We start from the raw sequence: 72,089 nt of genomic DNA, 5'->3' as shown, positions 1-72,089 counted from the left end.
AATTATCAATATTTTATATATTTTGAGAATATATTTTGTTACATCGTGAAAGCATTTTTCATCTGCCGATTGCAGTTTCCCTCCTATTGATCTCTGAAATGAAGTATCACTGCAGTAGAATACATTTGTTATAGCCTATGATAATATTCAGATAAATTTATGCTCTACAAATGGTATCTCAAACCATTGCGGAAACATGACCCTGCTATTGTCCAAAAGTTTATGATTCTACAATCCATACACACCATTAAAAAATTCGGAATAACTCTTTTTCTTCTTCTATTCGTTTAACGTACAATCGTAAATAGATGTCCTCAATAGAAAAATTTATTAAAAAATATTTGTTTGATGTGTTTTATATCTGTTTTTTTATAATAATACACCTTCCTAACAATGCCTCTGTACAGTTCATATGCTCGGTTCCCATCAGCAGTACTATTAATCGATGATTTGACTAATTTTAAATTTTCATACGTTATATGAAATTCGTGCCTAATGAATCTATAATCGATTTAATTGGACTTACAATCGACTTAAAGAAACCATAAAATGAGAGTTAATGCTAATAAACATTTTTAAATTAGGTTTACAGTGGCAACACCACGACTCTTTTTCGAAACTAAAAAGGAAAAAATGAAACAAAATCGAATATGAACTAGTCCTGTTAATGGATGATGCGAAACTTAATTTGTTAGGTTGAACCCCTCTCACTTCATGTCATATCAACCCAATTTACCCGGAAATTTTTAAACTATGGCGTTTGAAATCGTGCATAGTAAACATTTTCCCCGCAACTTCACTGCCATTGAATCGTATGATGTCAGCAATTTACGGAGCTTAAGTGTTATTGAGGACGAACGCAGCTCCTCCAACTATGCTGCAGTGAGCCAGTAACAATGTATTGAAATGTAAGCAAGCAACAACAACACAAATGCAAAGGATACTAAAGCTAATCATTATTTTGGCATTTTCGTAGAGAATATGTGCACTTAAGCACGTTTAAAGCTGCTTTCGCATTTCGCTATGGATTCTACCACATCCATGGAATCGCAACACAATTGAATTTAATAGAAATGGTCGCATAACTTTTCCGAATTAAAGACTATTAAAGTTGCGGTAACTGTTAAAATATTAAATACCGACACTTTTTCTCACTCGGTTTTTGTTTTTTATAATAATACATTACTGTAATTATTGCGCACTATGAGCACTATTGGCCCTATGCTCAACTGGGAGATGAGGATAAATGAGATGAGTACTATTATCTTTTATTTACTTTTTATTACTATCATTATTGTGGTAGATACGAGTACTACTTAAGAATATAAAGCATTTAAGCTTAGGCTAATATGAGAACAGTATTCAAGATGCTAAAGCGACTGTTTTTAGTTAGAAAATGTTTGATTGTGATGTGCAAATATCTAATTCCTAGCATTGTAACGGCCTTTTTTCGGTCTATGAAACGCTTAAACTAGTTAGAACGCTCGTTTGATGCGGCGTGTATATAGTAGAACTACGGTATAAAGGGTCTGAGTTCAAATCCCACTAAGGTTTGGACGAAAAACACACTCGTAAATATCTTTAGAATCTCTAGTAGCCGCACAGTGCTTGAAGATTGTTGTCAGGAACCTAATATACAAACAACAACATAGACAATAGCCATACTTTATTGCAAAGAAAATATGGAGTCATGTGAGTCTTTATAGATACACTACTTCTTATTCTGACACACCATTATGTTAATATTTTTTATAATCATTATTATTTGCCCAGCAAAGTTATAGCTAAAGGCATTAATTGCACTTACCGCTCCTACATAGAACATCAGACAGCAAAAACCTACTTAATCTGGCTCGGCCAATCAGTACCGTTCTTCTCTACGTAAAATGGGCTTCGTTTTATAGAAGTGCGGATCGCAATGTAATGCCATCTTTGCGATTATATAAAATTAGTGTCAAATATTTATAATTCCGTACGTGGGGCAACTTATAGACTTATCCTAAATTGAAGCCAATCGCTATAGGATGCAAAGTCCGTTGATGTGGCAATTTACTTAATAAGGTTTCCTTATTTTTCGTCCGCTTGTTTTGACTCTTCTGTTTATGCCCTTGTAAATAGTCATAAATCAAGCATATGATTCGTGACACTTTTTCGTTGTATATGTAACTAAGTTCTTAGTTTTATTGCTAATCCATGTTTTTTGTAGTGTTTTATGCCCGATAGTAGCTTTATAGTAAACAATAGCCTCAACTACCTCGGATCTCAAATATTTTTTCTATATGCCCAGCCGGATGTATTATTGTAAATTTTAAACGTTTTGTTCTTTATTGCTATACATAATCTATTATATCCACTGCTCCACGTGTCAGAAAGTAAATAGTAGTTGTCTTGGATTTAATTATTATAATTTGGAAATTATTATTCCATTTTCAATTACCAATTCATTTGAATTGGTTAACCATTCATATACATTCTCCTCTCCATTTCACAAAATAAATCTAACCTCTTTAAGAGTATTTTCATTTATATAAAATGCATTTAATTCAATTTTATCATTGCAGAAATCCCATACTCGACAAAACTCTCATACCAACTGTCTAATAATACGGACAAATACCAAGTCTTTCAGTGTATAAGAAAAAAATTTATTATAATGGGTTATAGAATTATATGTATATTACTCTATTGAAATGATCTTATAGGTTCGAAGTGTTACTGCTCGCACTTGACGAGTGTTTTATCCTCAGACCTTTTACAGTATCTCCATACTTTCGAAATACCTTTTTTTCGTTTAGGTATTTCAATTTTGGTCATACTGGCGTCCCTTCACACTCATTTATAGGCGTCGGCGAACTGCGACACTTGAATGCTGCAGAATAAGTGTTACATCGGCTGATACCTTTTTCGGCCCGAGTTTGAAACTTCTCCATACTATTTAATAGTAATTTAATGTGCAAATGTTTATCTCTACGACGTTTTTAGAATTAGAATTTAAAATTCACTTTACGCTGTGCCAAACTACAGATGCCAAAAGTGCGCTATGACAAACTGTCGTAGACTATCGAGAGTCTATTACTGCCATCGATAGCGGATCAATGTAGTAAACCATTAATAGTGTCGGTAGTGCCATCAATAGTTCCCCACCTCTATTATAGACACATACAAGTAGAGTAACCAGGAGTTTTTATAATAGTTATTTAATCTATTATAATTATGAGAATATAAAATAGAAATATTATTAGTGTTATTATTATCATAAACAATACTTTGTACATATTGTTTAGATTTGATCCTATGCTCGTTTTATTCATTTTCTTCCCATGATAAGTGCAGAGAAAGAATTGATGTTTGAATACTCAATGAATACAAAATTTTATGTATCCAAACTTTACGGTACGTAAATTCAAATAAGGATCACCAATTTATGTTTGTGTTCAGGACGACATAACTGGAAGTTTGGGCTTTGCTGGAGGAAATTTATATATAAATAAAGTATCCGTTCCTCGACAAACGCCAAACAGTTGCGAAATTTTGCATTTTTGTTCAACGAATCGTCGAGTGGCATAAGCGTAACTCCTTTGTAATTAGTTCCCAAAAAAGGATCTATACATAAAAAGGGAATTTAAGTAATTGCAATAAATAGTGTCTCTACAAAAAGATTGGTACTGAAATTCAACAATTTAAATTATTATTAATTTACTCAACTCTTTCTTAGCGGGTCTATGATTTCGTATTAATATAACACAGAACATGAGTTTGTTGCTAAGTTTTTATAGAAAATTAACAAAATCCTAGTACATGCAGTCTAAAAAATTATTTACAAAAAATTGAATATAAGAAATACTTTCAAAAAAAACCACTGATAATAGATATTTGGTTATACTAGAAGTAGCTAATTTTTATTGTTTTATTGCTAATCGAAAACCCTTTTTATTTTCTTTTTGTTTTTTTTTTTTTAATTCAAATTATCACCAAAGAAGTCGTTTACTATCAACTTAAAGTAGATTGGAATAACAACCTTGTACTTGCTTCCTAGAGAGTGAGTTCCATATGTAGAGAAGAGAATTAAATTTAGAACCTTTTCAAAGAATAGGTTAGAATTGTATAAATGAATGTCCTTATATTTTAGTATTAGATACAGACAAAATTAATAACAGAACTCACTTTCCCACATAATAGGTTTGGAGTAGCTAAAATGAAAAATATAATTTCTTTATATATACTATCAAATTAAAGAAATTACCGAATAAAGGGATAACCGAAAAATACAATCGAAACAGAATTTCTACATATACTTTTTCGAATGAAACAAGTAAAGATAAGTAAAGAACAGCCTCTGCGGAATTCTTTAGTACAAGTCCACATAATATGACATACCTATATAGTGTTCAGCATATAGTCAACTTCGGAATGCACTTTTGACAAAGTGTCGCTGAAGAGGACCATAGTAGCATAGTATTAGTAGTAAAAGTTTTTACAAAGAATTGAAAACATGAATTGCTGAATAAATTGAACATTTTTGCTGGGTAAACTGGATAAACCAGACTTTTTTCAATATATAAATATTCATCCAGACCCGGTTAATGGGGCCTTAATTGACCAATTTTGGATAGAAAAAAAAACAAGTCACTTAAACAAAATGTTCGAATAGCAATGAAAAGACAAGGACAAACATTTATTTAATTTATTGTAATTTGGCTGACCATACAACGCTGTTTCGAGTATTGCCAAGTACTCATCATCGGTGGCCTTAAGAAATAGTCGAATTTTAATTAGTTTATAGTTCGTATATAATTTGTTCGTCATAAAGACGCGTCACTATCGGCAAGAAAAAAATTAACATTAAGAATGTTTATATTTAAGTACTAAAATATTAACCGTTAAATTTCAAAAAAAAAAAATTCTAAATGTGTCTCCAAAGTTTTTGCCCATAAAACACATCAAGTGCATGTATACTAAATTTCCATTGAAGGAATTTTCAAAATATATACTACAAATATTCTTCTATATTATTTTCGATTTCAATTAATAATAAAATTCTACATGAAACTCAAAAATTTTAGGACGATGTTGTCCTTAAAAGTACTTTTAAAAAATTAATTTTTCCTTCACTTCACACCTTCGTGTGTATGTGATGTGACACGCTTTTTCAGTAAAAAAAAAGAGGAATATGTCACAGAAATTTTTCGTTTTTAGTTTTGATTTAGAATTAAAAATAAATTTTACTTAAAAAATAAATATTTCCAGTGTAGCATTTTTTTTCAGCTTTTAGAAGTAAATAAAAAAAATTAATTTATCAAGTGTCCTACACGTCACTCATACGCACCATAACACCATTAAATCAATTTTCCAAGAAAAACAACAGAAAAATATTTACTTTTTATTTCTAAATCAAATGTATATTAATTTCCCTATAAAATTTAAACATTTTAAATCAATTCCGCGTCATCTCTATTTTTAAATTACGAATTTTAACATAATTAATCCATTTTATGCACTTTTTTCTTATATTGAGAGAAGAATTAAAAAGTTAATTAATTCCTCACTAGCTGAACTACCTACACAACTGCAGCACATAATTACACCTACCTTTTTTGGTGAAGTGTCATTCTGCTATGGTACAGTTGAAAAAATACTCTACACGGGTAAGAAAAATTCAAAAAATTGAAAATTGAAGGGTCATCCGCCGTACAGACCTGATTTGGCACCCACTGACTTCTTCTTGTTTCTAGTTCCCAAAGGTCAAGAATAAATTACGTGGACAACGATTTTTGTAAGCGGAAGATTCCGTTGTTGAATTTAAAAACAATAGAGGTTTTGGAGGTATCTGAAGAAGATTGGAAAAATTTCTTTAACAAATGGTTCGAACGCATGCAAAAGTGTATTAATCATAAAGGAGAATACTTCGAGAAAGAATAAAGCAATTTTTAACGACAAGTTAGTATTTTTATTAACATATATTATTTATATATAATATAAGATTATTTTTCAACTCCAAAAATATTCAACTCATTTAACAACATTTAGCTATTATTAAAAATAAATTGAAAACCCTTTCTTTAATTAAACTTATATTGTTTAAAATCGAAATAACGAGGTTTTTCGAACAGTAGTGAACTACACCAACAAAAATTCATTTTATATTATTTTAATTAATTGGATTTTTGGCTGACCATACAGCTGTTTCGAGTATTGCCAAATACCCATCATCAGTGGTCTTGGAAATAATTCTTGTATTTAATTATTCGTAAATAATTTTTTGAGACTGCAAGTGCCAGGAATTGAACTCGGGTCCTGCCAAATTTGAAGCTCAAAATCAGCGCACTTTAACCAACTGACCCAAAGCCGTACTTGACTTAATTGTTCGCACATTTTTCTGGAGTTTTGTTATTTTGCCGTCAAATTTTAAATTTAAATATGATAACAGAAAAACATATGCGGAATTTGAACAGCTTGTAAGGTTTATTAAAAATCTGGACTCCCTAATTTACTCTACCTCTTGAAATACGTTGTCACCATTTCACTATTCCAACGGTGTACAATGCTGCCGTTGTCCAGACAATCCCACTTTCCAGAATGAAAGATGAACTAAGTTTCTCTCTTGGAGAACTAAGTTTTGCAATAAAATTTATAATACAATTAAATATAATACAATTATAATACAATTTTCTTCCTATGTTACTTGTTACTCTGTTATAATCCGATTTCACTGAATTCGTCTTGTTTGATTTTTACAATAAATGGTGGCATGGTGAATGGTGGCACGATTTGCAATTATCAAGACAGAACAAATTTAGCAGCAAAGTTTTCAACGTTAAAACACAGAACGTTGTAAAGGTTTAGTCGAATTTACTTTTTCTTTTTATATTTATATTTAAACAAACTATATAATTTATAATTATATAGAATTTTCACAAAATATTTTTACCACAATTAATTTATGTATTGAACAGTTCGGCACTCGGACTTATACTTTCCGATTCTCTCGACAGACACCGCTTTTACACGACAGTTTATTCCGTGATAATCGATATCTCTGTAATCCTTTCTGTTACCCGAAAATATTCGCGTGAACTAAAACCGTTTACATTCTCAGTTATTATTGTTTGCTTCCAAATTACTATTACAAAAAAATTGCTATTCATTTATAATTTTATTTCATTTAAACTTTATATTCATTTTTTCATGCTTGACTTCGGCAGAATTGCTTCTCCTGATTTCTAATTTGCCCAAAGCTACGCTGCATCTTAAGATCAAAGCAAAAACGTATAAAAGCTTTTACATATTTTTCTGTACAATGTGTATATAAGTTTTTATATACAATTTATACAATTTTGTATAAAAGAATTGAAAAAAAAAAAAATGGTATAGTACTATTGGACACCTACACGGTCACCTTATAAAAAGTAGAAAAAAGAGAAGGAGACAGGTGCTATTTGGCGTGTCATCTGGACAACCTGGAACGTTTTGTTTTTCGATTAATAATAAGTAACCTTTATAACACAGATCTAATTTAAATTTTTAAATTTTAATATAAACTTTAATTTAGATTGAAAATAAGTTCACTAATGAACTTTTCCTATAACTTAAAACATATTACAGACACCATCCAACCAAATCCATCTATCCATCCCAGCCATTTAGAATATTAAGTGTTTCTGTTTTAGAGAGTTTTCCACAAAGTACCGGATAGTATCATAAAAAATGTTGCAAGTACGAATTGCTGCACAATAAGTATAACCCAATTTAATTTTCAAGAAGACTGTTGCATTCAGTTTTACCAGGTCAAGTTAAGCTTTGAAAATCGACATATTTTGCAATGTGTTATATGCATCTATTATATATGCAATTCCACCAAGTGCTGTAAACTTGCTATATATTCTCAATAAACTTATGGTGATCTCGATACGGCTACAGAATCTATTAAATTTCATTTTTCCGAGAAGATATTTCGTTTAGCCCAAACTTCTGTATTATCTACATTTTCCTTATTCCGCTCAAAGTTGTGGGGGAACAGTAAAGTTTCCATAGTAAAGTTTCCGTAGTAAAGTTTCCGTAGTAAAGTTTCAGTAGTGAAGTACAGTCTTAACGGAAAAAAATTCTAGAGAAGTGATGCGGTGAGTGTTGCGTAGTGTACTCTGGCGTACTTAATTTGAATATATATTTAAAGTATGCAAACGGTTAATTTTCCAATTGGGAATGAGGCTAGGCAATTTGACAATGCACTTCATAAAATATCTTTGAAATTTATTGACATCCATAAAGTAAGTGTAACCTCAAACTTTCTTTTTCAAATATTTTCAATTGTGATCAATCAAGTTGATCAATCAAACCATGAATTTGAACTGATCAACTTATTACTACTGTTAGTTTTAGTTACTACTCAAGGTCTATCGATTGATTCGAAAAAAGGTTCTCCAAGTCAAGTTAATGCAATTTTTAACAGACTCAGTTTTGTTATTTACCGGATTTAGGAAGATCATTTTTGGCATAAGTGTAACTACTTAATAACAGTATTACGAGATTACATGTATTTGCTTCTTTTATGATACCTAATTTACACTACTTCAGATTCATTCTTCTTTTCTTCAAAGTACTCTTATTATGTTTTTACCATACTTTGCAAAATCCATAAGTCGTAGCTCAGTATCGAGGTATTAGCAGCATACATTAAAATTCTTATATGTAAGCCTTCTATGCCTAATCCAAGAAGTTCATAAAACATTTTTTTTTTAAACATCCTTTGTTGGATATGAATAGTACAATTTGAATTGTACTTAATAGATATTAAGTAATACGCCTGCGGGTTTACTGAACCAGTGTTCAGCTCCCATACAAATAATTTATAATACAATATCATCTTTGTTAACTCATGAGGTTTTGTTCGCTTTACCCTTCTCAGTTCATTCGCAATATCCAGCAGTTGAATAGCTTCTACATTGATGTGATTGAGTAATCGTTTTTCACGCCCAGCAGCTACTTCTTCTATAGTATCTTTGACTGTTATAACTCTCAAATCTTTATATATTTCTTGGTTTGTTACATTTGCTTTGACTTCGCTGTATCATGTCTCGGTTCGATTGTTTCGTACAACCCCATAGCTGTAAGCGATACTGGATGTAATCATTTTCACGACCGATAGATAAATTAGCCTTTTACAATATAGTTTAATTGAGAATGGTGTCCAATTAGCCAATACATTCGTCGAAATTTGTACTTGATTTGGTCAGATTTCTGTTTGACATAGTGCGCACCTTGTATGCCATTTAGATATGTATACAAATTGTTGTTGTACGCCGCAGTGTAAATGTTACATGAGTGGATTTAGTTATTTATGTGTCACCATAGATATTTTTGCAGTCTGTGCATAATTTAGTCGAGGATTTGCACAGTTTATTCCTTACTTTAACATCACTGTTAATATTATAAATTAAATCGTATTAAAATAATTATAACAAGAATTACGCAATTAAAAATGATCAATCTTTTTTTTATGCAAGAAAAAACATTTAAAGTAATAAAATTCTATACCGATCTACACCGACGGATCTAAGATGGATAAAGGTATTGGATCATACTAGCGAACCATACCATCATACCAAAATTTTAGGGCATGTGCTCTTGCTTTAAAAATGGACTTTCGCGGAAAGGAAGTCTATATTCTTACTGACAGTCTATATTTCATCCAGATTAATGCAAGAATGCAAGGAGTTTATTAATGCACTAAGTGAGAGGTCCAAGGTTACTCTAGTTTGGTCTCCCGGGCATTCTAATATTGTAGGAAATGACCGCGCAGACGAACTTGCTAGACTGGACGCCTCTTCTAACCCTATTTCAATCCCTGCCGCTGCCTGCTACAATCGTAGGTTGATTTATGACCGTTTTTTGCGACAGGCAAATACGGAGTGAGCACTTGCCGCTTCAGCAGTCAGGTCAAGCTTTACATGACCAATCTATTCCAAATGTAGAACTTCTGTTGAGAAAAGGACACCAGAACACCTGCTGTGACTATTTTCAGGCATGATTAGAACTAGGCTAAAGTTTCTGACCCCCATTCTTTAGCACACTTGGCGATATCTCTGACCTTAGCATTGCGCAGATTCTTACCTATATAAATGCCTCTGGCTAGTTCCAGCATGATATTCTCTTTACTACCCATTATTACGAGCATTTGCGGATTAAAACGGCTTTCTTAGCTAGTTGAGGAGGATTCGGTCCTCCCTCTACTAAAACTAGCTAACTAATAAAATTCTATTAAATCTATCTTCAATTATCTGTTGTTTTATTCCATATCGAACCATCAAAAAAACTGGTATTTACTCATTTGGACCTATTGCAGAGACGACAGTTATGAAAGAGTGGCCGATGGAAAGCCGAAAGCAGTTACGTGTTAGAGATGCTTAGCTTAAATTGATTTATTATTATTATATCAAAAACTGAGGTGATCTATTCTGCTGGAGTTCTGTTTATGCATATTATTCCTCTACGATAACGAACTAGGATTTGAGCTGCAGTCACTGCTACTTCTTGTTATTAGACCACTCTTTTGTTTGTTTTTTAAGTTGAGTTACAGTTTGTTTTGAAGACTATAACTCAACTTGTTTTTTTGAAGACATAGAATGTTTTATAAGTAGAAACGTATAAGTTTGGATGTCTTGAACCATACTTTCTTCCTTGTCATTAGTTTCATATCACAGCACTTCAACTGCAGAATAATAATTGGTGCACTAATGGAAAACTGTTTATTAGACATACACGCTCACTAGCCGGCCCTTGCAGAAAATGTTAACTAGGGGAAATGCAATATTCCAGAAACAAAAAAACTTTGGAATACGTTCTATGTGTATGCCCAGCTTTGTACACATCAGTAGTATCTCGAAGGAAATAATCAAGGAAGAAACCCGTAACGAACCTTAAATTCACAAAGGACGAAAAATATTCTGTCACTAGGAGTAAACCGAATGAATTTTGTGGCTATGAAAAACTACAAGAGACTGGTGAACTCACTAAGAGACACTAACTTGTCTCTAACTGGTATCGCTAGGGAGCTCAAGGTCTGTGTGGCAATTTTGTTACCAACTACTTCAATTTACGTATCTACCTAAATGCTTAAACAGTCAATTCTTATTTCCGGATCGGGACCAATCAGCAATTACTTTTTAGCGTTTTACAGCCTCCGCATGTGGATTTCTTTAAATCTCCAATTAAATGATTGGAACCTAATATTTACTAATAACACACTGATATCATTGTAACATATTCATTGATTTTTCAATCAATTACTGAACATACTATCAGAAACGATCTCCCGCATTCCCCGATCTCATAACAATATAATAACCAGTCAGATATTACTGGCATCCATTACTTGAAATGTTCTAGATAAAAATTATTTTTTTCTTTTGCAAAAATAGAGAATGGGATATATGGGTTATATACGTTTGTAAATATATTATCACAAAGACGAAAAAAAATAAATTTAAAATGTTAATAGTTAATAAATATGTAATATGTATTTTCAAACCATTTTAAAATCCTTCTAAGAATAAATCGAATTAGTTTAAATTTAAGAGGAAAATGAAGTATTCTGCTTTTAAGAGAAAATTATTTATTTTTTTTCTTATTTAATTATTTAAACAAATATTTATTATTTTCACGTGAGTAATATTAATAACTGCAACTTGGTGTATTGTACTAATCCCAATTAGTTAGTTATTTAGCCAATATTTAGACTTTTATTGAACGTCAGCACATTGGAAGGTTTTATTTTATTACAAATATTATTTAGGGCAATGTGCCTTTCCCCAATAAGTTAATCAAATAACGTTGACATGTCATACACAAAAAATAAATAGTTCCATAAATATATCACAAGAACAGGTAAAGAGTGGTTCCCGAATAAATCAAGGATATACTACTAAAAATAAGTATAAAATCACATATTTTTTCGCAAACAATGCATATATGCATTATACTGGTTTCTATATGAGCTTGGGCATTAGTATAAAAATGTATGTTAATTCCACCAACTCCTGAAGCAACCTTGACATTTTCATTACAAACGCACCTGCACCCTCTCTCATTTATATGTGCACAGCCACAAATTCAATGCTGTCAGTAGATGCTTTCAAATTCATAAAATGGAATTCATCATGAAAGTCGAAGCATTTCCTTAGTACTCGCACACCTAGCCACAGCGCCAGTGCTCCACGTACTCCAGCCCTCATTCACTAGCTCGATGTCCTTCCCGATGTTTGCTTATCTAACACAATTTGTGCATTTCATAATTCAAAAAAAATAAAACTAAAATGAACCTGACGAAAGTAGTTTAGTATTTCGATGTAAAAACAATTTATTTCAAAACTTATACAACCACCGACAGAAGCACACATTCCGCAAAAGATATCCAAACCATGTGCATATGTATATGCCAGCCCTTCGCACCATGTTTTAATATAATATTTGCAGATTTGTGTGTACAGCAACTGTATTAGCTTCTCTTTCCCTTGTAGTTCTATTTGTTCCGGAAAATTTATTTAACAAAACCAAACTCACACGAGCTTCCCGTTAACAAAGTACGCACTAGACACCTTTAATGGAATTTTTCATACAGCGTTACCGCACAACAGCTCCGGGTTGCATTTCGATGCATTTGATATTCCGAGGCATACCCTTGCTTTCCCGCATATCCTTCTTGAAGGTCGCTAGATTTACGCTTATTATTTACTTAAGTATAAAAATTATTATTAAGGCAGAAAAAGGACGAAGTAGCCCAGAACAGAAAGTAATAGAACAGAAGTGGTGTGATTCGGATATGAGCAACTCTTCAGACATTCATCAAGTTAAGTTGAGGTGTTACAGAGAATGCAATGGGATTGGAGTTTGAGATCTGATAACTTGCTTAAACTACTAGGAAAAAAATATTAATCGGTTCAATGCACTTTGTATGTATCAAAATAAAGGGTAATATCTCTTTAATAAACGTTATTGTATTTTTTACATACACAGTGAAACCAACATCTTTAAAATGTTTTACAATCAAACTTTAGGCTCCATTTTCGAAAATTATTTAAAAATTGAATTAATTTGTCTAAAAGAAGAAAAATGAACACGCAAAATACTTATTACGCAACCCTCGTAATATTGTACTAAACTTACATTGTGTGCGATTGAAAATAATACACATTTAAACTTAAGTGTGAGTGTACTTCTTTACTATTAAATATAGATTTTTACTGAATTAACGACTATTACAAGTCGTAACCGAGTCAATAACCACATTAAGTACACACTGTCCGCTAAGTACAGAGTCGCTTTCACTCCATTAGGCAGATAATGTGGAATAACATATCAAAATAAGTCCTTTATAATGCAAATAGAAGAATTTTATCCTGCTCTTTTTAATTTAGTAGAAGACTTATCTGTTCCAAGTTCTAAATCAAAGTTTGATTTCAAGTTTTGGCAAAACAAGGAAATGACATATTATCCTTTAAGATTTACTACTATTCAAACATTTACTTGATAATTCAATAAACCAAACTATAAAATATATTGTCGAATAATTTTGCGAAAAGCAAGGCAAGAATTAAGTTTACTTGAATAAGCAATATGTGAACCGTATTAAGTGTAGAAATTTTAAAAAGTGCTAACTGTCAAATGATATTCGTCAAAATTTTATCAAATTTGAACGATTACTCATCTAGCTACAGCTATTTTAGTGTCTCTACTTTTTATATTTCCAAAACAATGGACTTAAATCAATTTTGTGTCTTGATTTCTCATTAGTTTTTAATACAAAAAAATACCGTGACAACAAAAGCTCGGTCTGATAAGTGCTATCCGGACTAAGCTCTATCGAGGCAAATGATAGATAAGTGATTTGCTGACTTTTAACACCGATCCTACGATTCTAAATACACTGGTCGTTCAAAAAAGGTGCAGACACGAGAAATCGTCATTTCTAATTTCTGGGACAGGCAATGTATGTAATGGTATCCATATAAGGATTTAAACAGTTGACTTCCTTTTTCTGAAGTGAATGCTATCTTCACATACATAGACCATATTTTTAAAAGTAGGGCGACCAGATGTACCCTGCTATCTGTCAATTAATAAGGTTAAATTAATAAGGTGACCATATATCAACAGAATCGATCGTCTCTAATATATATATGATATACATATACTTTCATTGATATATTTTTAAAATCATTCGGATTCGTTAAAATGTGAAATTAAATGGCAGATAGATACATACATCATATTAGAATTTGATAGATCTTATTAGAATTGATTTTTCATGTTGAAGCTATTTGAGCCAGTGCGCTTGAAATCTTTTACTCTTTCTTAACTCAGAATATTTTCAAAACCCCTCTTAACGACTTGACTGGATTATTGTTCATCACTTCATCAGACTAAGCAATAATTGACCTTAGATCTGCATATCTCCCCGAGAAGCTTGTAACCATTCTGAGATTTGATAACGCGGTGTTGGTAAGTCTGTCAGTTTATATGTTTTGTATTTTTTATTTGTATTTTTTATTTCTTTATGCATTTTTTGATGGGATCAATCTTGAGGTCCCTGTGGATGTGAGTCGTCCTAATGTATCATAGTACTTTTAAATATATTTTTTAATTTGGTTATTTATTTAATTTTATATATCCAAAATTATCGGAATTAAAACGATCGGTCCAAATTAGGTTATTATTACCGTTAGCATAATTATCAGCAGCATAATGGGAAGCTAAGCGAACCATTCACCAGAACAACGGGTGAGAGACAAGGCTGTATACTATCTCCACTCTTAGCTATTGTCGTTTTGAATTGGGTGCTGGAAATCTTTGACTTTCTGTGAGTCATCCAGAGGCATCCAGTTTAGATTGAATTCAACCCTCGAGGATCTAAAATATACAGATAATGTTATTCTACTCTGTCACTCTATGACCACATGCAATCAAAACCAACTACATCACGAATCGTCTAAATCGGAATCTAAACATACAAAAAACAGAATCCTTGCGTCTTAAAATCGATAACTCTAGCTGCTTCGCGTGGAAGATTCGCAAGTTTGCGAAATATATGGCGAGCTAGAAAACTCCAAATACATTCCAAGATACAAATTTTTATTGCCTGCGTAAAATCGGTTCTATTGTATGGCATCGCATCATAGTTGGTGACTGTAGCAACGACTTTAAAATTGCAAGCATTTGTTAATCGGTGTTTACGGAATATAATGCAAATATGGTGGCCTAGAATTATAACGAATGAGGAACTGTGGAAATTAACTAGCCAACGTATGATTCTAAACGAAATTAAAAAGCGAAAGTATGACTGGATAGGTCATACATTGCGTAAACCTTATAAAAAATCCACAAGGACATCGACGGAGAGACGACCTGCAGCGGCTTGGAAGCGAACTATGCAGACAGAAACTGGTAAATCGATTAACGAGTTACGATATACTGCACAAAATAGAGATAGTTGGAGAAACTTTGTTGTGTCCTTAAGCTCGTAAATGGAGTATGGAATAAATAATAATAATAATTATCAGCATTGTTTCATAAAATCTATGGTATGTCCGTAACAGCGACCTTCATCGTGACTTGCATATTCCAACAGTTGCTGAAATAATCAAGCTTCAGGCCGAAGTACATAAAAAAAGACTTGAAATTCACTGCAACACAGAAGCTTCATCACTCCTTCAAACAGAAGATAACGTACGATGGCTTAAGAGAACCAAACCGTCTGATTTAATCAATTAAATTAAATATTAATCATTATACTATAATATTATAGATAAGGATTAATATCGACAATTTCAAGTCCCCGATATAAAAACATTGCCAATTAGTTTTTTTTTATTTGTAACTAGGCGCAATTGAATATATAATAAAAAAAAAAAAGAATGTTTCATAAAATTTAATTATTTAGACTATCAATAATTGTAAGAATTCTAAAAACTCGGATTAATTTTAAAATAAAGTTATATGCCTAAGTCAGTGAAGCTAGTTAGTAACTAAGTTAGTTAGTTTTTATAACTATGGTATATGTGACAGCCAAAAGTAACTCCTTTATTCGTTTCATTTAAGTAGCGTTTACATCAATCCCATTCTAACTATATATATACAAGTTTTTTTACATCTAAATATATTTTTGTAGTTACTTTAAGTCAAATAATATGTATATAGTTGATATAATTTTTCACATGTTATCCTTCGGAAGGCTTTGTTGACAATTGAAATGAAGTCATAATTATAATATCACATGAATTATATATAAGTATAAGTTATATACATAGAAATCTACTTAAAACCACAAGCTTTTAAAAAATAAACCACATAGAGGGAAATTATTTTAACACTGCACTTCCTAGATATACGATTGTCCTTTTAATGAATGTAATAGCATGCATTAAAAACGACATATTTCATGAATGATAATATCCATATAACATATTACTTCCATTTGCAACATACCTCCGCACATGTGCTCGTATAATCGCAAGCACACTAGCACTAGCAATAAAGCACGCAATCACTGGCAAAGAATCCCTTAGAGAAAGTGCATTGCTATGCTATAGTATGGATTGGAGAGAGTGTACAGAAGTCAGAAATAGTGTTATAATTCGTTTCATATTGCCTGCAGTTTGAGTCCTTTTTTGCAGAGCGGAAGTTGCCTTAGAAAATTTTACTAGCAAAATGAATCAACTTTTTAAATAAGGACAAATGTTATTATAAACTACAAATGGAATAAGGTAATGAATATTCAATGCATAATGCAAATTAAACAATCGGATATACAGACATACTCGTTGATTTAGGAAACTCCAACTAATACTGAAACATTGTTTGTGTGAATGAAATCAACTTTATATATTGACATTTTATATAAACGGCAAGGGGAAAAATTACTACAGGTAAAAATATTAAAAATTATGTGCACTCAAGTTTATCAAATCTATATCATATCAAATCAAGTCAAATCTAACCAATTGTCTAACCAACATTAATTTTATTTTTATTATTTTTGTTATTCTAATACGTGTTCAGAAATAGAAACTTTTGTGTAAAAACTCTCAGGAAATTATAATTTAAAAAACGCGTATTAATGTTTTTTATACGCTGGTAGGACAGTGGATTCTTTATCGATTTGTTATTGTGATGTTATGATCCACATCTTTATCACAATATGTTAAATATGCTAGTCACTTAATGTAATAGCATAAGTGAGAAAACAGGTAAATGCGCAAACGTGATATGCGGATTATTTATACACTCTATATCTAGGATCGCCAAAGCGACACTTGTAGAGAGGAATGATGGAAGTAGCTGAATTCAACTGGTTGAAGTTAATTAAAATGAACGTACGAACCATTGGATTGTATTAATTTGCTAGATTGAATTGTTTTATCACAAAGAATATATGCATAGCATACACATACTATGCTCCGCCTAATCAGTGTTTTAATCTTCAAGCCCTCCTTTTATATGTTATAGAAAAACGACTGACATAATAGCAAAAATTATGAGCAATAGCTCATATAGAAGAAGTAGAAACTAATGGCATAGTTAATCATATTTCATATATAACATACTTGAACTAACCAACAAGTTAAAGTAGTCCCTATCTGTAATTATATTATTTAATAAACAATCTATCAAACAGACTTTTATAAAACTAACATCAAAACATTCAAATTGCACCCCATAAGGTGTGGGCTCCACATTGTGAAACAGTGATGTACACGGTTTTCAATATCTGCTTCACTGTATTACAAATGTAATTGATTATCTTTGTACTATGTGAAGGAAGTGCGTAATAAACACAAGTCCTGAGCTCTACGTAGAGTGTATGTCACCCACTACAATTTTTTCAATATTCCATTGAAATATGATAAATTATTAATTTACCAATATGAGATTTTGTTGTTTTTAGTTTTAGTTAATTTTTTAAAGCATAAATTACTTTTAATTACAATGGAACATCAATGTCGCAGACAAATGGAACATCAAAGTCCTCTCTATGACAACATAGCTCCGAGCACCACCAACAGAACTGAATGGTTATTTAAAAATAAATATACAGTTTTCTTGGGAGTTATTGCAAGTTTGTTATTTTGGCTGGTATCCTGGGTGGCAATTATTTTAATAATCGTAAGTAACATTTCGATACAGACATTTTATTAAATAAGTTTTTTAATATATTTGTCTTCTCAAAATCATTTTAGGTAGCTTCTTTAGCTATTTTCGTTGGATTAATTTTTCCACGTTACAGTGCTTATGCAATTAATTATATATTGACGTACATTGGATCCGAGAAAATATTTCATGAAGAATTATAGAAACTTCTGGAGTCTGTCATTAATACAAATCTTCATACTTACAAGTACAACAAAACTGCAAGTCGACTAACTGCCTCCCAATGTATGTTAAAATCAAGTCACATATATTAAAATATTTGAAGTTCTTCTCAAAATGGTGGACATACTTTAAATCTCGCGACTTAGATAACTTAACTAATTTTATTCAATCATATCTCGAATCAAGCGGAATTCACGGTTTATTTTTCTTAGTTTACCGACGTTTAGTAATTATTGAAAGGTAAGTCTTATAATGAAGGTGTAAACCTTTTACCTTGAAAACTTATACAACTATATATATGTACTTAAAATTAAATATTGAAACCAAACACCAAAATTTAATTATTCGAAAATATTTTGACTGCTCGAAGATGCTGGAATATAATATGGTGTTCGAATTTATTCTAGAGATTTGCTATGCTCGAGCCAAATGCCCGAACATCTAAATGATTGAAGCTTCGATCAGCTCAGATAATATTTAAAGGTCTAATAAAACTTTTTTTTCGATAAGATTCGATAAAATTTATCTAGTTATTGTTATCGCTCAACATTTAATTGTGCAATTTCAGATACTTCTGGCTACTTCTTGTGATTATTTCAACATATATTTGTATTAAAATTGGACTGCAATCTGTGGATCGTTTCTATACAAAAAGCACAGTAGTTGGTCTCGAACGAGATTACCATCAATGGAATACGACAATGCCAGCTACAACTGTTTGCCCATTAAAACGTTTAGATTCACAACTTTTTAATGCTTTTTGCCGGTAGGTATCATGTTTAATAGGCTTTAGAAACTTTTAAATTTTTATATTTCGATTTGGAAGTCAATTTAACTTACCTATGTTGTTTACCCTAAACTTGCTAGAGACTTTTTCAAATTTTATAATTTATTTCAACCGAAACCTTATTTCGAAATGAGATAATTTTCTTGACAAAATTTAAATTCCTGATAGTATAAATTTTTCATTTTGGACCGTGATTATAGTTCAGTTGCCCATGTCCAATGTCAATATCATAAATATTTTAAAATTACGAACAGAAATTTTAAGTTCAAATGCCCCCAAGAGATATGTAAGAGTCAAAATTACCTCCAATAGATGAATGTATTTAGTATGCACTTAAGATGTACATAAAAGTAGAAAGACATGTTGTGTAGATCTAAACTTGAGAGATCTTTAAAATTTCCAAAACATTACTGCATTTTAACTGCGAAATTTGATGCCTATATATTCTTAATTCAATTAAAGCTCTTTCGATTTTCGCTTATCTCTAAAAGAAATTATACAATATTTATCTTTTTTGAATGATTACTGCAAATCCCATTAGCTAGTCCAATACAATGCATTTGAATAAAATTCAAAGTATCTGAGATCCTCATAGTCTAAACGCTTTAATAGCAGATCAAAAATTTGCAGACATGTTCAAAAGAACACAGAACCTACACCATATATGTTAAATGGCTTCATATTCTCTAGCAATAAAGATAGTTTGCTCATCACAGAAATTTTCATATGTCCCATTTGTGGCGTAAGGTCCACAAGTCAGGATTATCTTATAAGCCTTACTCATAGGAAACTTGTTCTCATTGTTCTTATTAAGGTAAAACTATGCTATAGATAAATAAATAAATATATATGACAATTGAGAAGAGAATGAAGAATGTTTAATATATCTAAACTGTGAAGCCTCGTGCTAACTTATCGGGGACTTATTTATACAAAATCGTGTTTTTTAATATAGATCATGAAATATATAAAATGAGAAAACCATTTTCCCACGTTATATGCGTTGATAGTTTTAAACAGTATTGTAATAGATGATGCTTGGATTCTAAATGTTGAGACCATTGTCCGATCTTAACGTTATTTAACAGAAAATATTCTTTATGTTTTACTTTATTCATTTACAAATTGTTTTTTAAACAATTATTTTAATTATTTAAAATATATATTAAGGCCTTGTGCGAGTTCGAGTAAATTGATAGTAAATTGAGGGAAATAGTAAATTATGTCGGTGTGGCAGTGAATGTTCGAGTAGGGTAAATTAGATAAAAATTAGGTAAATTAGTTATTACCATTGTGAGAATTTTCTAAGATCTTTAATAAATAAATTTGAAAACTTTTAACCACAAATAATAAATAAATGCAATAAATAAATATTTATATAAGTGCAGTGCAAAAAATCCCTAGGAAATTTAAACTTACTTTACCTCAATTAACTCGAACTCGCACACGGTCTAAGTGTATTTTCTACAGACTTTTCTATTATCAATAAAATAAAGTAATCAGGTCTCGTAACTCTTGAAAGTGCCGGGTCCTATATACCCTAAAAATAAAATTTTAAATGCTTCGCAATAAATTTCTGCAAAATGAAGTCCATGTTGTTTTATGAATTATAACTTTTATATATTTTTGATAGAGACCACAACATACCGGATAGAGAACATGATGAATTGTTTCAGTTTCTTGAATCATTAGCAAATTCAACTTTCATTAACTTCAAAGAAATAAAAGTCTACAATCAAATAGATCGTATATTGGATAAATTGAAAATAAAACCAAAGAATTACATGGAACTTATATATAATCTTACTGTAGACAATACTTTTCAAAATATATCGGATATGAAACACATATATTCAAGAATTTATGGCTCATCGGGTGATGGATTTTTACATTCACGACAGATTCTAACGGAATATGGTCTATGCTACAATTTAAATACTCTTCTTGATACAAGTTATTCGGCTACGTACTTTATCTTCGGTAAACATCCAGAAGTCCCCAAAAAAGGTCGGAATTTTCTAAGCTCTAAGTGGGGTAACTACTTTGAAGAGGAAATGATTTACAATTTTGAGGGATTTATAAGTACACCGATAGATGTGAGTGTTTCGTAAATAAGTTAATAAATGCCATGACCTTGATAGTGAAATTAATAATTTTATTATTTTGCAGACATTTATTCACAGTCCTTTCGAAGTAATGCAAGTTGATCACAATATGGGCTACACTCTGGACCCAATGACATATGAAGTGGAATGTTTAGAAATTATAACAGAGGTTGGATTTAAAACGTAATTATGTTATAACAAAATGTAATCAATATATATATTATGAATTAACATTACATATTTAGGGGAGCTAGTATTTCACAACGACAATGCCGTTTTCTACATGAGTCGAACCTAACGCATTTCCCAATTTATACTAAAAACTTATGTCTACAAGAATGCCGCTTAAATCTGATATACAAGCTATGTAAATGTATACCACACTTTTACCCAAATCGCGGTAAGCATTCCACAATATTGTTATTTTTTATACTCTTCACACTTAGTTATGTCAAGTACTTCTAACACAACAAAGAAAGTTTCGAATATCATATAAAACTTATATACTTATACACGAGTATAATCTTGATAACTATAAAAATATAAAAATACATATCAATTAAGGATGTTACTTTGGAAATCTACCCGTATTTGTATTGCTGTCAGTCTATCTATTAGTTTATTTCCCATAATTCAAATGTAACCGAAGGACACTACAACCTCACACTCAAAACTCTGAGTCTTCCTTGATTAATGGTAATATAATTACTGATTTTTCTATATCTTTCTATTCAAAGCTACTATTGTCTGAACACCAACATCACTCAGGTATGAAGACTGACTCCTACTAGCAGTCATTATAATATCAAGCCTTTACTGTGCTACAGTAGGGTGGCTCACGTTATAAGGGGGAAAATTAAAAATGAAGTTTTGAATGAGCGCACCCCCTAGGAATATGCCATTGACCTTAAAAATGATATTCCCAAACTTTTGGAACAATAGGATTAAAAATGACGTTGCGCCACTCGAGCAAAGTTGGGTTTTCAGTACAAAAAACAGAAATTTTTCAATTCGAGGTCATTTTTTATCTTTGTTACTTTTTTCAATAGTTATTAATATTTACTCATTTGATAGATAATTGAAATATCTTTTTAATAAGATACCAATGAGCAAAATCGGTTAAAAATTATGCGCAAAACACAATAATTAGTTGAGCGACTGTGCTCCGTTTTCTATATTATATCTTTTAGATGGCATGCACAATGCAATCGCAAATGTTTACAAGAAACGGAAGAAACATAAATAAAAAATAAAAATAATACATTTCTACTTAATAATTTATATAGACATATAAGTAGAATTGAAAACGTAGTCAAAACAAGAATTATTTGGTAAGTAAAGAGAAAATGGTCGTACAGGGAATATGACTGAAGTTAATATCCTTTTAGCAAACGAAGCAAGAGCGGCTGAAAGTTTCATTGATTTTAATTAGAATGAATTCGATGAAGAAATTTGTCTCAAAATGGAAGCTGAATCTTTAGTCACAGTTCAACAAAATTGGGATAACGCAGACAGAACGATTCAATTTATCACTCCTATTTTAGTTACCGCCCTGGACAAATGCAAGGTTTCGGATCGCTACGCTATACATATTTTGTAGTGGTTACCTATGGCACTTAGGTGCCATCCAAGATTCTCGATGGATGGCGAAATCATGTACTTACTAAAAATGTATATTTTAAGAGATCAATTTACATATAACTCGGATGATTTGTACGAGATATATACATTTTTATGATGAGCATATGTGTGAAAATTTTAACCCATACTAGGTAAGGTTATGTTCGGAAGGCACGTGCTGACAGTTGTCAGCACTTCTACTCGGAGACATATATTGCCCATTGGGATGCCCTCAAAAAATTTTACCAGGAGATGCGAGTTGCTAATCTTTGTTATCCTTGTTAAACCATTTGGCTTTCCAGATGAAGTTGAGGAGATCCGATAAGTTTGCTTTCGTTATCTCTTCCAAGCCAGTAAAATAAGGATCCGCAAGACGTAGCCTTGTTTGAAGTCCTTGACAGAGACGCAGGAAGTGGTTGATAGATTTTACCTCCTCTTCATCTTAGCAACTTCTGCATAATCAACTTGTTGGAACTCGCAACCGTTGAACATCGGCGCAATGGCACAGTGCCCCTTTAGTACACCAAAAAGCACACGAACTGCAGGTTTGTTGAAGCCTAAAATGCTTTTCGTTTTATTTTTGTCCAACTTAGGCCATAAGATTCTAGCGACCTTACAGTCTTCGCGGTTAGTTTATAAATTGTTAGTCACCGTATTGATTTCCTCTATTATCCTATACAGTTTACATATCGGTGTATGTATTGAGAGGTCAGCCTCTTCTGTATGCAGTTCAGAACCTCTTTTGGCCATCTCATCTGCTAGTTCGTTCCCTTCAATATTTCTATGTAGAAGTATTCGAAATGTATTATGTCCAGCAAAGAGAGACCTTATGATGTTTGATGCCCATCAGTGAATCGCGACATTTTAATACTATCTTGGAATTTAAATTCAATTGCTTTCAGTGCGGCCTATCTACAAAAATTGTGATATTCGAAGGACGAATTGTACTTTATTGTATATTGTTGACCTCTTTTTCGATAGCGTATATCTCGCCGTGAAAGACGCTGTAAGCAGCAGGGATTCGGTAGCACTGTCTTATCTGCATATCTTTCGAGAAGATACCTGCTCCCGTACCGCTTTCCATCTTTGAGCCATCTGCACAGATAGTAACTGTAGAGTTACCGGTCATAGATCCAAGCTCTCAGCTATCTCTGGTTAGATAAAGAGTGGGAACCCACTAATGAAGTTATTTTCCTCAAAGAACCTTATTGATTTTGTGACTGACGAAATAACAAATTTCTTGGATCGTTTTTGCCTATCTAATAGTTTTATCAGTTTCGATCCTTCGCCATGGATGGAGACGCAAGATTATAGAGATGCACTTGAATTCTGTGCCAGACTTCATATGATAAATGATTGTATAGAAAGAGAAATTAGGCTTATGATGGATTATAATTCGATTTTGACAAAATATGAAGAGGAAAAACAATATGTTCTGCAAGTAGTCGAACATTATCATAAAAATTGTCCTTCACATAGTCAGATTTATGTTATAAAACATAACAAACACAATATATTAATTACTGAAAAAAAAAGTTTTCTTGAAATTATAATTTTTTATAAATAATTAACTAAATCGTAGCATATACCTATTACGTAATTGTGCAAGCCATCTAAAAGTTATGAAATAGAAAACAGAGCACAGTCGCCCAACTAATTATTGTGTTTTGCGCATAATTTTTAACCGATTTTGCTCATTGGTATCTTATTAAAAAGATATTTTAATTATCTATCAAATGAGTAAATATTAATAACTATTGAAAAAAGTAACAAAGATAAAAAATGACCCCGAATTGAAAAATTTCTGTTTTTTGTACTGAAAACCCAACTTTGCTCGAGTGGCGCAACGTCATTTTTAATCCTATTGTTCCAAAACTTTGGGAATATCATTTTTAAGGTCAATGGCATATTCCTAGGGGGTGCGCTCATTAAAAATCGTATTTTAGTTTTTCTGAGCCACCCTAGTGCTACAGTTTGATTTGTATAAACTTGTTGATCTCATTAAATGCAAAAACTTTTCTAAGGCCCATTCGTTGCCTTATAATTCTTCTTATGTTGTAATCCACTACCAAATGACATACTATATAAATAGTGAAGAATAACTAACATAACTGATTTTGTGAAAAGTATTCATACTTAGGTTAAACCAAAAAATTATTTTTTCTTCTTATATATCAGTTTCTAACCCAAAACCAGTGTGTGATTATAGAACCCTGCGTGAGTGCCTGCCTAAATATGAAAGTAAATTTCATTATTTTATGAAAATAACAATCTGTGTTAAATGTTTTGATATCTTTTAAGCTGTTTTCCTAAAACTGCATGGCTACAATGAGAGTGGTCGCTACGAAGATGTTCAGTGTTACTGCTTGGAAAACTGTAGAGATATATTGATAAGCAAAGGCAGAACAATCGTAAGTACACTTATATTTCAAACTCTCCAAACATAACATACCCCAAATAGCAAATTATAATATATATATATACTAGATAACCCGACAAACGTTGTTTTGCCTTATAAATTATTTCTAGTTTCTAGATAAATTCTAGTGTAGACAAAAAGTAACATACTTATTATAAGTGTGTAAGTATAACCGAAAAGGAAAAAAAAAATAACAAACTCCAAACAATATTATTTTTAAGTTATTATAGTTTATTTATTAAATTATTAATTTAAAATCAATAGATTTGTATGATACCAAGTTCCCTGGCAACAACTGTTGTATCTTCAAATTTAAATTGTCTTGGATTGACTGTAAATAATAATAATGATAATGGGCCAGTAACATTAACCAACAACAGTCGAAGATAAAAGCACTCAGTGTGTCTTGGATTAACTATAAATAAGCGTTCGATTTAAATAAATTGAGACATGCATCAACTGGTGAAACTTGCTTGCGGGGCATCCATTTTTTTGTTTGAGCCCATGTGAAATAGCGTGGTACTTGTGAATAGAGTAATGTTCTTGCAAAGGCACCAAAATCATCCGTACTATTATACAATTCAAAAAATGCAGTGAGTGTAGATTTAGATGGATTTGTACCACGATCAATCACTGTCTCGTTCGTGAAAAATATACGCTGACCGTTTTCAAGATGAACGGCTAACTGAACAGCTGCTGGATCCCGTTCATGAATTAGAAAACCGAAGATACGCCAAGCAGCTTCATTGGAGCTGTAATTTCACCGTTTTTGTTCATTGGAGGAGCATTTACATTAGTAAATGAGTTTTTACTCTAAACACAGCCATATCACTGCCTTTATGGACATACTTGTATATTTGATGCTCTTCACAGAACTGCAAAACTCAACATTTATATGAGCATTGTATATCTTGCTTAGCAGAGGCGAATACGGCATTATTGTCCCCCATTATCGGGATTTCTTTGACGATATATTGGATATCCGTCGGTATTTGTTATAGTATCATTAGTGAAATCTTTAGAAAAATGTTTAGTACATTTTCCATCTGCCATGCAAGGCGAAGACGAAGAAACGAACTGGATGTAATGCTCGATGTACTTGTTGGCGTAGTTACATAAAATATTAAGAAAAAAATTTTTCTTTTTCAAAAACATAAACAAAATTTATGTCAAAAAAATAAAAATTTTTTTGTTAAAGCAATAAGGATATTTTTTGCTGGGTAGGGACTCCCTAATCACTTTCGCGGTATGAAAAATAGATAGTAGCCGATTCTCAGACCTACTAAATACGCATATAAAATTTGGTAAAAATCGGTAAAGCCGTTTCGGAGGAGTACGGTAACTAACATTGTGACATGGAAATTTTATATATAAGACCGCAAACAGGCATCGTTTGGCCTTGTGACTTATTGATGGTCTTTGCAAATGCCAATCTAATAGGAAATTGAACGCGTTTGAATTAAATTAGCTTGTCTGTGAGAATCATTGGAATTCGTGGCAATAAAACTTTTTCGTTTCGGAACTTGCCATTCAAAATGGTGGCTTCGATAATGTTTTTCATCAATTTTTTGATTACCAATCGCGTACTATTGTACTATTGTATTGTATGTGTACATCTGGAAATACGCGGTCAATGAGAGCATTTTGGGAATCAACGATAGTGCGGAAATAAGGGGGCAGTTTTATGAATTCAGTATTTTCATAGACAACAACTTTTCATATCATAGCAAGTTTTCTTATTCAAAAATGTAAAAAAATGTATGTCAAAAAAATAAAAAAATTTTTGTTTAAGCAATAAAGATATTTTTGCTGGATAGGGACACCCTAATCACTTTAGCGGTATGAAAAATAGATAGTAGCCGATTCTCAGACCTACTGAATACGCATATAAAATTTGGTAAAAATTGGTAAAGCCGTTTCGGAGGAGTACGGTAACTAACATTTTGACAACGTTAATTTTATATATAAGATTATAACAAAATGAATAAAGTTTCTTTCAGTTTTAAAACGAATCTTTAATTTACAGGAAATGTTTGGAGAAGCTACCTTAATGCTTGACAGCGTGGGTATTATTATTTCTATGACAAACCGTCCAACATCTCGTTTAATACGGCAAATAATATTTTCTTTAACTGACTTATTAGGTATAAACGTTTTTCGTTAGACGTTCTTTAATTTAACTTATTTAAAGTATCGTTTGTAGTCGCTATTGGAGGAACTGCAGGACTTTTTCTTGGCGTCAATGTTTTGGGAATAATCGAGATAATATACTATTTTACATTGCATTTGTTTTGGCATTTACGAGGCTACAAATAAATAAACCTTATATATAACAAAATGAATAAATATGCTTTTATGTTTAAATTCACACCTTACAAATAAATGCATTATCAAAAATTGCTAATCTGTACTATTTATATATATATAATAAAGAGAAGCATTTTACTTCAATTCCATACAATTGTTTTTACTATATATATATAATAAACTGCTAGTTGTTTTCCTTTTAAGCTGTACATAAAAATTTAATATTAATAAATTGACATTAAACACGCATGTGGAAATCATTTTTAAATCCAAGTATCCAACCATTTTTGCACCCTACAATAAATCTTACTTATTCTAAATAAATTGATATTCATACGTAGGCCACCTTTTAAGACTTGCGCCTAGACAACTTTAAGTATAGCCAGGTGAATTTTGGCATTTCTGTTCGAAAGTTTGACATTTTCTAGAATAATTTTTCTAGCTCTCTAGCGTGAATGAACGTTTTAGTTTACGAAAACTCTACAAAAAAATAAAAATAAATAATAAACATTTTCGTGTGGTAATTTTTTATGATTTTCGGCCCGATTAACCAGAAAGAATACATCAATCAACTAAGTTCGACATTTGGTGATGAAATACGACATCCTGTTTAATGAGTTCGAGCATGGTCATCTATGCTGTACAATGAAACATCAATGTAGTGCTCCATCTCAAATGATTGAGATGGATCAGCATGTTACATAACGGGAGATAGAGGCGTCATCAGGAATTAATGGGAGCAGCATATATTTAATTTTACATATACATTTAACTGTCAAAAAGACAGCATGTTTTTTCAGAAAAACCGATCATGTCATAATTGTACTACTTGAACAAACACCCCGTTGAGACACTTAAAACCTTGGTTTTGGAGCTACCAATTCAGAGTGACAAAACTTTTTCGCAAATTGGTATAATCGAATGCAAAAATTTATTGATCATGAAGAATACTTCAAACAACAATGAAACCATTTTCACTGATTAATCATTGTATTTTCATTGTTAGGAGCAGGACTTAAAAGGCACCCCTCATATTACTACGGGTTTTCAACAAAAATTCTATAGAATACAAACATATAGCTTTACAGTTGTGGGAAATAAGTAATAGAGTTCATAGACAAGCGACATTTACTTTACTGGTTGACAATTTATTTTATTCTAAAAGCCTACGCACCCTTCCGAAAAATCAATAAATTAGCAAGATCTTGGCTAGTGTTTGATTACAAAGCGATTAAAAGAATAATACTAAAAGCTTTTATATTATAATAAATTTATCATGGCTTTTTGATGGAAAAAAAATATTGTACAAGCTCAGCAATGGCTTCAAAAGTAGTATCCGGACTCTGCTCCATCGAAAAGAACCATTTTTTATTGATATGCTAAATTTAAACGTGGTCGTACAGACACCGATGATGGTGAACGTTCTGGTCGTCCAATTGAGGTGGTTACTCCAAACAACATCAAAAAAGTCCAGAAATTTGGGTATATCTGATCGTAAATTGAAATTGCATGAGATAGGTGACACCGTAAAGATATCAAAAGGCAGTGTGTTTACAATTATGCATGAACATTTGACCATGAGAAAGCTCTTTTCAAAGTGGGTGCCGCGTTTACTCACAGTCGATCAAAAACAACAACGTGTTGATGATTCAGAGCAGTGTTTATATAATAAATCAGATTTTTTGCGTCGATATGTGACAATGGATGAACCATGGATCCATCACTTCACTCCGGAATCAAAACGATCATCATCTGAGCGGACTACAGCCGGTGAACCACGTCCGAAGCGTCCAAAGCCACAACAGTCAGCTGGGAAGGTTATGGCTTCAGTATTTTGGGATGCACATGGTATAATCTTCATTGACTATTTCGAAAAGGAAAAAACCAACAATATTAACTACTACACGGCATTACTGGATCGTTTGAAAGCAAAAATTGTGAAAAAACGATCGCGTATGACGAAGAAAAAAATTTTGTTTTACCAAGACAATACACCATGTCACAAGTCAATAAAAACGATGGTAAAATTGTACGAAATATACTTCGAATTGCTTCCTCATCGGCCGTCTAGTCCAGATCTGGCCCCTAGCAACTACTGGCTATTCGCTGATCTCAAATAAATGCTCGCCGGTGAGAAATTCATTTCAAATGAAGATGTAATTGCTGCAACTGAAACATATTTTGAGTTAAAAGACAAATCCTTCTACAAGCACGGCATCGAGAAGTCAGAGAATGAATTGGAATGAATGTATTCCCCTTGAAGGAGATTATATTGATGAATAAATTCGATTTTTGGCATAAAAATTTGTTTTTCTTAGTCAGTCACACGTCTTATTCACAGATGTGTTACAATATACGAAGTTGATATATATATAAGAATATATAGAACTATAGTTGTAATACTTAAGCAGGTTCAAGCCTTAACTCAACTAAAATATTTTGATTTTTAAAATTAAATTAAAAAAGAAAAAATATTGTTTAAGCTTCTGGTTTAAATAAACTCCTCATACTGTATTTACAAAAATTTTTTAAGTATGGATATAAAAATTTATTTGCACCGATAGGTCGCTCCCGATGAACGATTGAGAAACGACTATCATATATGGCTGAACTACTAGCTTACAAGTATTATCACAACATTCATCACAAATTTGTGTTGATGCAGGAATGAATCAATTATTGTCTCTTTCAATACATTATAAAGATCAAAGCAAATTTTCTAGATCATTTTCATGAGTTTGTGAAAAGAATAAAATCTATAAGTTAACACTCGCGTTCTCTTGAAAAAGAAAAAAAAAAAAAAAAAAATTTAATACGACCCTTGCGCTTAGTTTCAGTAACGGCATAATCTTGCGATATTATTCGATCGCCTGATTGCTTCCAAATGGAACATCAACCCGTTCATCTGGAATAGTCCCGTTTGGCCTTCGTAGCTCTTAACTCGGCAATTACTTGGGCTTATGAATCGACGAAACACGTTCGTCTAAGATTATTTGAATACGAGATAATAAAATACCACGTTTTTATAAAAAATCATTTTTTAAATTAATTATTAACTTATATACATATATAGTATTATTACTTTTTTGCGTGAAAAACCTGCATAACATCTGCTTTATTACCGCCCATCGCTTATGCGACGAAAGCATAATGGGTGAATGGATCTATAACCACCGTCATTACATAATCCAACTTTCTTCTTGTGTTGGCCAAAGTCTTAATACTTAAATAAGAATACTTTAATATATAAATTAATAATAAAAATAATATATTAAAAAAAATTTCAATGATTACCTTTTTACGAAACGTTTTCAAAAATCTACTAAAACAAAAAATAATCTACTAACTCTCAAATTAACTTTTTAGTCAGCCGGCCAGTCTAAATACAATATCTAAAGCGTATAATAATTTGTAAAATATACTACTTTCTGATAACTTTCTAATTCTTTTCTTGTCAATGGAATAAATTTAAGTTTAGTTAGTTCAGATCACATATCATGGGCGTAGCCAAGGGCGATATAGAAGACTGTGGTATATAGATCCAGCATATAGATATGCTGGATCAATAGCAAGGATATTGTGCAGTATTTAATGATAATTTCAGTAAAACAGTGGGATGACGTTCTTTTTGTTTTTGCATTTCTGACTTTATGCGGGATTATTCTTCTTTAATCCTTTAGCTACGCCTATGTCACACGTACTAATATGTGCAATGTTGACTGCAGTCACACTAAATATTTTACCACGAATTCAAATTGCGTGTTTTTGGACTTTGCCTTCATATTATTATTAGTTAACAATTAATTACCGTGTCACTTTTTAAGGGAGTTGCTGGTTATTGTTTTGAATTTATTCTTATTTCGATTTTCATTCCACTTACAACATATAAAAGACACCATAACAATTTAAGTGCTTGAAATATGTCCACCGTGAGCAATAAGTCTTCGAAGAGACCATTATTAAAAAACATTTCATCATCAATTGGTGGATTATGGCACACATTCTTCACCAACAATGCCATTCACGGAATAACATATTTAGTCAAGGAACAATTAACCAGTATTGAAAAGTAAGTTAAATTTTATTTAATTAAAACTATCCGCAACGTTGTCAATATCTTATTATCTTAAAAAGTGCTAAAAATATTTTTTCTAACACTCACTTTTTTAATGGTCCTGTGAATAGTGGTACCGGCTGATTTTTCCAACAAAGCTACACAAATTTGTTCATTGTTACTCATAGAGCATAAGTCTAGCATATATCTAGCTGCTACTAAGTTCCTTACATTTATTTATTGTATTATACTGATTCTTTATCATAACTCGTGTCGGATTAGTTATTTACTCATATGTATATGGAGTTCTATAACATAAGACGTTCATTTAAATTATGAACTTAAAAAATATAAATATAAAAGTTGCATTTAGCCCAGTTAATATTTACATGACACATTATACATTCACAAATGTGATTAAAAACTTTAATTTTTTCAGGATTTTGTGGTTTATACTTATTATCGTATCGATCTTCTTTACTGTTGTACTCAGCTTGCAATCCATTGATCGGTTTAACAGAAAAAGCACTGTTATAAGTCTAGAACGTGACAGCTATAATTTTATAACGTCAATGCCTGGCGCTACAATTTGTCCTATTAAGCGCTTAGACAAAGGACTTTATGATGCATACTGTCGGTGAGCTATTCAATACTATTTGCACAAATAAAAAATAAGCAATACTAATTGATTGTGATTACAAACCGATATCTGCTTGCAGATTTTTATAAAATATTATATTTTTTTCTTTTTCAGAGAAAAAAACCTTTCCGGAGATTATTATAAGGATTTATTTGTATTTTTAGAATCACTAGCAAACTCAACTTACGGCAACTTCAATGCAATACTTGCCTCTAATAATATAGATATTATATTAGATAAACTAAATATTCGACCTGAAAATTATATTGAACTTATTTTCAATCTAACTTTAGATAACACTTTTAAAGACAAATCAGAATTATCAATAATTGATACGAAAATACGCGGTTCTGCAGGTAGTAACATAATATATACCCGTCAAGTCTTAACTGAATATGGTCTCTGCTATATAACTAATACTTACTTGGAACCAAAGTACTCATCGTATTATTTTTTCTATGGCAAACCATTTGAAACCAATTACAAAGACTTAAAGCTAATTAAAGTTATTAAAGGTGGATATTTCAGCGAAGATATGTCATATACGTTTAAGGGCTTCTTCAATACACCCATAGAGGTTAATTTGACTTGCTAATGAATAATAAAATTTTAAAAAATTTAATAAGTTTATATATAATGTTTTAGCCATACATTCATAGTCCTCACGAAGTGATGCAAGTAGATAAAAGCTTAGGAACCACCGAAGAAGCTTGTAATCATTTTATGGAAACTTTAGAAATAATTACCGAAGAAGACTTTGATACGTAAGTACACATAAGATATGAGCACAATAGATTTAATAAGTACAATTGTATAATTTCTATTAAGGAATTGGTACTTTCTTTATGACATTAAATAATTCTTCATTATATACGGTTTAACAATCCATCAAGCACCTAAACTTGCTTAGCAATCCTCCTTTCGCTATCTCTATTTTTTTCCGTTCACCAATTGTGTACTTATATAGTTATAAAAACTACTACAAATACAAAACTAGTTAATATGCTGGTTAAAAAACCAAATTAATCTGTCATCCGAATTCATGATTCATAAAGGACTAAAGTAAGGCGAAAAAATAAAAAGACATTCCCGCAAATTACTAAGTGTGAAAATACACGATAATATTATTATAATGGCTCGTACGTTAGGTGAACTACGAAATGAATATATAAGTAAATGTCAATCAAATCAAGATACTGCCTGTTATGAAATATTAAAGTAAGTTCAAGATAGTTAAATCCTATACATTAACGATAACAATGACATTAATCCAGAAATTATTAAAAACAAGTTTATCTGCTCAACGTACATATTAACATATGACAAAGAAACAGAAATGACAGAACCTGCTACACAATCTACTTGTAAATCAGTTCTTTCCTATGCATGTGAAACATGGACGCCGCCCATATTACACATATCTGCTTTAAAAGATATCAGAAGACGATTTTAAGCAAGACATGTAGTATATTATACGAGTATGAATGTGATATTATAACACCCATTAAAATCTCTATGTTAAAATATGCAAGACTTATGCTTAGAGTTAGACCCTTAGCCAGAGATTTACTTCAGATAAAAATTCGTGTCGACTATATTTTTGTTGCATTAATATTGAACATACATATATTATATATACATACAGTCCTTCAATTCATTCTGGGACAATACACTTCAGAAAATATTTAAAGCGCAATTCTGGACACTCCTTGATACGGGTAACACCAGGGTCGAGATGTAATACCTAGTGATGATAGTAATCTATCGTCTTTTTTGTTCAATATTATTTATTATTTTAACTCTATGATTCCTGAAAACAAGTACATCCAAAGGTGATAAGGTTAATATAGAAGCAGTGAGAGAGGATTGTGTAACAGTGTTGGGTAGAATAAGGAGTTTGCTCGTCCTTTTTTGTGTCTCTTAAATACTAATTAATTGCAATAAGTTCAATGAGATCTAAACTGCAGGTTGATAGTGATTTAATTTTACAAATTTATGTGTTATAAATTATATATTTTAAAGATAATCATATTACTTACTTCATATTCATATATTCTATAGAGGTACTACCATCAATCAAAGACAGTGTCGTTTTCAGCACGAAACAAACTTAACACATTTTCCGATATACACAAAAAATTTATGTGTACAGGAATGTCGTCTTAATTTGGTATACAAGATATGTGGCTGTATACCCCATTTTTATCCAAATCGAAGTAAGTATATGATATTATACATAATTGCTAGTGCCTCGAATATTTTCGAACTGAAGTAGTAGTTCGAGCATGCTAAAGTAGCACTAAGTTGGAGTACGACGAAGTGTTCGAAATGAGGCAAAGCGTAATGTTCGAATATAAAATCGAACATTAAGTAGATGCGCTGCCGAGCAACTCGAACATCTTGAAACAGCTCGAACGTTTCAGAACAATAAAATCACGTCACATTTTTGGATCATTAAATGTACGAATTCAAGTATACTGGAGGTGCTCGAAAATCGTTATGTTCGAAAATTTTGAAGCACTACTATATATGTACATATACATTGAAATTTTACTTTACCAGCTTATATATAATTAGTTGCAAATCCAAAAGCAGTTTGTAGCTACAAACAACTTAAGGAATGCTTATCAATGCATGAAGGTATGTACTATATGATATATAAAATGTAAAGTTAACAAAGATAACTCTTTCGCAGAATGGTTTATTAAGCTTGACAACAAAGATACAGATAGCAGTAATGTTACTGTGAAACAGGATCCATGCTATTGCTTACCAAATTGCCTTGATGCTATTGTAAAACAAAGGAGCCTCTTTGTAAGTTAATAATATATGTATGTAATTCTTTATATTTACGATTCTTGTAATATTTGCAGGTGATGAGCGACTCCGGCAGTATTTTAGGCGGCAACAGTATAATTGTTAGTCTTTTCCAAAGACCACAAATGCGCCTAAAACGTCAACTTATATTTACATTCACTAATTTGTTAGGTAAAACTTGATTTCTTTCTATCCTTTTTATATATGTATACGCAATTGTTTTGATGAAACAAAAATTTTAGTATCTATTGGTAGTACCGTTGGATTGCTACTTGGCCTGAGTGTGATGGGTGCCATAGAAATACTTTATTACTTTTCTTTACGTATGATGTGGTATATATTTGGCTATAAAATATAATTTTATGCACTTCTTCGACACCCAAGGAAATTTGGCACACACACAGAAGTATTGAAACCTTCTCTACCAACAAAATAAATTTCTCATTCCATAATTAATTATCAACTTATGTTTATTCATATAACTAATAATAAAAACAATTTTTAAAAGTAATATATCTGTACACTGATACGTGTGTTGTTTTTGTTTGCACTAATGTTTTTTTATTATAAACTCAATAAATAAAAATTGAAATTTTTTTATATTTAAATACAAATATAGACAAAGGTTTATAATATCAAATTATATAAAAATATTTTTCTTCGTCTGTAATTATGCTAAATAGTCTAATTAAACTTAAAATTTTTCAGAAGTTGAGTTAAAAATCACAAATAAATATATATCATTTTTTATATTTAATTTAGTGGAAAATTGTAAGCATAATTTAAAAATGCTGAAAAATGTTTAATGTTTGTTAAAATTTGAAAAGAAAATTATTTCATACAACAAAAAACGAAATTTCATTAAACAAATAACTTTTCTTCTTCTTACCGAATTTCTAGACTATCAAGTTTTTCACAACTTCAAACTATTTTGCTTTTATTTTTCCACTTATCCACATACGTTTTTCGAATTTCCCAAAAAGTTATTGCAATTTTTTAAATTAAATTTTAATTGAACTTATTGGCAAAATTGAAATATTTGTAGGTGTAAACAAAACCGTGACAGCAATGCAGTTGGGACTTGCCAAAAACTTGCTAGTATGATCGCAGGGTCAATCTCCAGTTCTAAGCTTAATATTAAAACAAACGTTTTAAAGCTTCGCATATTGAATTACATTTCAAATTAAAAATGGTTGAGTTTATGTTAAAAATGCAATATTATAGTCAACTTCCTCTTATATAAAATCTTATTAATTAATAATTAACAATAATTATTTTAATCAACATATTTAAGTTCATGTCTGTATATGTTACTTCAATTTAGTAATTGTTTTGATTTGTGTCATAAACACCAAAAAATGCTAAACTGAATATTTGTGTGATAATTATTCAAATGCTATTGTTCTAAGTATAGAGATATATATATGTATATATAAATAAAAATTCAGTTTTGTAAAATTTTAATTTTTTTGTTAAATTATTAAGCTACTCTTATATTATATTTCCTTTTTTCAACATAGACTTTTTCTCACTTACTTATCAATTAACGTTTTGCACTTCATTCGTACTAATTATTTCATAGTCTTTGCCAGATATTTCTGATTCCGAATCCGAAGCACTTCCAGAGCTGAAAATTAGTAAAGTAAAGCTGTATATAATAAATTTTATATAAAAGTTTTTAAAACTCTTTGTGGTGCCATGGTATGTTAGTTATGTATAGCACTACGTACTTCATATCAACAATTTAAGAATAAAATGGTATAATTGAAATGAATTTTGAAGCTATTTTGATAATATTTGTTAATTTGTTATATATAAAATATGGGATTTCTGCAAAACCCTTATCTAACATTATAAAATCTTGACCCCATATCAAAGCTACCTTATCATAAAATTTTCTTCAATGTCAGCAAATTTAATTTATTTTAAGATCTTATAACATTTACAGAATCTCATTAAAAGTATTCAAACCAAACTTGGTAAGAGAACTTGATCACATCGCCGCATAAAAACACATTAATCGAATAGATAGTTACCAACTTCAGACCCATTTCTCATCCCCCTTATCGCCCAATCTCCTACGGAAAAAATCTGCGCGGTAATACTCTCGTTAAAGTCAGGTAATCATAAACTCCCATTAGAAGCTTTAATATTGATTTCTTCGTGAAAATCAATACAGCTTTCGACCAAACCGTATCTGTATTGATCTAATTACCATTATCCGTATTATTTTCAAGCAATGTAATGAGTTAAGGACGTCAGTGTACGATGTTTTCATTGACCACAACAAAGCTTTTAACAGCTTAAACAGAGAGTTCCTATGATGCGAAGTGTCCTTGTTAAACTTTTAAACATAATAAAAGCATTGTACAACGAATTCTTTGGGGTCAATACGGGCGTAAAACAAGGTTTTATACTGTCCCTAATACTCTTTATATTGATACTAGATGACATCATGCGTTCTACAGTAACTGATAGCGTCAGAATACAATGAACACCCTTTAGCAAACTTGGTGATGTTGAGTATATAGAGACGACGCCTGTCTTCAAAGTCATAAAAGTTCTGTGTTACAAAACAAAATTGACACGCTTAGTTACTGTACATCCCATGCCGACCTGTACATAAGTCATGAAAAAACAAAAGTAATATGCAGCGGATACACTATCCCGGATTCTCCACCCATTAGAATTGGTAATGACGCAGTTGAGCACGTAAAGTCATTTCCATATTTGATCGGCATCATCATGAATAAAAGTGGTACTGAAGAAGACGTTTCCGCTTGATAGCACAAAGCCAAGTCAGCATTCGAACAGTTAAACAATGTGTGGAAGTCTAACCAGATAAGTACCCGTACTAAGCTTTAAATATTTAACTCGAACATCAAGTCAACATTGTTCTACGAATGCGAACCGTGGAAAACACGACTTCTATTCCATCACACATCCAAGTATTCATGAACAAATGAAGAATAATACTGAAGAAGAATGAAGACATGGCGTAGAACCGTGAACCAGGAGCTTATAGATGCAGAGTACTCGTGGAATCAAATTGTTACTCCTGGAGCAATCGTTGAGGATCTATGCTTCACTAGGAGAAAAAAAACAGCATGAAAAGACGAAAGGAAGAATACTTTAAGAAAATTTCCGACCTAAATACTTGCAAAAATAGTGTTATCAAGTATTGCAGAACCTCTACATAACCTAATTCGATCTAAGTAATATAGATTTGAATAGTCTTGTATTGATCATATTAATATTACGTTTTGAATTTAAAACCCATCTGTGTTTACCTTCTTGGACTTCCAGTAAACATTCGATGTGCTTAATCACTTATAGAACGCTTTCTAATCCATATGACAAATTAAAATAATAAAATGCAATTACGTTGAAGCTACCTGTAAGGATGTGCATTCCCACCTATCCTCTTTATTAGTGCATTGGATAGCGTCCTCACAACGCTTGATAATCATTGATCTAGAAACGACTGGAGTGTAAAACATAATGATGACTTACGAAATGCTGATGACCTACAAACACTGATTTGAATGTAAAAAACTAGGAACTAGAATAATCATCACTAAAACTAAGTCTCAAAGAATTAATGACAATAACATTTAGCCTTTCATTATTAAAGTAGATTTTATAGAGTATGGCGAATAATTTCAATACTAAGACAATACCGTTTTGTCTGGTAGTGATACAACATCTGCAGTTATCAACACGTTGCGGAAGACAGAAAGTTCGTTTCCATACCTTAATACTCTATGGAAAGCTGTCGGAATACAAATATCCACAGAAATTAAAATTATCATTATGTATGGTATGTCTAGTTTTTACTATTGTATGAATCTGAAACAAGATTTTTAACCGGTGCAATCTAATATAAAGTACAAACATTGTTTAACATATAACTTTGGCAAACTCAAAAATCTGGTTGCCTTGAACCATTTACCACCGAATGCTACATCCTAATGGAAACGACTGCATGAAGAAAGAATACGATTGCTTATAAAATATATTCTGATTATCGATAAAATACATGCAGCATTGCACTGAAATTCAATAGGCAGACAAAACCGTGATTGGCCCAGAATGACTTAGAGAAGACTTAATGACTTAAACTCATAAACTACACATTTGATTTATGTGTATTTTTCAACGATCTGAAAAATGGTCGGTAACTTATCATTCTTTTACAATAATAAAGAATGTAATTTAATATATAGTAACATTTAAAATTACTATGTCGAAATCGTTCTTTTTATGGAAAATTAACTTAACTGAGAATTGAAATGAAAAGAATTTTAAAAATGAATCAATATTAATTATAATCACAATATCTATTTTATAAGCTTCATATATTCTTTATGGGACGACATAACAAATCAAATGGATCCGTGTATGAAAACGATATACATAAAATAACAAGGACAAGATGAAAACAAAAATATTTATATATATTATACGGATTAGAAAGAAATTAGTGCTAAGATTAAAATGCAGTTTGCACTATGCACTAGAACTGATTCTTATAATAGTAATTTAAATATTTTTTAAATTTTATATTTTTTAATTAATTTTTGCAGGCATATCTATACATACATTTCTTTCGCTTAGGCATTTAGTAAGTGCTCTTACATTTAAGATCGCATGATCTTATTCTTTATGCTTATGATGATTCAAATATCTTATCAGAAATACAATAATTCATATATATTTAATGTAATAAATTCTCTTCTAAATACGCTATGCCGTTAGAGACGAAAACAGGCATTGAATGGAATAGTGATATATACTTTTGAAATGCAAATATATAAACGTGTACTCATATTTAAGCAGTTATAGAAAATCAAGCTTATACTAAAACAGAGGCATAATAGCTAAATTATTTTGTATAAATAAGTTTATATACCATAAATAAAAATCCACTATAAATTATATACCATAAATCACCGAAACCCATCTAAAAATTTCCAATGTAAAAATTGCGAGTTTAGTGAAAAGCAATTCAAGTAAATTTTTGTTAGTTTATTTGATTTATTTTAAAAATTGTAATTAAATAAAAAATAAAAATGTTCAAACAATTAAAGTAAAAAGTTCCAAGTTGATTGATTTTAACAATATGAAAATAAAAGTAGCATACGATATAACCAAAAAATAAAAGACAATGTTAATATTGTTAAAAGCTATAAATACATATGTACACGCAATTGAGTAGGACGCAACGACAATAAGGATAAAAGCATTAACAGTAAAAATCATGTGTTACACCTCACCATTTGCCATCTGATTCCTGTGGGAAGTCATTGTTATCTTCACCACTACTATCTGTTTCGCGTTTTCCAGCCGCTACTTTACGTTGCCTCAGATCAATTTCAGCATCATGCTCTTTGATTTCTTCTATTTTCTCCGGCTCTAGTGAGGTTGAGCATAATGAAATATCATCTTCAGCATCACTATCCTTGTCTTTTTTCTTAGACTTACTTTTCGAACGTTTATCGTTCTTTTTATCTATATTGTTAGTGTATTTGCTCTAAAATAATATATAATTATTATTATTATTTGTTTAGCAATAATTATATTTAGCAATTACCTCATATAAAGGCCAAAAGGAAGCAAAGAATCCTACATCCTCTGTTAAATTGGGGAAAATCCAAAAATGCAATTTGCCGCCAGTAAGACCCCAAACAATTGAAAAGATTATTAAACGGATGACAGTTAAAGCCAATATAAAGACAAGAAAACCAGCAGCAGCTATTGATAAATAATAAACGCCTTTACGAAGCATTGGTGGCCATAATGGGAACATACAAATGCCTATAGCACCAAGCAATAAAATTAAACCATATATCCAGTAATGTAATGGTATAGGATCATATATCCAAACGTATGCCTCAGAACCATCTACAAATATCTGTTCTGGGTGCATATCAAGACGTACTTTCCGTTTACGTTTCTCTTTTTTATCACTACCACTACCTGCATCATCTGCTCCGTTTATACCGTTGCCCTCAACTTCAGCTTCTTCGGTCGTATCTCTTTTTTCATCTTTTTCTTTTTTATTCAATTTATCATCTTTTCTCTCTTCTTTGTCCTTCTTTGTAGATTTGTTAACGACCCGTTTATCATCCAATGTTATAAGAACTTTTTTAGCACGATGGTAAAATTTGTGTTCTAACATAACATCCAAGAAATCAATGATTTGTTCTCGAGTTTGGAAAATCGCACCAGTACCCTGAGCGAATTTTGATTTTAATAAGGCATCAATTGCCTTATTAGAAGTGAAATATTCCACATTGTGACTTAAAAATTTCGTTCTCTTCGTTTTCACATTCTTTTTCATCCATTTTGCAACACTATATTCGTCTTTAGATGGTTTTTCGGCTTCATGTTCTCCAGGCCCTGTATATTCCTAAACGATAAAGGAAAACAATGTTTTAATTTGTTTATTTGTTTATTTGTTTATTTGTTTTTAATATTTAATAAAACTGAAATAAATAGTAAAGTAAACCAACTAACTGAAATAGCCACGGTTTTTCTTTATTTCATCAATATACGAAACATTTCATTTTAAAGTTTTTTCACTTTTTGGATGGACTTTCTTGCTTCTGTAAACAAAAAACGCATGACACCGCTAAGTCCATTTTGAATATTAACACAGTTATAGGATGCAAAAAAAGAAAACTAACCAAAATTAACATGTTATTGTTATATAAAGCAGGTAACATAAAAAGAATTACAAAGACGTATGAATTACGATGATAATAGGTTATGTTAGTGTGAGAAGTGAGGGGTAGATGTATTATTTAGAAGTAAGAATGGATATAGGGATAGATGGAATTTAAATTTTGATTCCAAAAACCGATTGGACTCAAATTTATGTGTAGGATTAATCTGCAGTTAGAGCACACATTGAAAGTTACCGCATTTATGCGTGACAAGTAACTGTTTTGCATATGGCTATATCCTGAACTCAACTGAGTTCAGGGCAGAAACGTGTTGTCATATGAATCACTATCAGGTATGTTCCAGATTTCATTTAATTTTACAAATCATAAACGCCAGGAATATCGTACGATTTCGTGTTTTAATTACGAAGTGCGTATTAATTATGGTTTGCTCTTTTACCACTTTTTGCTAAGAAAGTCGTAAGATCTTTAGTGCTATACGAGTTGGCGACGACTATCACCTCCGTATTGATTATGGTTTCCTTTTTGTTTTCACTTCTTACAAAGAACGTCGTAAGATATTCATTGCTCGACAAGTTGGCGACAACTATCGCATCCGAATGAACCACGAGCTATATGAGCTTTATTACGACATTGATATAATTAATCGAAGTAACATCCAGTGGTTTCGATGGATTGGTCATGTCGTGAGAGTGAATGGCAAATCCATTCCAACGGAACAGGTATTTGAAACCTTAATTAAAGAAAGCAGGCGTAGTGGTAGACCGTGCCGCTGATAGAGTGATCTGATTGGAGAACCACTTATCGCACTTGATGAACGAAACTGGAGAAAGCGCACACGCAGTAGAGGCGAAGAAGTAAGCAAGTGTGGTTTGCATTAAAAAAGAATAACAAAAAAAAAAAGAAAAATATTAATACCATATCTAAGCGTGAAGTTAAATAAAATCAATCCGCAAAAATTCTTGTGATTAACGTTTTCAGAAACAGCTATTCCGATAACGAAAACAGACCTGTACATCTCAAAAACAGTTAATCCAAATAGTTGAGTCAGACACCACCTTTCATCAAGCATTTTTTAATTTGTTACTTATCTTTGTATTAAGTATAAAGTTAGTTAAAGAACTAACATATATTCGATAATTCTTTATCAAATTTGTTGGAATAGTTTTTATGTATCAAAAACAATTTTATCATAGAAATTTATTTTGTGTAAGAGTTTTTTATCCATTACGCAACGCTATCGTCCTCTAATATGAACCGGCATAATTTTGGAACTCATTTAAAAACAAACGCATATTAGACATTAAAATAAAGAGTATATTATGAACTAAATTCTGAAATACGAACGTAGAATTTTGAAAGTTAAAATTTTGTTTATAAACTTTTTTTAAGAACATGTGTTTCCGTAAACATTGAAAATGAACCCTGTACAACTAAGAAAACGTCTCTCTACGTTGACGCGCTTTAGAACAAAATACCCTCCACATTTATATACAGTGAAAGTTTTGTCAAACGGGCACTTTTATGAATGGACAGTATGTCCATTTTCAGTATGACGAGCATATCACCCAATCCAATCTCACTTGCTAATAATCGCCTTTCCCCTCTCACATAACCATTGCCAATCAACATCCTAACCCATATATTCGTTCTAACCCATCATGTATTTCTTTTATGTTTTTATTGTTTTTGTTTTTTATACAAAATGTGATTTTTTAAAGATAAAATTCTCCAAAACTGACTAGAATTCCTAATTCCGTTTGTGTCCACTTAAAAAAGTTTTCACTGTATTTTATTAATTTGAATTTCCTTAAAATATTTTCATTTACACCATTCACTGCAGATTAAAGCGCATTTTTTAATTCTATATAAATATATATATATTCATATTTAATAAAAAATATTTATATATATATATATATATATATGTATGTATGCATCTATATGAATATATATTATCAGATTGTTCAATTTGAAGTATTTAAAATACAAAATAAATATACGGACAAACAACAATAAAATCCACGTCAGACTTAAGCCATATACACTTTTATTGTCTGTCTTGCCAACACACCACACAAAAATTTTTGGTTACTTAATATGGAACAGCGCTCTTTGGTAATAAAAGATATATACATATATATATATATATATATATTCAAAATCGCGTTCAGTAAAAACAAATATATATATAACTGATGATCTTTGCTACTATAAAAATAATAACCTCGCCATCATCACATTCGCAGTCATCTTCTTCTTCTTCCGGTTTCGTACCACAAACTTCATCAGATCGCTCTTCAAAGTCCATTATATAGAAATATATAAATAAATTTAAACACTAATTATATAAAATTATATATTTTTTCAAAAATAGAAATCTGTTTTTAAGAAAAACAAGAAGCGCTTTCGGTACTGATTAGCGCATCAAGCGACCACAACTGAGTTTTAAGCCTAGAAAGTTTTTACTGATTCATCATTACACATCGCATAGAAAGTTTCCCCAATAACAACAACACTAAACGTCGTTACCACTACAACTACAACTGCAAGAAAATTTAAAAACAAAACAAGTGCCAGCGCAACTGCATGATGTGGTTTAGTGATCGCAGCTCCGCACAATATTAACGAAAACAGCTGGCGAAGTGCGCAACAGATAGGTGGGATAAAAGAAGAACAGTTTTAGAAGCCTTCCAATATATGTATGTATGCATGTGTGTATGCATATGTATTTATTTTTTAAGAAAAACGTATTCAGCTGAATATGTAAACAACTCGGAATTGGGACCTGCAATGCAGGTGAATTTGTGTGTAAATGTTCGAATTCGTGTGACTTTAAATATTTATAGTTAGAGGCATACATATCGCAGTTTAAAACAGAATTGGCGCATACTTCGTATAAAGAAAAGAAATTTCATTCTTTTTTTTAGTTTTTGGAGCAACGAAGAAACCAGTTTTCTAATTTCTTATTTTTATTCATTAACCTAAATTTTTTGTAAATATTTTCTCAAGTTTCTCATACATGTGCGTATATATTTATGAGCAGCATAATAAATATCAACAGTTTTATTAACTATTATTGTACAGTTTGGATACAATAAGGAAATTCCATTTAATCGTAATAACGTAATTTCCGTGTATTTCAAAAAAACTATACGCACATAAACATATATGTATTATTTTGTGTTTTATAAATACTTTACACATATATTTAAAACCATCTGAAATCAAATAGATTATATATATTTTTATAGACTACATGGTATTAATTAATTTAATTTATTAAGTTCCAAGAGCATTTATTGACTGGAGATAAGAAGTCACCACATTTCTCTACCTGCCAATACTGCTTTCAAGTACAAATTTATGTGCGCTTAGTTTATACCCAAATTGATTAACTATTGTATTATCACTTTAATAGATTTCAAAGTCTTTCCGCATTTTAAAATCTTTTTTATTCCTCTTAGATTATTAAATTTAATACGTATGTATATTTTTATATACATATATGTTTTAAAAAATTTTGAGATATTTGCGAATCTTCAAAAAAAATAATTACTACGATAAGCGAAGACAATATTATAGTATAGATAACAACAAATTTGTTATATATATACAGCACAATATAATTTACCGGTAGATTACAAAAAATTCATGAGAAAGGTTATTAGTAGGTGTAAAAAACATTTGTTGCATACTCATTTCGGTATATTGCGATTAACCGTACCTTATATTTAAATCAATAATAACTCCACATAGCTTATGATATGTAAGTACTAGACAAAACACTAGTAAAACTTTATATAAACAACAAATAAAAAATTATAACTGCAAATTACATATTTTCCAAGAGGTAAATTCAATGTAGCTTATGTGTCACAATACGCCACATATTATTTGCACAAAAGAGATCGAAAATATTCCTTTATATATTTTATTCTTTCTGTTTTAATCATTTTTTAGCAAATTTTTTTGTGGAGTCTTACTTCATATAAATTTTAATATCTGCAGAAAAATTAATTACTAAATTGAAAGTAACAATTATATTTTTGCTTTATACACTTACGTCTTTACGACGTCTCGAACGTTTTTTTTCAGACATCTCAAATCACAACTTATTTTACACGTTCAAAAACAACTTAAATTTCCCAAAACTATCCTCTCACCGCAAAGTCGAAACGAAAAATGAGTATATATTGTTCTGCTTTACTTCACCCACTGTTTTACAGTACAATTTATTTTTGAAATTTTCATACGTAAAAGAGAGACGAGTCTACACTCATTTTGACAGATCAATTCAGTAATCCAAATATGTCAACATACATTAGTAGATGTTGCAATTTATGCGCTTAAAGTTGTGCAAAAAGGTAATTGAGTTTACCATTTTGCTTTCCCGTATCTGAAAAGAAAATCAATAAGAATTACTTTTGTCATAAAGCAAAGAAGATAAAGAAAAGAAAATGAAAGTTATACTGGATTAATCAAATATTCAAAATTTTGTGTTATGAGGTGAAATCATCACGCAGTACAAAAACAAAAAACCTAATGCTACGCAATGGCGCGTTATATTTTACCCACCCGGTTCCTACTTAAATTTTGTTGTTTTGATTTGGTTTTTGACATTAAAAATCCGTTACTTAATCGTAAGCGCTAAAGTTGCAATTAGGTGCACATACTAATACAAAAAATAAAGCGGAATTAAATTTTAATTACAAAAGCAATATAAAAGGTTATTATTTTACAAAAATATACGAATTATTTATTAAAATTTTTTTACAGATGAAACGAAGAATTATCGAAGTTAAATTATTAACTAAAAACAATACAATTTATTGTTGTAGAAAAAAGGGGATACCTATATGTATTAACATATTAATAATTTTAAATTAATTCATTAATTTTGCACATCAGTTAAAGTGATTAGAATATTTATTATTTTTAAACTTTTTCCCATAATATAATAATAATTATGAAGATGAAAAAATCTTGAAGCAATATTAATATTTTCAATTATACTTCAGTAGTGTGTTGTTATTGATATATAGATATATATAATTATGGTAATTACATTTTAACAAATTTCACATTTGTAAAAAATTATATATGTATGTGTTCTAAAAATATATTGTACAATTTGTGGTTTTGTTTTTTTCTTTAAATACTAATTTTTAAATACTTTACAAAATTAGTGCATGTTTTCTTAAGAATTTTATGTAATGGGCGTTTTATAATTATTAATATAGAAATGAGTGAAAGACCCTGATAGGAATTACTGACTTCACAAACGGGATATTTTATGCTTGTGATAGGGATTGCAAAAATGCGTTTCGCAATATTTATTTAAGTAATTAAAAAACGTTGATCCCTAGATATGTTACTCTAATTGCAAAATAGAATCTTTTCTAGTTTTTTTCATAAGAGTAAGAAATTACTTTCTCTTAAAAGTTTTCAATCGAGATAATAACGTTTCGAATTTTAGACAAAAAAGCTTTTATACTCTTTAAGTGACTTTTTGCTTCAACTTAACAAAACATTTTAATTTTATAATTTATGAAATTTATTTATAAATTATATTTAACTGTATTGTAAATATAAATTGTATCATATTAAACATTTTTAAAATAGTAATACTGTTTTGTAATATTATATATTTTTTTTTATTTTTTATTATTAAGTGCATTAAGTACATTAAGTACATGCTTTTGATTGCACTATCTTAAAAACTAACTTAAAAGCTAACAATATATTCATTTAAGTATAATTTATTTAGAAATTACAAAAATTAGAAAATATAATAAAATTGTGTTGAAATATTAGTATCAACTAATCTATCTTTGTCGTAAAGTGTCGAAAGCATTTGAGAGAGACATATTAAGGTGGATCCACACCAAAGCGCGCGCTTGCGAACGAACGAACTTTTGCAGGTGCAATTACCTGCGAATGTTCGTTCGTTCTCTTTAATGTGAATGCACTTTTAGGTATATTCTTTTGACATTAATGTTCCAATAGAATACGTGTCGCTTAAAAATTACCATGCAAAGCAAAAATAAAATTCGCAAAAATAAGTAACATGGGCCTTACACAACCATTTATTTATATACTGCAGTTTTACTTTAAAACTATTCTGAAAAAACGTTTTCAAGCACACTTTATAAGGTTGCATTAATGTTAAAATATAAAAACCTATTCGAAAGCACATATCATAATAACATGAAAACAATAAAAAAACATTTACAATAATTAGTAATTGTTGTAGTTTTTAAAATTATTTTCAGTTTAAAAAAGTCAAACTCACGAATCTGCATTATATTTGAAGATAAGCTGTCCTTCCATCCTGTTGTCTGGTTTACCTTAAAATTTTAATTTGTAGGTAACATATAAATTGTAAAATTAAATAACTTTACTGTATTGTATACATAAATACATAAAATTACATACCATGTATATATATAGTATATATACATATCTATCTGTATTTATGTATATAAAAAATCTTTAAAAATTTCATCGCTTCTGTACCACAAGAGAACTACTTTCAAAAGCGAACTCCTATATAAAGTTGAAAGTGCCACATTTACTAGTTTGTAGTTTGACTTCATAAATTGGGATCAGCAGTTTAAATGTCAAAAATGTTTGTTTTTAAATAAGCAATGGAGTTATTATTTATTTTTCTGTCACACACAATATTTATTTGTTATTGTATAATTTTGCTTTGAAGAATTTATATTAAATAGATAAAAGCCGAAAACAGAGAACAGCAAATATGTTTGTGCTACAATGCATACTTAAAATGATGGAACGACATGCTATGTGTAATATTCATGAACGTTCAATGCACATCAAGCGATCGGAGATGTATAAGGTAATATTATATAATTATTTGTTTAAGTATTTTATTTTAATAATTGCGCATTAAATGTTTGTAGATATGTTTTCGTGTATTAGGTGTACCTGAGACTGCTGATCAAGACACTGTTCGCCGTGCATATATTACATTAGTTAAAAAGGTACACCCAGATTCTGGTCATGCGGAGGCATCAACCGAACGCTTTAAAATTGTGGACGAAGCTTTTAAGTTGCTACAAGAGAAGTTTGCAAAAAATCGAAGAGGCATATATCCAGACGAAGAAGAAAAGGTTTTCGACATACGACACACCGCACCGCAGCATCGTCAATACTTAAGTTTTGACGGTCAGGGAATTGGGAATCCGTCCCAAAGAGAAAAACAGTACCAACAAATCAAAGTTGTTACAGCAAGACAACGTGTACTTAACCATGAAATTGAAAAGTCAAAAGCTGGTGAAAACACATTAATGAAAAAAGGTACATTTTTTGAAAAACATAACACAAAAACAAAATATGGATACGAACGTGTCGTCGAAGACCTCATACAAGAAGCTATGCTAAAAGGAGATTTTGATAATCTCAAAGGTACAGGTAAACCGCTTCCTTATGAGCAAAATCCTTTTTTAGACTCTACAACATACAAATTGAATAAGATTTTAAATGAGGGCGGTTTCAAACCCGAATGGATAGTGCTTCAACAAGACATAAAAGACTCCATAAAGAAGTTAAAGTACGATATTGAAGTGAAACGTTCAAACTTCGGCGATTATCCTTTCGACGAACAAACGAATGCTAAATGGAATGTTGAGCTGGCAAAATTTGAAGATGAAGTCAAAAAAATAAACAAATGTATCGACAAATTTAACTTAATCGCGCCATTTATAAGTATCCATTTTTTTCGTTTAAAACTAAATACATTAGCAGAAAAAATTTTATCCGATCCAAGTGTGCCAAAGAAAGTTAAAGACGTATCAACACTGAAAAGCCCGTCGTTAAACAAATATAACGTTGATTTTTTTTCATCTCTGTTTTCGATTTTTGCAAGTAAAACCTAATACGTAGTAATAATATATATATTAATAATAATATTAATATATATATATAATTATATGTTATGCGTTAGATGTTATATATATTTTTTAAATTCTAATATTTATATATTAATATATTTTTGGTAGTTTTTAGAAGATATGTTTTATCATATTCTTATATAACGAGATTTTTATTGTTTTTATATGTGATATATTTTTAATTGATTTTGCCTTATATTTATTTATATTAGTATTATTTATTATAGTTTCCAAAATTGTTTATTTTTTAATTCTAGTGCTTCAAACTTATTTGTAAAATATAATGACATATTTTTATCAGTCTTAAATATTATGTATTTTTTACCATATTCAAATGTATTTTTAATAGTTTTCAATATTATATATTTTTTATATAAAATGAATTTATTAGAACTACTAAATATAAAACATTAATTAAATTTTTGTGATAAAGCGTGTGATAAATTTTTGTTATTATTTATTTAATAAATAAAACATATAAAATAAAAATATTACATAGTAGTTTTACATTATTAAGCAATATAACTTATACTTAAAATGACTTGTGGTTTTCGCTATTTTAGTTATTTCATTACGTTTACGTATTTAAACTTATATGGATCAACGGTTTTAATTTTTCTTTACATTAAACAATTAAACAATTTATTTATAAAACTAATAAATGTTTTAAATACTTCTAAAAGAATGTATTTTGATGCCGTTTAAAATGTTTTCATTCATTTTATAAACTTTGCCACTTCAATAGCTTAAATTTTTCGTATGAACTTTATTGAACTGAGCTTGAAATATGTACACTTTATATAAGCAAATTTCTTTTCACAAAATTATTTATTGTTATGATCATTTAATATTAAATTCTCAATATATTTTACCTATAAGTGGTTTTCTACAGAAATTATTTCTGATTTCACATGATTTAAACATTGATTTTTTGTTTATTTCATTGCTGCTGTACATATTTTTATTTTATTTTTGTTAATTAAGTCTGCTAACAAATAAACAATATTGCAAAAACGATGTGCATCTAGTATCCTACAAATCAGCTTAAAAAAGTTTGATATCTATTAATTGAACTTAAATCCATTTACAACAGTAATCTTTATTTTTTAAATAACTATTCTTCAACATATCAATTTTCTGCCTTTCTTAATATTTGAGGTTGTATATTTAATCTCTCCATGACGTATTGTGGCATACATAAAGCAGGATTAATAGGTTTAAGACCGTTAAAGCCAAGTAACGATAATGCACCTAAACCAAATAATGTGTGAAAGATGTCGGGTAGGTTACCTGTTCGGTCTGCAAACCCTCCCGTTTCAGTATCTTGACAAGAAAGAATAAATTCTTGTAGTTTTTCTGAGCTTATCCAATGAAGACGTCCCATAATCGTAAGCGATGCAAGTACCCACCACGAATAACAAACATCAGCAAGTTTTTCAGGGCGACCATTTAGGCCACCACTGGCTAACTGACGCTCACAGAGCCACCAACAAAGTTTATCAATATCAATTAAATGTAATCGTTTCGTTAGTGAAAGGAAAGCTACACAGCAATATATTAACCCTGCAAAAACATTTTAAAAGTAATTCGAAATTTAATTAGAGGGTAATTTATATACCTGCATGAGATTCAGCGCCGGGTTTTGAGCCAAAACCTCCATCTGTTTGATTGCAGCAAGACATAACAAAGCTCACGGCTTTTTCGACATCTATTGTGTTCTTCATACGTTGTAGTAAAGTGAGTATACCAACTGCGCAAAAAGAAAAACGAGTATCTACCTCGCCCCATTTATCACCAAAAAAGCTTCCATCTGGTTGCTGTAAACCAACAACATATCGGACAACCGCATCACAATCAATATCATTTAATGAATCATAAATACATAATATTTGCACTGCGGAAAACGTGTACAAAATGTGCGGATCATGACCCTCACATGGAGCAATGCCTCCAGTTATTGGACATTGGCAGCGACGTATAAAATCAATTATTGATTCTCTATCAAGGCGGTTTAGCTGGTTCATAATATCTAGCGCCGTCACACCCCAATAAATACCTGACATCCGCAAGAACTCAGTCACGCAATATTCATAGTCATCTTGATCTTTTCCATGATTTTCAATATATTCTACGTGCTTCCAAAACTGTAATTCATCAATTTTATTTGTACCATTATCCCTTTGGCCTTCGTTACGTTTTATAAAACCAAATTCCATAATGTGTTAGTTAATACAATATGTACTTTTTGTATGAAAACTATTAAATATAACTATGAGTCTAATAGATTTAAGAATACCATTTATTAAATAGAAAAATGAGTCAACGAAGTGAACAACTGCTCAGCTGTTTTTTAAGAATTTTTGTATGAATCCGCATTAATGTGACGCCACACACACTCTGCTGTTAAGCATGATTGATGAGACCGATACTGCGGCATATCAAAATTTTGGTTTATTTGCTTCCTGACTATACTTCAATAAGATTTGTATGTTCAAATGAAAATATGTATTATATTTGAATTTGTCTGCAAATTTTGAAATTTTGATATGAGAGTGTATACAGAAATCTTGTCCAGGTCTTAAACAGCAATATGCTTCAAAACAGTGGGTAGTTGCTTGTAACAAAGTGGTTTATTTTACTGGTTAAGGTATTTTCGTCGTCACAGAGCATCTATCATCTATTACTTGGTAAATTTGTGGAATGGATTACATTTAATATTTATATCCCGATGAAATAGTTCTGATGACAGTGAAAGAATGCAATTGCCGATGTAATTCAAAGCTTGGTTTAATATTTTAAGTATGTAATATTTGTTAACGGAGTTGACTTTGAGTATGCTGTTGACCTTGTGAGGCTACATAGACTTATAGTAGGTGGGTTAGGCAAATATCTACACAAAAATATGTTTAACACTGGAGGATGGGACATGGATGTTCGAAGTAAAGCATTAAAAAAGAAAACTACATATAACGCTTGTTGCATAATTCCAGAAAATGTCTAATGTTGTAGAAGTGGTTGAAAATAGTTGTAAATTAGCAAAAAACAGAGGTGAGAGTTCTTGAAGGTGCAATAAGAAATATCAGCGTGAAGTGTTCAAGTCGGAAAAATTATACTTCGGCCTTTTTTAGTGCGCAATTAAGTGAAGAAATAATTTATAAGTACTTAAATAATTTCAACTCGAATTTCATATATAAGTAACTAATTACTTTTGCCATCTTTATTTTTCATTAAAATTGTTATAATAATAACTCAATATAAATCTTAAAAATGTTTTAAAAGCCATAAATATTTCCCCTTAGCTTCTTTGTGTGTGAATTTTGTATGAAAAATGGGACATAATGGATGCATATTTATTAAGTTAAGTATACCAATCTAGAGATAGCATCAATCAAAAATATGGTACAGTTTATTTTACAAAGAAAGACTACTGAACAAAAAATTGTTAAATAATTAAAAAGCTTTTGTATTTTGTTTTTGTAGCAATGGCCTTTTTTTTAAATTTACTTTAGGTATGCTCTTATCAGTGACTACAATTCAAAAGTGCAAAGGTATGCAAAATATCAAATAAAATATATAAATTCATTTAAATATCTTTATATCAAGAATTAATATTACTTATTACATATACATATGTATATATAAATTAATTGTTTCATTTATTTACTGAATATGTTATTTTTTTAATGAATTGTTGAATGTTATATTGTGAATATATTGTTGCCAAATGTAATATTAGGTGTATTCTTTTGACATGAATATGCCAATAGAACAACTTTTGGTTCATAAGAGTAACTTGACATCAATGCCTAAACTAGTAAGTTTATGACAAGTAAGAAAATTTCAAACAAATTTGCAGTTGAATTTTATTAAACAGTTTTCTATATAAATATACATAGGCAATAAGAGATTGTTAAAAAAATCGTTTATATCGCAAAAAATCGTTAATACTAAAGTGTATTGTCTTGCAACTGCCTTATAACTTTTTGCTTTTATTTTGATTGTGTTTTGTATTTATTCATGTATTGTATTTTTAATTGAACATAATACAGAAATTATATGTTCCTTAATAAATAATTAACGACTGACTTCTTCACAGTTACTAACCTGTCAGTCATTTTCACAAATTTTATTAAAAAACTACTTTTTTTAAATTATTAATTTAATCAGTAACACTCGCAACAGTTGCAAATACTAAACAGCTGACTGAAGTTTTCCATTTCCTTCCAAAAATCATTCACAATAAATCAGTCTTAAGATTTGGCACCATTATAGTACGTGAGGTTATACGTTAAGCACTTTTAGGAAAGTGGGCTTATTTTTGCGAATTTTGTTGTTGTTTTGCATGATAATTTTTAAGTGACATGTGTTTTATTGGTGTATTAACGTCAAAAGAATACGGCTATTATTACTAAATTATTAATAAGTGTTTTCGGTGGCTCGCAAGTACAGCAAGATGTTGGCCTATACTCGCCAAAATGTACGCGAAACAACACTGTTTTCTCTATCTAGACTAGTAGTTGTTTACTAGGGAAACACTTCGGTCAGTATAAAAAAAGTTACCAATAGAACAAGCGAACTATTGTGAACCTTCATATAGCGAACTATAGTGAAATTCCAACGAATATTGCAATCATATGTCAAAAATTATATGTCAACAAAAATTCATTTTAATTTTCAATTTATATCAATTATTTATTTTTACACAAAATACAATTTGTTTGCATTATGTGCACACATGCAAGATTTGCTGTTTGTGAAAACAAAACATTTGACAGATTGCAACAGTGATGCCAATGTCTCGTTAAGCGAATGTAGGCCAGCATGCACTTTTTGCTATACTTGCGAGCCACCGAAAATGTCTATTGTAGGAGAGTCGCACACCCTTCCAGAAATGGCACATGTTCACTTTTCTATAAAGAACGATTTTTACACATCACACATATTCTATATTAATTTTCAACTTGATTCTTTGGAATTTTTACTTACATTTCGCATTAGAATGTTTGAGATATAATTCTAACTTTATGATTTAATTAATTATTCGATGAGTATTTGGCAACACTCGAAACAGCTGTATGATCAGCCAAAAATTCAATTAATTAAAATAATATAAAAAATAAAATGATTGTTGTTGTAGTTCACTACTGTTCGAAAAAACCTCTTTATTAATTATTCAATTAAATTAAAAATTTTTTATTATACGTCATTTTCATGTTTAATAATCATTTGTATTAGATCACGCATTTTTAGACTTCACTTCACAAATTATCAAATAAATATTTGGTTTTTATTTTGTAGTTGATTACACAATCTGTCAAAACTTTTCTTAATATCAATGGAAATCAAATTATTAAACATTATTGTACAAAGGACGATATTACAAGGATCACAACACACAGCGCTTGAATTTTAGCTCATGTTTGTGAGAAAACATGTAGGAAAATGTAAACAGGGTTTGATTCTCAATACGTCGCGTCGCATAACGTATCCTCTTGTCACGTAACGTTTTGACATTTCGCTGAGTCTTCGTGTCCTATGTGTAAAGTAAGATATCTTGCAAAATTATTTTAGCATTTAGGGAATGTAATTGTTGTGTTGTATCTAACTTGCATAATATTACTTTTTTAAGCTTTATTTACGAGTGAATCTGTCGAAATATAACATTTAAAAGAATATATGAAAACTACCAGAAGAAAGTGAGAGCAACAACGTCAAGGGAATGGTGCAATAGCTCAGTTGCAATAAAAGAAATCGGTGCTGCTGAAGAGTAACATCTAAGCATTGCTATATTAAGGTATGTTTTCACATGACTGACTTATGAACGAAAACACACTAGGTTTTTGACTTAAGCTTGCAAAAGAAGTTATAACATCATAAACTTAAGTCTAGCTTTGAAAATTAAATCCAGATTAAAATAAAAAAAAGAAAAAATTCTTGAATCGAAAAATATTGTATATTATCTCTTTTTTGTGTAATACAAAAAAATTTAGGACGAAACGTGAATTTGTATAATAAAATAACGTTTCACTACTATAAAAATTACACCGTTTGTTGTCATCAAGTAAAAATGTCTCATTCTGACGACGTTTTGGATAATTGGGAAGAGCTTGATGAGGCATGTGTAAGTACAATGCATTCTTCGTATGAATATATAATTGAAAAATAAATTTATTTCAGCTTAGTAGTTCCTTGCAAAAATTTGGCAATGAAACAAAACGTTACTGCAATTCCAGTGCACGATCTGGTTTATCATTCGATCATTTTAATAACGTTTCTAATCCAATAAACGGTATTAATAGTAACTTTAATGCAGTAAATATGAGAGAATGTACAATGCAAAATAATGTTAAAAGCGTTGCTGTTAACACTGATAGTACAAAGTCACCACTTAATAATATGGCTGCCACTTTAAACCCGGTTTTAATGGTGCTTCATAAAACTGACGATGAATATCAATCCGTTAATTACGTGCCTCCCATTAACTCGCAAACTGTAAAAATTCTTCGGCGTCCTGCTCAATCTTTAGAGCCACGTAACAATACTGCTCGACCCAAACAACCTATTAAGAGTTTGCAGCAACGTGAGCAAGAGTATGCCGAGGCCAGATTGCGGATTTTAGGTTCAGCTAAGAATCCAGATGATGACCAAGGGTAAGTTTTCAACTCTAGTACTATTTTAATTAAGTGTGTCAAAAGAGTATATACTGCATATAAAACAGTAAAAAAACTGTGAAAGTGAACTGTTATTAAAATAATACATTGCCGTATAGTGTAAAATATTCAAAACGATATTTGTTGCTGTTGTTGTTGTAGCATTCCGCTGGAACTTGCTTGTGAAGTCTCGTTGGGAGGTGTTGAACGGCACTTGGTCGTCGCTGGCGACGAGTGGCAGTTCGGATTCACATTGAAATTGGACATTACTTATTATTATATATAAAAACCGACTTACAGGTTTTCTCAACTTTCTTTATATTTAACATAATAAGGGGACTTAACAATAAATGATTTGTAATTCGCAATACATATGGCAAAATGATGCGTGTAAATTATGCTTATAATACAAAAAAAATGTATATATAACTTCTATGTTTGCATTAGGTGCAAAATTGCCTAAAAAAAGTTTAAGTATCTAAGCTTAAATTTTCAGACCTTGATGAACTGGGAATTAAAGTAGAAACGATTAGCAATTTGTTTATTTTTTAATTTCGTTTTCAATATAATTCTTCACCATGTAACAATGACAAATTATTTAGAAGTCAAACTTTAAAATGAATAAACAAATCGTTGGTCAACTTTATAGAGTAATTAAATCGAACGATGGAATGTGCGTGTTTTTCAATTTTATGAAGAACTTTTAAACACATACACATATAAATAAAAATTATATTAACGTGACTTTATTTGTTTTTATTTCTAAATCTTTAATGGTGAACAGCTTCAGAAAATAACAAAATTTATATAAACAAACGATCAGCAGAAAACGATAATAATTACCAACAAGACAGCGACAATTTTATTTCACCAGCTATACGGTACTCTTATGTCCTAAGCATAATTAAGCTATAGTCTCTTCGTCTCTCATGAAACTCACTGTAGTTTAATATTGTTGAATAAAACAGCCAACGGCTGTTGCTACACAGTGCTTCTGAAATGCATTTGCTCAACAACTACATTTGTCATTTTTAGTTGTTACAAACTGTACCTTGATCGTGCGTTGAGCCATAACTCTTGTTGATACTGACTAAGCAAAAAGAAAACAAATATATAAATAAAAATTGTGTATAAGCTCGGAGTCAAAACTTTATTAATATCTTCAACATAACATTCAACCTTTAAAATATATTTATGTACGCTATTGCTTTTACAGCTTTTACGCTATTGCAATTAAAGAGAATATTATGTTTTCGCAGACATTAGTTGCTTGCTCAAAGTGACATCGGATGTAATATAAATAACCCATATATATATTTAAAATCAGCTTGATAAAACGTATCACCGACCTAATGATATTGTTTGTTTTTACTTCTGCTCGTATCTCTATTTATACGTCTATCCACAAGGCGTATGTCAACAAGCTAGTGTCCCAGTTTATTAACAAATTCAATGAAATTTGGTATTAAGTTCATTTCGCAAATCCAGGGAGATCTATCTTACAAACTGATACGTTAGTTAACTACACTGTTTGCACCAATATTGGCAAACAAATGACAATGTTACCTGAACAAAAAAATTATATGTGTATTTAAAAATTAACATAACTCCGAGCATTTAAAACTAGGGACTGAAAATAGTTATTTTAAAAATTTTCAAATAAAAAAAGCAGCACAAAAAAGTTGTTTAAATTCTAATTTAATTATGTAGTTATCATTTAACAACATTTGTACTTCACATAAAGCATACTTTATATAAATTTGTCTTTTGAAAACAAAACTTTAAAAATAATTAAATTTGCTTTATATTATATTTTTCAAAAATAATTATTATTATTTGCCTTTTACTTTTCCACGCACAAATAACTCATACATTCTGCTTTTTATTTTAAAGCGCAAAGTTATTCTTACCTCAAAAACGAAGACAGTCTGTTTCTTGTTTTTGGCATATTTAATTACAACACTAATTTTTTTTGTCAAATGCAGTTAAAAACTAATGACATAACAAATCATAGCTAACTATTATTAAATTTTAATATAATTTCCCCAAATTTAAACCGTCTTTATATGAAACATATGTATATCAAACAGGGTTTGATGAAACTAACATTGATCAATTCTTGAAAGTTTAAATCGCCCATTGATAAGAATTGTCTATGTGGAGCGTACGCTCCACGCTGAAGAACACGCTTGGGTTGCTGGGCTAACCCAAGCAACCAAATACGTAGTTATAAAATTGTATTGTAGCGTTAAAGGAAAACTACTTTAGATATGACCTTTTACCGAACAATAATTTTATTTAATTAATTTCGATAACCTAACTATATTATGGTAATTGCGATTTAATCATAAAAATTTGTGTTTCTATTGATATTCCTTGTATATAAAATTTTTCCAAGACTTTTTATATAAAACTGAGTTTTCTAAATTATTTTCACTACGTACTGTTACGGCCAAAATAGTAGCACCAAAGCAGATTTCTCCATTAGCATCGCCGAATTGACCAAATTAAAATAAATAAATAAAATTGACCAAATTAAAAAGGAAATTGTGATGTTTTATATGTGAACCCAGCAGATCATATGTCTTTATTTTCTGTTCACTAAATGAGTCTTAATATCAGCGACGAAATATTTTGGCTTACATATTGTCATTGAAAGCAAATTTTCAGTCGGTCAAAATAAATCGCCATCGGGTGACTTTTATCAAAAAATTTCGTTCAGTTTACTATAAAAACAACAAGGCGTGGCGGCATGGAATCAATGAGTTTTCGGCACTTTTCTATGCTAATTTGGTTCTAAAAACGCTCACCAACGGTTCAAAACTCATCACCATTTTTTGGATTGCCTTTGGCTACATAATTCTTAACTTTAATACACAAATAGGGTTTTTCAATAGGGTTTAAATTTGGTGACTGAGGTGGCCACTCCATTACTTTAATTAAATTGCTTTCGAACCATTGCTTCGCCTTTCAACTAGTGTGGCATTTCCTCTGAAGCATGTGGTAGCATAATTTTCTTCAATTTTTACACAGAAATATGCTAATCCATGATAGTTTTGATCCAGTATATAGATCCTACTTCGTAATATGAAAAACAAACCCAAATCATAATAGATGAGCCACCATGTTTGATGGTTTTTTTGGTGTATCGTGGCTTGTATTCACAATTGGGGTGGTCGTCCTACATATGAACGTGATGCAAAGGTACCATACAAAACAATCTTGCTCTCATTAGTCCACAATATGTATTGCTATTTACTTAATGGCCATCCTACATGCTCTTTGGCGAATTTCACTTTCTTTGTTACATGCTCTTTAGTAATCAAAGAGCTTTGCGTGGACTTTTGGCATCCAGTTATAATTTTATAAACTGTTATAACAGTTTCCACGCTTGCAGTTATTTTTAGGTGTTTCTATCAGCTCGTATCAGTTTCTGGACTTTTCTACCAGTCATAACTGGTTTTCGCCCACGTGTTTGGATTTTCGAACTATAGATTTTTGCGTTTCTGAACAATTTTCTTATTTTGGCGTGTATTTTATTGTTAAGAATCAGATTCGGAATAATTTTACATGTTTCATGCGTTCAACTAAAAAACTTTTAATTTGTTATATTATGTTTTTTAAACTATTAACTATTACTTACACTTTATTTGCAACCAAAATTTTAATTCTCTATGGAATAAAAACTTAATATTCAGCGCAGTTCTCCTTTTGGTGCTGTTATTTTGAACGCCTACAAAACTAGATTTGCAAGGAAAACAGTTAATTGCTTTAAAACACTCCAGTTTAGAATATATAAGTGTAAGAAAAAAGTAATTTAAGTTAATATAAGACACTTGGTGTTATTATTTTAACCGCAGCTGTATATACATGTATTCATATATATACATATATATTTATTTACTTGTATATATATTTATTTTATTGTTTTTATTTATAAGTATATTTTTTCCCATATCTCACATAATTACTATCCTATACAATAATTTTAGTTGTTTAATAAATGTATGGTATATAATAAATTATTATGGAATATTTTTACAGTGCATCAAAGACTTTTGGCTCTCATGTACCAACCACTGGCACACCAACCGTTAAAGTTAATGCTTCCTTGAAACAAACAAACGGTCATAACGGTTACAACAATCATTTTTATAATTCGTCTCCTCATCATCACAATAATCATAACCAACAATATTTTCCACAAAAACCACCTGCTTACAACAATCGCCCAGGGCCAATGCAACATCCTAATGCATCCGCAAAACAGTGGCCACAACCTGCAACGTCTGATAGTGTTTCTTCGCTAAACTTTCGTAACAATTATCAAAACGATGTTGTTGTTCGTTTGCCGCGAGGTCCTGATGGCTCCTCCGGTTTTCAGATGCGTCGGTAACGTGTTCTGTTTTTAACAATTGTTTTAAAATTTATTTTAATTATTTTCCATACCCTAACAATATTGAGGTAATTGCAATTTAATCACACAAATTTAAGTTTCTAACAAAATTCCTTGTATATAATTCATTCAACGATTTATATAGAACTCAGTTAACTATATTGTTACCACTATCGGATACTCTGTAGTACAGCAATAACATATATATAACATATATGTATATGTATATTATTCGAAAATACGTGATTCATAAAATAATCAATTTTATACTAAGCAACTAAGCAAATAAGCAAAAACGCATTAACATTTTACAATGATGATTTTTTTAATTGTGGTTAACACAACATTCAAGACTTTTAAAAATATTCATGTATTATAAGTAAAATAAAACAATAAAATAAAGAATCTATTGCTTTTTGTTTTAATTGTAAATATTAAAAACAATATTGTTTGTATGTTAAAACCAGGCTCTGCCTTCAGAAAGCCTTACATTTATTTTCTGCTATATTAATTTTAGTTTTATTTTTATTAAAAGTGGTGTATGTATTTTGTTGTATTTGTTATTTGGCAAATATAACATTTATATCAATTGAAACAGCATAATTTTGTATTTTTGATTTTGTATTTTTAAATTTGTATTTTGTTTCATGTAAACATTGTAATGATTTTATTATTTTTATTTTTTGTATTTTACGTACTAATATTAGCATTTCTATCTGTTTGTATATTTATTGAAATGATATTAAATAAATATTCATTTACATATATATATATATATAATTTATATTAATCGTTTTATTTAAAAAGAAAGTTAATTCAGTTTTGCAAGTTTCTTTTTCATATTATGCATAATTTAAGAATTTTACAAAATTACGAACAATAATTAATCACTAAAGTCTTTTTTTTTATGGCTAAGAGTCTGTTATAATTTGAACAAAAATATGTATATATAATTCATTGTATTTATAAGTATTGTGTTTCTATATTTTCAATGTATATCACAATTTTATAGAAATTTACTATAAATAAAAACATGCATCTATTGGCATATTATCTTAAATAATGGTAGATTACTGTAGAGAATACATTTATTTACATACTGAGTCTATACTGAGAGTCTATTGCAAGATTATTCATTTCAGGTTTAGAAATTCTGAAAAAGTTGATACAAAGTTGATAATTATAACGACGCATTTAGACTACCAAATTTTCAGTCCAATTTAGCATTAACTTTGAATTTATATCTTAGCCTAATTGTAGATATATAATCTACAATTACATATCATTTTTATATTGCGATCCAACTGAAGCTAACTTCATACTTACTGATCTGTTTTCCTGCTCCAAGGCGCACATATTTAAGCTATGTGAGTACTCTGTAATACCATCTGATACCAGTGGGATACCGAATTTTCAGTACAATTTAGTATAAACTTTTAACTAAAACTTGAATAGAGACTCACTTATCCTTCTCTTCTTCTCTCCTTTTGGAGCATAGAGCCAGTATGCAAAGAAACTAGAGACACTCAAAATTGTAGGCTTGGATATAAATCTTATGCTGAATAGTTAAGCTTTATGACTTTATGTGTCTTTTTTCCTGTTTAAATTTTAAATCGGATTCACCACTGTATAAACTTTCAGCTATAACCTGATTCACAGCTGCGGACACTCAGAATTGTAGGTTTATTACAGGCATGTCTTGTACACTCCTTTCTCTCATAAAAATAAAGAAGAACCAGAATAAAAAGGACAAAATCACTTATTGCTAGTTATAACAATAAGAGATACTAGGATTGTATGAACCTATCAAAAGAAAAGCTTAGAATCATCACAGGGATCCTAACAGGGCACTGTAGACTAAAACACCACCTTACAAAACTGGGTATAGCAACGGATGCAAACTGTAGATTCTGTGAAGAGAATGAGGAGTCGGTCCTCCTGTTGCTCCTAGGACGCAACAGGGCTTACAGACCTACTCTAAGCCCAGAAGGGGCCACAAAAGACCCGACGGTCGCAGTGCCACATCCCCTAACAATAATAATAATAGGCATATCTTACATAAATACTTGTTAGGCAAACTAATGAAACTCGAAAATGATATACAAACCGATTTGTTGGCTTTGAGTTACAAAATAATAAACGAATTCTGATATTTTTTCACTTTGTGATTTAGCTTCTTTAAGTGAAGAACTCTCATATTCTATTATTTCTTTTTCCCAAACTTCTTAGTAGAAAGACGATGTTGGTAGACCTCTTGTCAATATAGCCAAAAGTGGAGATGAAGGAAAGAAACAGACGGTGGTGTTTTTCAAATGTGTGGGGAAGTGACTATATATAACAAACATAAAAAGTTTTTAAAGAAAAAAAAACATTAAAGCAATGGCAAACTCTTAGCACCTGTAAAGTGCCCAAAACTATCTGAAACTTTTCCAATTCGAACACTCCAACAAGGTTGAACTGGTTGTTACTAAATGTTTATCCAGAACCCCATCATTTTTAGTGATTTCCTTCTCAATAATGGTCCAAACAATTCATAAAAAAATTATCTGTTTACAATTACAAGATATCGTTTTATAAATTCCATAATTAATTTAATATTATAAAAATCTGCCAAACTAATATCGTAATATCGCAATGTTTCTTTACTAATCGTTTTGTAAAGATGAATACTACTCGTCGTATTCGATTATGAAAAAACAACAAATTTAATTAAGTAAATGGATAACTTGGTCTATATGTCTATTAAAAGTTAATAACGAGTTACAGTAAGTTCACACTACTCACAATATGTACCATTTGTGAGAAAAATTCTATAAGTGACTTTCGATAAAATCTACTAATTATATTTATCCAACATTTGTAATATTAAATATATTCTTATAATTACCGGCAGACTACTATAGCAGTCAGTTATAAGGTCTGCAAGTGCCAGTTGTAAGGTCACAGTCAGAAAATGATGATATACTCAATATAAATAAGAGCACACCTTTTCCTGTAATAGATGGCTCATACTTAAAGGATAGATAGGTATGAATAGTATAGATAAGAGAAGAGATTAGACCTAAAAAGGCGAACCAGAAAATCGGCTTATAAATGGGACAGACACCGAAAAATGCGTTGAAAATGTAGAGGTCTGAACGTATATCGTAAATCAGACTGCTTAATGGAGCAGTAATGCGAAAGCGATTTATGGGGAGGAATTAGTATTTTCAAAAAGTGGGTATTTTAGTTCGTATATTACGTATTAATATGTTAGGGAATTCGGCATGTCATTCCGACGACGATGTATAAAGTATTCCACCTCCTCATTACAAAGGAAAAATATCAATCACTTCCATAATAAAAAATAATTAATTCGCTGAAACCGGTAAGGGAATTACCAACATACACATAGTACACAGTTTCATAGTACATAGTAATAGCGTTTCCACGCTACCTGTGATCATTTATATTCATTAATAAAAAGTATGCTGTGCTATAAATTCGCTTTTATATTGAAATGCTATAAATATACTGTTTTCGCATTATTCACACAATTTATATATATAATCTTATTTATAATCTCTGGCAATAAAGTTTCGTTACCCCAAATCAATAAACCTATTGACAAGAGGTTATCATTGCATTCCGAATTGGTACTGAAAAACAAACTTTAAAACAAGCAAATCACCGCAATCGGTATGCGTGCATTTGACATTGGTGATCACTTTTGATTTGAACTTCATTCAAAAAATATATTGAAAAATGTTTCAAAAAATATAGAAAAATATTTAAGAAAAAAATATGAAATCTTTTTCGCACATCCCATGTTCGATTTCTTTAAAAAAACTCTCCATTATTCTTACAAAAAAATTTCAAAGTTTTGGACAATGTTGCTATAATCCAAATGTATCCAGTTTTGGTGATCATATCATATATGTATTTTTCATATACGAATACTTTTTCATGGCAGCAATATCTATCGTATAATTAGTTTTTAATATACAAAAAAAGATTTGCAATGAATGTAGTTAAAATTGTAATATTCATAAAGACTGCTTGGTAAACATCAGGGGTTAATGAATCTTTTACTCATGTTCCAAATAAACATGATAAACTCACAAAATTGAAGTTCAATGACTTCAGTTGTCATTACTGTTGCAGTCTTTGCGATTTCGATATACCTTGCTTCGACCAACACACAGATAGGAAATACTTATAACAACGACAAGAAATTGGGAAAAACTTTTATTCGATTTTGTTATCGATTGGTAATGATTTATGGGTTGAGCTAATTTGGGTTAGATTAAGTTAATTCGATTTTGTCATCGATTAGTAATGATTTATGGATTAGGCTTACACTTAGGCCTTTATGCAATGCGATCAGCTTGATCTATTGTGAACCTCTTTGTATTTAGAAATTCACTATCTCGAGTAAACGAACCAACTCCTTCGGAGAAGGCTTTTGAAGGTCTGCATCCTCTAGTTGGTATGCACCTGGAATTCTTCTTTGTGTCTTGTGTAGCTTAGTGCATCACAGTTGATGATCAGATGTTCCATAGACTTTTCCTCATCACAGCACAACCCGCAAATATTTTTGTCGGATATACCCATTTTGTGTAGGTGTTTATTGCAGGAGTGACTTCAGACTTTTCTTGCTTAGATTGTGAAGGATGTTTCTCTTTTAGCATCAAAGTCCTAAATTTTTTGAAGTGATTTTAGGTCGTTGTAGCCCTTGGTTTGACTGCACCTATGTCAAACATTACCTGTGTATTTGGTATTTTGAGGCCTGCTGTCTCTGTATCTAGAGCTCCTGAATGAGCCCTACACTGGTGCTTCTACCGCAAACTTTCTGCTAATTTCGGCTGTTGGAGCTTCAACATATGTTAATTAAGATTTGCTTGAATACACTTCATGTTTTGTTTGCATGGTCAACGTTAGGTGAAGCACTTTCGTCCTCTTCTTTCAACTCCACTACAACTAATCTATTTGCCATTGCATTGACGTTGATTAGCGCAGCTTTTAACCGGAGGCTCTCTTGGCCAAATCGAAAGTTGCATTCTCACCTGACTACTCCAGGATGACTGTTGATTTCTGGTCAACTGCAAGAACCAGAGTGATATTGGAGCCTTCAGCTCTTTTCAGTACTCGCTATGAATTGTCGTAGAGGACTTTATTTTGCCCCTGTAAGAGGTCCAGGATCCTAGAACTCTCTAGGGTCTGAGACATAGGAAAGGTCCCGATTACGATCCATGAGTGAAGTATTTTAGAGTCTTCTGTGGCTGGTAGTGAGGAGCCTTCCCATGGTGACGCATTGATGATGGTCGCTTTTAACCATTCCGTTGATGCAACACCTTTGTAGTGCAGAACAATTTATACTGATTTGTAGATAGCGCCCAGGAATACTGGTTTTGTGGTCTGTTCTTTTTTGGCTTTTATTTGGTCCAGCATAAGTTTCTGGATGAAGTCCATTTGCAAAGACATTTTAATGTCTTTCACCTCATTATTGTAAGAGGCACATTATTGGACTGCCTGTTCTTGGTTGTGTTCGCATTTGTTTTTTCTGCGGATGTTGCTACTGCTGCGGCTCTGTAGTTGAAGAATTGGTCATTTATAAGCCGCTTTTTATGGGTTGGCGTTTTTTGAAAGTGTTTGTTCGACCGACCTCTGTCTATTAGAGCGATGTTTAACATGTTCGCCTTTGTATATTGGCATAGGGAGCATAGCTTTGGTGTATGTCTCTTCTCTGCTACGCTCTTATTTGAAGAGGTAGCTAAGTTTTCAGGCTTTTCGGTTACTGCTGCTGCGCTTATCGAGTTTTGAGTGGCAGCTTCTTGGCTCGCACCAATTGAACACTATTCTACCTCTATTTGTTAAGGTATTGTGGCCTCCTTTAGAGAGCTATGATGGCCGCTCTTGTCAATTGTTTTTTTGTTATTTTTGTTTCTGTTCATTTTGATCCCACGAAGAAATATTTACATTATCCGTCCACTAAGGCTACTTATTTCAATAACAAATCTTAGCTTAATATCAGCACTACCAAGCTCTGTTAATTCGTCAAAGAATACCCTCATCACCTTCACCACCTAAATAATTTATGATAAATTATGTAGTCAAATAAAAAAATGGATTTATCTTGTCGTGGGGATTTGAACTACCTCAGATAATATGATGCGTATTAGCATCTACTCAATTAATTAGTACAGACTAGCACTCATACTGTCATAGCGACAGACATTATATTTCTTTCAATGCATTTCTAATTTACGTAAGATGCGATTAAGTATCATTCCACTATAACAATTAGATTATACATGTCAGTATGATTAAGTAAAACAATTGCATATATAATCTCTAATAAAGTATGATCTAAACTTAACTTTATCTAACACATTAAAACCTTCTGTGCTTAGTCAGTTCAACCCGACAAATATGATTGGCTAGTATAAGGAAAATGCAATTGCTGTCTTAACTGAAATATCATTATAACTAATGTTATTATATGTCTTCTTCACCAATAATACAATAACGATAACAGTTCTTAGGAACAATACGTTCACACTAAAGCAATTAGCTCAATAAATGTGATAATGAGGTTCGATAACGTATGCGAATAGTAAATAATACTAGTACTACTACTAGAAATAATACTAGATATGTTATGGTATTCTGGAATGAAGTCATATTATATATTGTATACCGACGAATGAAGGTTATATTTCTGTAACTGCTAATGATAAGTGTTATACCTAATTTGATTTCAATTATTTAGACTAAAAATAGCAATTGAATAATTCAGGATAGGTGAACTACCTTAATGGTGTCTTGTGTAGACTTTTACTAAATACGTAAATAACTACTTTTTCTAAAATTTGTTACACAATACTTAAGCTTGAAAACATCTTAACTCAGAACTTTGATTTATGTGAATTTAAATATATTTTTTTATTACAAATAGATGTAAATAATAATAAAAATAATCGTTATCCCTAACATTGTATTTAATACAATTATTGGAATTTTGTTAATACGAAAATTAAGAAATTTTATCATTTTTATATACTATTCTAAAATACACTAAAGGCACTAAATACTGTATGAAAAAAACTGAAATGAAATTATATGATTTTTTATGTCTTACCAACCAGCCTAGAAGTCGGACAACTTTATAACGTGAGTAACAACTTTTTCGGACAAATAAGTGTACTTTCAATCTGTACTCATAGCGTGAACATGCCAGAAAAACATTTCTGAAGTTAATTGCGGCAGTGTAAACGTACTGCAATCTTTAAATGGTTCAAGTTTTATGTTTTCTTTCTAAAACTAATTTTAGTATTAAATATTAATAGTAATTTGCATATAAAAGCAATTGTACATTTCTTGATTTTTTAAAATAAGTAACTACAATTGAATCACAATTTATCTCTTAAAACATTAGATAAATTCTGTTGACATGAATGCTCCAATAGAACAACTTTTGTTGTTTAAGAATAACTTGGCATCACTGCCAAAACCAGTAAGCATATGAGAAGAAAATTTCAAACCAATTTGCGGTTAAATTTTATAAAAAAGTTTGTTGTATACATATATAATATGGCACAAGAAAGTTATTGGTGAGCATTTTATGTTATGTATATGTATTCCTCATTTAATCTTAAAATATGTTAACAGTAACTTGTGGAATAGAAAACCATTATCTTCAAATAATTTATTTAATTTAAAATTTAGTGAAGCATTTAGGCAATACGAGATCGTGAATAAATTCGTTAATATAATTTTCATTACTAGTTAATGTTAAATAAGCAGCATTTAACACTGTTTTATTTTCCCTGAAATTATCTTATAACTTTTTGCGTTTATGTATATTAGGCCTTTTCTTTTGTAAACATATCACAAAAGAACAACCGCTTATTTTAAAAGTAACATATGAAACAACAACACTGCTGGCTTATTTAGTCCCACCTTTTGGAAATCGCTTAACTAATAAACAGCTCAAACCAAGACTAAAAATTTGTGTATTGTGAACAATTTTTGAAAGTACATACGAAATTTCCAGTTAACTTGCAACGAATGATTTTATTAATTATTCATATTTCTCGTCGTCATTGTTCGTACAAAATACGTTGTTTTATCTACGTATTATTTTACTGTTAAAAAGTATGTAAAATTATAATTTATTTACAATTAAGTAAAAAAAATATTATCACCAATTATTAATGAATTATTAATCATTTTCGAAATTCTAATTTTAAATTTTATTAAGTGTTTTGCACATGGAAGCCAAACAAAAACTCCATTTTGTCCAGAGAAGTAGTGCTTTTTTTATTTGTTCTTTTGCGACATGTTTATAAAAGAAAAGGACTAATAATGATAGTGTTTTGTCTTTATTCATGTATTGCATTTTTTAATGAACACACAAATTTATAATTCCTTATTAAATAATAATAAATAACAATTACTAACCTCTCAGTCATTTTCACAAATTTTATTAAATAATTACTTTTTTAAAATTATTAATTTTATCAGTAACACTCGCAACAGTTGCAAATAATAAACAGCTGACTGAAGTTTTCCATTTCCTTCCAAAAATCATTCACAATAAATCAGTTTTAAGATTTGGCACCATTATAGTGCGAGAGGTTTAGTCCTTAAGCACTTTTAGGAAAGTGGGCTCATTTTTCGAATTTTGTTATTGTTTTGCATGTTAATTTTTAAGTGACACGTGTTTTATTGGAGTATTTACTTCAAAAGAATACAGCTATTATTACTGAATTATTAATAGGTGTTTTCGGTGGTTCGCAAGTACAGCAAAAAACAGCAAAATACTGGCCTATACTCGCCGAAATGTACCCAAAACATCACTATTTTCTCTATTAAGACCAGTAGTTGTTAACTGGCCAAGTACATCGGACAGTAAAGAAAAAAGTTACCCACACATAAGCGAACTATTGTGAATCTTCATTGGGAATTTCAACGAATATTGCAATCGTATGTCAAAAATCATATGTAAACAAAGACTCAAACAATATTCAAAAATTTCATAAATTTGATAATTGTGAAAAAGAAAAACTTTCAATGTTTTATTTTGAAATTCCTTTTAATTCTGTATTCATTTTAATTTTCAAGATTTGCTATTTACCAAAACATAACACTTGACAGATTGCAACTGTGATGCCAATATATCACTAAGCGAATATAGGCCAGCATGCATTTTTTGCCACACCTGTGTGCCACCGAAAACGCCTACTAATGTTATTGTTAAATTATTTTTGCATTTCAAAATTTTTTCAATATTAGAAATAGCCATTTTCTATTTAGGTCGTGTGCGAGTTAGGCTAAGTTGGGTTCTAAATGAGGGAAATTCTAAGTTGTGCCGATAATGTAGTAATGTGTTGATATGTGTTGATAAATGGCTAAATGTGTGCAGTGCACACATACTAAAAAATCTCCCATTTGGTTTAGCATCAACTTAGCCTAACTCGCACACGTCCTTAATATGTCATAGGACATCAATTTTACATGACACTGCTCTATTTATTTAAAAGTTAAAATATTGACATAAAAATTTGAATAAAAATCAATTAAATAAACATTAATTTTACTACTGAAATCCAAATAAGCCATTTCTGCTTATTCAACTGCTATCGAACATCTTGTGATATCGGCTTTATAGTATATATGGTATTAACAAATTTAGTAATTACTTACATATTTTATTTATTATTTCCCTTATATACTATATACAAATTGCAATGTACATAAAAAGTGCTACTAAAAGGTACAATTAAGCTGTTTAACAGCACCAAAATTTTATATCATATGAACCCATCTGTCTTACATTTGTTGCACACTCGTTTTAGTAAAAGCAGAATACTTTATAAAATAAAGAAACAATAAATAAAAATTATTATTGCATTTTCTCAATATTAGAAAATAGCCTTTTTCTATTTAAAATGGCTATCTTGTCATAGGACATAGAATTCTTAATTATTATTATTTATTTAGTTTTATATGATTGATTTAAAATAATATATTAAACATAGTTTATAGCAATTGTATATAATACAATAATTTTGTTAAAAATTAAAATAATTTTACTATTTTTTGTGTTGTTAAGGGTCCTAACAATCAAATTTGGTTTTAAATTTCAACGCATCTCTGACTAAATATCAATTGTGCTTACTTGCGTTATGATGGCGCTATTTAAACATCATACATATGAAAAGCCATGGTTTTTCATTCCATTGTGGTGTATGTCAAATTTGTTCCCTGATGCTCCCTGTTTTTCAACACTATATTATTAGACCTTTTCGGTGGCTCGCAAGTACGGCCGAAATGTCGCAAAACAACAACACTATTTTCTCTACCTTTCTCTTAAACAGTATAGATATACTGGCCAAGTACATCGGCCAGTAAAAAACAAATGTTACCTACGCAATAAGATAACTATTGTGAACTTTCATTGGAAACTCCAACGAATATTTTAATCATATGTCTTAAATTATATGTAATTAAATATTCAAACAAAATTAAAAAATTTTATAAATTTGAAAATTGGAAAAAAAAAATAATTTCAGTGTTTCATTTTGAAATTTCCAACATTTTTACCATTTCCTTCGGGTTCGGGTTCTTAATGAACATCAGCCTATGTCATACCAAAACCATGGTGCGTGGGATTTTATCCCAGCCTTCCCAAGGTGAACCTGTTTTAATGTTAATAACTCTATTGACATAACAGAACACTATGGATCTAGAGAGGAAAACTCGATAAAACCCGTAAACTCCAGTGTTATTCGATCCGTGCCGATGAGATGAACGGCACTACTTTAGTGTGGGCGCCGGATAACTGGCGCCTTCCGGTGGTAAAATAGCCTTGAACGGGTATAGCGGATCTCTGCCCGGATCGACTTTCCTTTCTTCGCAACTCGTGGGTTTCAAACATGAACCAAAATATCAAAAATAATAATTCAAATAAAACAAGCTCGGTCAAACCAACCTCTTCCGGAACCACAAGTTCCAAGGTACCTACCGCTACTTCTAGCGGTAATAATGGGGTACCTTCTAATAATTAAACAATCTCCACACCACAACTTTACTCAACGGCGACAAAGGCAACGTGTCATCGTGCCTTTTTAGATACATCCCAAAAAACCGACAACCAGTCAACCTAACTACCTGTAGGCAAAAATAAAAACAACACCAGACCAAACCCGCCACCATTTCCTACCTGTCACCCCCAAGGACAATAACCTTAGGATTTATTAATATTAAGTTTAGTATTAAAAATAACATGTTTATGGCATAAATAGTTTGTAAGATTGCTAGATGTTTTAATATTAGGAATTCTCCT

General features: G+C 30.6%; 6 protein-coding genes across 8 annotated transcripts; 4 read left to right on the top strand and 2 right to left on the bottom strand.

Annotated features, from left to right (window-relative positions):
• Positions 1-18,421: 18,421 nt before the first annotated feature.
• Positions 18,422-27,607, top strand: LOC119688687. The gene is made up of 9 exons (XM_038103355.1): positions 18,422-18,600; positions 18,929-19,126; positions 20,781-21,243; positions 21,317-21,435; positions 21,498-21,652; positions 25,051-25,113; positions 25,174-25,283; positions 27,318-27,435; positions 27,495-27,607. Exons 1-9 carry the CDS (start codon positions 18,422-18,424, stop codon positions 27,605-27,607), a joined length of 1,518 nt encoding a protein of 505 aa, XP_037959283.1.
• Positions 27,608-31,518: 3,911 nt separating this feature from the next.
• Positions 31,519-35,291, top strand: LOC119688686. Its single transcript, XM_038103353.1, has 8 exons — positions 31,519-31,667; positions 32,092-32,285; positions 32,586-32,869; positions 32,938-33,056; positions 34,354-34,508; positions 34,870-34,932; positions 34,988-35,085; positions 35,166-35,291. The coding sequence occupies exons 1-8, from the start codon at positions 31,519-31,521 to the stop codon at positions 35,289-35,291; spliced, it is 1,188 nt and encodes a 395-aa protein (XP_037959281.1).
• Positions 35,292-36,467: 1,176 nt separating this feature from the next.
• LOC119687645 (translocation protein SEC62) lies at positions 36,468-46,045 on the bottom strand. 3 transcript variants are annotated; one of them, XM_038102048.1, is made up of 4 exons: positions 44,026-44,357; positions 40,703-41,521; positions 40,386-40,642; positions 36,468-36,736 (listed from the first exon to the last, which is right to left on the bottom strand). In XM_038102048.1, exons 1-4 carry the CDS (start codon positions 44,107-44,109, stop codon positions 36,649-36,651), a joined length of 1,248 nt encoding a protein of 415 aa, XP_037957976.1. In that variant the 5' UTR covers positions 44,110-44,357; the 3' UTR covers positions 36,468-36,648. The 3 variants fall into 3 exon arrangements, with proteins under 3 accessions (XP_037957976.1, XP_037957978.1, XP_037957977.1); XM_038102050.1 differs by lacking the exon at positions 44,026-44,357 and adding an exon at positions 45,526-45,617 and having other exon boundaries at positions 36,471-36,736; XM_038102049.1 differs by lacking the exon at positions 44,026-44,357 and adding an exon at positions 45,865-46,045 and having other exon boundaries at positions 36,472-36,736.
• A 2,417-nt stretch (positions 46,046-48,462) lies between these two features.
• On the top strand, positions 48,463-49,749 carry LOC119688026 (dnaJ homolog subfamily C member 28). The gene is made up of 2 exons (XM_038102637.1): positions 48,463-48,660; positions 48,725-49,749. The coding sequence occupies exons 1-2, from the start codon at positions 48,562-48,564 to the stop codon at positions 49,697-49,699; spliced, it is 1,074 nt and encodes a 357-aa protein (XP_037958565.1). The 5' UTR covers positions 48,463-48,561; the 3' UTR covers positions 49,700-49,749.
• A 1,048-nt stretch (positions 49,750-50,797) lies between these two features.
• On the bottom strand, positions 50,798-52,064 carry LOC119688025 (geranylgeranyl transferase type-2 subunit beta). Its single transcript, XM_038102636.1, has 2 exons — positions 51,333-52,064; positions 50,798-51,277 (listed from the first exon to the last, which is right to left on the bottom strand). The coding sequence occupies exons 1-2, from the start codon at positions 51,928-51,930 to the stop codon at positions 50,844-50,846; spliced, it is 1,032 nt and encodes a 343-aa protein (XP_037958564.1). The 5' UTR covers positions 51,931-52,064; the 3' UTR covers positions 50,798-50,843.
• Positions 52,065-55,067: 3,003 nt separating this feature from the next.
• LOC119689108 (uncharacterized protein DDB_G0281497) lies at positions 55,068-61,106 on the top strand. The gene is made up of 5 exons (XM_038103851.1): positions 55,068-55,258; positions 55,344-55,508; positions 55,705-55,835; positions 55,892-56,364; positions 60,409-61,106. Exons 3-5 carry the CDS (start codon positions 55,782-55,784, stop codon positions 60,758-60,760), a joined length of 879 nt encoding a protein of 292 aa, XP_037959779.1. The 5' UTR covers positions 55,068-55,258; positions 55,344-55,508; positions 55,705-55,781; the 3' UTR covers positions 60,761-61,106.
• Positions 61,107-72,089: the final 10,983 nt, after the last annotated feature.

This window comes from Teleopsis dalmanni, chromosome X (assembly GCF_002237135.1).
Source record: "Teleopsis dalmanni isolate 2A chromosome X, ASM223713v2, whole genome shotgun sequence".
NCBI lineage: Eukaryota > Metazoa > Arthropoda > Insecta > Diptera > Diopsidae > Teleopsis > Teleopsis dalmanni.
Note: the sequence above shows the minus strand (reverse complement) of the source record. Positions and strands in the feature narration are given on the sequence as shown.

What these genes read in the sequence shown, in the direction of transcription:
- LOC119688687 (XM_038103355.1), top strand. Translation starts at nt 18,422, where the DNA reads ATGTATGTTAAAATCAAGTCACATATATTAAAATATTTGAAGTTCTTC. An exon ending in CGTTTAGTAATTATTGAAAG is followed by an intron (nt 18,601 to 18,928) that starts GTAAGTCTTATA and finishes GTGCAATTTCAG; the next exon opens with ATACTTCTGGCTACTTCTTG. An exon ending in ACAGAGGTTGGATTTAAAAC is followed by an intron (nt 21,436 to 21,497) that starts GTAATTATGTTA and finishes TTACATATTTAG; the next exon opens with GGGAGCTAGTATTTCACAAC.
- LOC119688686 (XM_038103353.1), top strand. Translation starts at nt 31,519, where the DNA reads ATGTCCACCGTGAGCAATAAGTCTTCGAAGAGACCATTATTAAAAAAC. An exon ending in ACCGAAGAAGACTTTGATAC is followed by an intron (nt 33,057 to 34,353) that starts GTAAGTACACAT and finishes TATATTCTATAG; the next exon opens with AGGTACTACCATCAATCAAA. An exon ending in CCATTTTTATCCAAATCGAA is followed by an intron (nt 34,509 to 34,869) that starts GTAAGTATATGA and finishes ATATATAATTAG; the next exon opens with TTGCAAATCCAAAAGCAGTT.
- LOC119687645 (XM_038102048.1), bottom strand. Translation starts at nt 44,109, where the DNA reads ATGGACTTTGAAGAGCGATCTGATGAAGTTTGTGGTACGAAACCGGAA. An exon ending in GCGAATGTGATGATGGCGAG is followed by an intron (nt 41,522 to 44,025) that starts GTTATTATTTTT and finishes TTTATCGTTTAG; the next exon opens with GAATATACAGGGCCTGGAGA. An exon ending in CAGGAATCAGATGGCAAATG is followed by an intron (nt 36,737 to 40,385) that starts GTGAGGTGTAAC and finishes ACTAATTTTCAG; the next exon opens with CTCTGGAAGTGCTTCGGATT.
- LOC119688026 (XM_038102637.1), top strand. Translation starts at nt 48,562, where the DNA reads ATGTTTGTGCTACAATGCATACTTAAAATGATGGAACGACATGCTATG. An exon ending in AGCGATCGGAGATGTATAAG is followed by an intron (nt 48,661 to 48,724) that starts GTAATATTATAT and finishes AAATGTTTGTAG; the next exon opens with ATATGTTTTCGTGTATTAGG.
- LOC119688025 (XM_038102636.1), bottom strand. Translation starts at nt 51,930, where the DNA reads ATGGAATTTGGTTTTATAAAACGTAACGAAGGCCAAAGGGATAATGGT. An exon ending in CGGCGCTGAATCTCATGCAG is followed by an intron (nt 51,278 to 51,332) that starts GTATATAAATTA and finishes ATGTTTTTGCAG; the next exon opens with GGTTAATATATTGCTGTGTA.
- LOC119689108 (XM_038103851.1), top strand. Translation starts at nt 55,782, where the DNA reads ATGTCTCATTCTGACGACGTTTTGGATAATTGGGAAGAGCTTGATGAG. An exon ending in AAGAGCTTGATGAGGCATGT is followed by an intron (nt 55,836 to 55,891) that starts GTAAGTACAATG and finishes AATTTATTTCAG; the next exon opens with CTTAGTAGTTCCTTGCAAAA. An exon ending in AATCCAGATGATGACCAAGG is followed by an intron (nt 56,365 to 60,408) that starts GTAAGTTTTCAA and finishes ATATTTTTACAG; the next exon opens with TGCATCAAAGACTTTTGGCT.